General features: G+C 40.5%; 2 protein-coding genes across 4 annotated transcripts; one reads left to right on the forward strand and one right to left on the reverse strand.

Moving 5' to 3' along the window:
• Window positions 1–1,170: 1,170 nt before the first annotated feature.
• PHF20 (PHD finger protein 20) lies at window positions 1,171–47,335 on the forward strand. Of its 3 annotated transcripts, none has more exons than XM_054980242.1 (18): window positions 1,171–1,283; window positions 11,525–11,635; window positions 18,091–18,262; window positions 19,293–19,377; window positions 21,590–21,669; window positions 22,415–22,799; window positions 24,255–24,362; window positions 26,082–26,255; window positions 26,668–26,835; window positions 27,381–27,656; window positions 28,404–28,502; window positions 28,719–28,883; window positions 36,122–36,297; window positions 37,058–37,157; window positions 38,833–39,028; window positions 41,626–42,025; window positions 43,190–43,373; window positions 45,495–47,335. In XM_054980242.1, the coding sequence occupies exons 2-18, from the start codon at window positions 11,553–11,555 to the stop codon at window positions 45,635–45,637; spliced, it is 2,994 nt and encodes a 997-aa protein (XP_054836217.1). In that variant the 5' UTR covers window positions 1,171–1,283; window positions 11,525–11,552; the 3' UTR covers window positions 45,638–47,335. The 3 variants fall into 3 exon arrangements, with proteins under 3 accessions (XP_054836217.1, XP_054836218.1, XP_054836219.1); XM_054980243.1 differs by having other exon boundaries at window positions 41,629–42,025; XM_054980244.1 differs by having other exon boundaries at window positions 27,381–27,647.
• A 1,130-nt stretch (window positions 47,336–48,465) lies between these two features.
• SLA2 (Src like adaptor 2) lies at window positions 48,466–54,094 on the reverse strand. The gene is made up of 8 exons (XM_054981239.1): window positions 53,893–54,094; window positions 52,461–52,616; window positions 51,668–51,746; window positions 51,286–51,372; window positions 50,971–51,074; window positions 50,397–50,546; window positions 49,086–49,218; window positions 48,466–48,784 (listed from the first exon to the last, which is right to left on the reverse strand). The coding sequence occupies exons 2-8, from the start codon at window positions 52,552–52,554 to the stop codon at window positions 48,634–48,636; spliced, it is 798 nt and encodes a 265-aa protein (XP_054837214.1). The 5' UTR covers window positions 52,555–52,616; window positions 53,893–54,094; the 3' UTR covers window positions 48,466–48,633.
• Between the last annotated feature and the right edge of the window lie 12,948 nt (window positions 54,095–67,042).

Genomic DNA, 67,042 nt, shown 5'->3' on the forward strand with positions numbered 1-67,042 from the left:
GGATGTGTTTCTTTCTTGTCCAAAAGAATCTCTTTCCCAAAGCAAAGAGCCAATCCTGACTTCCCTGCACTTCGCTGAAGCGGGAAGTACTTCACAGGAGCCCAGGAGGCATTACATTAGTGTCTGCTAAGAGGGCCAGTAGAAAGTTATTTATACATCTACATTTATGTTTCCTGACATAAAGGACCTCAAAACGGATTATAACAAAATAAAGAATAATGTGATTGATTAGTATACTTTAAAAATAAATCCAGGAAGAAAGGCAATACAACCCCTCGGTTGCATCAATTGCTGTGAAAAAGCAGGGTTTCCTGGCTTGCCCCTCAGCACTAACTGTACTTGAACTGTTTTTTTTTTATAGTCTCGAAACTCAGTTTGTACAATGGCGAGCTGCCCAAAAAGTGGTTGCCTCCTACCACTCCACTGAGCAAAAGTTTATTTAAATATTTATTCCCTACCATTCCTTTTGGTTCTAGTTTTAAAGCCTTCCTCCAACCCAAATGGCTCTTCTGGAGGACAGCTACATGAGAGGGGCCATGACCCAGTGGAAGAGCCACTGCTTTGCATGTAGAAGGTCCCAGGTTCAATCTCCAACATCTCCAGTTAAAAGGACCAGGCAGTAGGTGATATGAGAGACCATAATCTGTGTTCATGTGTTCCTGGAGAGTGGTTGGTTCTACCAACACGTAACAGTGCGAGCTTTCGAGCTCAGCAGAACTCTTCTTCAGAGTTCTAATGGAAGCTGGCTGTTCTGTGTCATTTGTTTGGTCCTAATAAAAGACATGACGTGGGTTGTATACTGGTTTCTTGGATTTTACTTTGGCACCCACATGACTGTTGACAACTCCTTTACATAAGGTTACAGCAGATAAGTTTTGATGCTTTGGACCCAGCAGCAAGATTGCTGGTTAGCGAAGAGTGATGATTTCCTGACACAAGCTGGCCAGAACCCGAGGGAGGCCCGTACGAAGCAGCAAGGACGCAGCAACGTCCGCGCGCGCCAGACGGAGGGACGAAGCCGCTCGGAAGCCGCAGCGCTCCCGCCCCGCGACCCTCCCGCCCGCCTGCTGGAAGGCACGCCCCCTTGCCATAGCCCCGCCCACCGGAGGACCCCCTCCCCCTCTCTCCGCTCGCGGTAGGCGGCGGGCGAGCTAGCGGCACCGCAGTCGTGGCGGCCATTTTGTGGCGCTACTCGGTTGGTGGCGCCTGGCTTGGCTTCGCAGACCGGAGCCGGAGTGAAGAATCAGCCCGTTGCGAGCCCGTTTTCCCGTACGGAGCCCTCGGTAAGAGCACGGTGGGTTCCCCAGAGAAAGCGGGTGAGGCGGCTCGGCCCTCGACCTGAACGCCTTCCCGCCGCGGCCTCACAAAGGCAGAGAGGGGCGGGGACCGGCGGGGGCTGCGTGAAGGTCCCGGGGCCGGGGCGGCGCCTCTTCCCTCTGAGCGGGGCCCGTTGCCGCCGCCGATGACGAGCGGACTCGCCTAGCGCTCGGGACTCCTCGAGGCTCCTCTCGCAACTCTAGCTTGGCGCGCCGGGCCCTGTGGCTGCGCCTGAGCGGCGTGGAGGAGCGCCCGCATGGCGTGGGCAAGAAGCTCGCCTAGCGGCCCCGCCGCCCTTCCGGCGGGCGGGCATGGATGGAGCTTCTGGAAAGCTGCCTTCGGGAGTGCGTGCCTCGTCCTAGCACCTAGCGTGCTGCCGGGGCCGCGGTGCTCTCCTCCCTACCTCCGCCCGTCAGAGGCTGGTGACGCCTGCCCGGCCTCAGGCAAGGGGCAGGCGCGCAGCACCTTCGCCTGAAAGGGATGCTGTGGCTCCAGGATGTCAGTATCGTGACCTTGATCTTGGCATCAGCCAAGATGACCACACAGCCCTCGGGAGAGAGCGCCCGGCTTGGATCAGCTCATAGTTAAACTTTCGCCTCTGAAGTATCCTGGAGTTAATGTTTTGGTTGGGACCCCCCCCCCCCCAGTCCCGCTGCATGACTAACTTCTGAGTAAACATACATAGATAGGTGCTGCATATAAAGACGATTTCGGTTGGTTCATGTAAGATGTTTTGACTTCTGTTAATCTCTCAGGATTACAAAAAAAGGACATCATTCAGGGGTTGTAATTGCTGCCATGTCATAGTGACATGCTTGACATTTGTTTATTCCTTCTTTGCTGGTAGCAGTAAACACTTGAAGTGAAGAATGGTAATGATGAATAGTTGGACCTCAGAGTATATGTTATTTTGTTGTCTGGCACTTGATGCGTATTGCAGTTACCTAACGTTTTGGTAATTGTTTGCCCTTAAGGCTTGTAGAGACCGAATAGGTCAGTTTTCTTAATGTTGGTTACAAGCCTTGTGTTTGGAAGACCTGGTGAATGGTGGTGGACCATGTGAATTAATTCACTTGTTCGAGTCAATTGAAGATCGGATATAGTGGAGGTCTTCTCTACTTTTATCTAGGTAGCTACATATTATCTAGTTTTCAGTAGAATAGGATGTACTAAATATGTCAAGGGAAATCAAGTAGGATCATGTGTATGCTGTATTGCTTGCAGGACTAGAGTAAATGCTTTGTGCTTATGGGAATAGAATAAATGTACCTTTCAGGAACTGGATACATATGGATCCAGAAGGGCTTTTTAAAGTGTTGGTAGTAGACCTGAACTGTTGTGTGCGATGTGCTTATAAACTGTCTTTATTTTTCCGTGCTTGTTAGATGTTAATACTATTCTAATGTAACTATATCTTTTATTTTGAGGATAAGGCATTGGCGCACAGTTGATGGTAGAGTGGAAAGGCGGTAAATCAGATAAGCATGCCTTCATCAGTCCTTTACAAAGAGATAGGGAGAGAATTTTAATGAGAGGACAATTCTATTTTGATGTTACTGAAAATACATATTTTCATGCTGCTGAAAACTTTATTTAAATGCCAAATAAAGTAAGGAAACATTTATCTGGAAGTTAATGCTGACCTCTTCATTGTTATATATACCACAGTGATAGGCAACCTTTTTGACAAATTTGTCTCAAGTTAAAGCTAGAGTATGAAATTATGCCCCTCTAGAGCATGGAACAGCATGCTTGCAGTGCTCTTGTGACTTGATACGGTTTTGCCTTAAACTCACTGATATGGGAAGTAAGCAGCAATGCATGGTGTCTGTGAGACCTCCAGGAGCCATGATCCTCATGATGTACGACTTATAATGTGCATGCTGCATATTGATCTAGAATACAGGTATTTCTAAATCCCTTTCAGTTATAAAGGTAAGGGTAGTTTGTAAACATAATTAGCCAAATCTCTGTTTTATATGATGAAAAATCGAAGTGTTCATACATTTATATTTATGTACTCACATAATACTTTAAGCTACTAAAGAGTTTTGTTGTGTATGTTTAGGAGGAGAATAAATAGCTAATGGTTACAGTAGGATGTAAGTTTTTGCAATGGACCAATAGCTGAAATCATTGGCTGAAAATACAAAATTCTGTAGAAATTTGCATAGACACTGATTGTACTTTTTTTTTAAAAAAAAACAGCATTTAGTTAATTTCCCTGGCAAGAATAATATATTAATAGTATAACTGAGACTCAGTTTGATTAGAGTGGTTAAAGTGTGGGACTAGAATTTTGAAGAGCCAGGTTTGTATTTATTTACACTCTGCCATGGAAGTCATCGGGCGACCTTGGGCCACACATGTTCATCCTAACCTGACTCACAGGGTTGGTGACCCTGCTTAGTTTCTTAGATCTGATGAGGTTTGGCTAGCCTAGGCTGTCCAGATAAGGGCAGCCTTTCCTGATGAAGGCGTTCAAATTGTAGGGATGAAGTGAATGAGGTTTTAATTGTTATTGGTATGAAACATACCAACTAAAAAAGCCCCCTAAATTGACTAAGGATTTAAGTGTTCTGAATTTTCTGTATCATTTTGCTTCCAGCACCAATAATCCATTCAGTATGTGAGTTTGTGGAAATTCGTATGCGCTGTTGTATTCATCCTACTGCTGCATGAGGATCTGGTCACTGTGATTAACAAAATACTGCCATTAGAAGAATAGAGAAGGATATCTGTATGGATAGACTTAGGAACAGGTCGCAACTATCAGAGTAAAACAGCAACTCTTCCTGAGTTTTCCAAAGTAGGTTGGGATGAGAAGGCAGTAAGGAAGTGAGAATTTTCAGTCATAGGGCATTCAACCAGATTTGGAATGTGGGGGTAGGGTCATCTGCATTGGGAAGCCTTTCCTTCCATGGAACTTTTTGTCTCCTTTCAGGTGTAGAGATGTGAAGGCCTGAAAAAGTTTGGCAAAAACACTGGTCACCCCTCCCCCCAGTTTGTTTTGTCTTTTAGAATGAGTAAAAAGCAAGGCTTTTCATGCTCAAAATGTATAACATGAAAAAAACTCCTACACAATAGTTTCTCATTTTAGTGAGAAAAACTATTTTAAAGTATTTCAATCATTCTAAATGTACAGCATGAAAAAGTCTGAAGACTTCCTCAAGTGGAAAGATTGAGAAAATTTTGGGGAACATTGAAAAAAAAACATTTATATTCTAGACATATACATTTTCATTATTATTTTGTTTAAATGTGAATAATTTTGGCAATAATTAATACACTGTACTGTGTTTAATTATATTATTAAAGAATTCATTGTTTTCAGTGTTGTAAAGCTTAGCATAATATCTACACATACTGGTAGTCTTTCCTATTTTGCCTCAGAGAGAATGTCTGTCCAAATAATACACTTCCTTTTGTTTATTACAGATTTGTTTTTTAACCTTCAATTTTTATTTTTACTACCTCTCAGGAAGCAAAAATTAAAGATGTGTGTGTGGTGATAGCATAGTGTGCAGTTGTTTGCAACTTTTTCTCTAGTATTGGCTATACTTGCAGTTTTTCTTGTAGAAAATGAAGATATCTGCACTTTAAAATACCATAAATATGCCAAATAGTACAATTTTATACACTAATGTATACATGATGCATTTTATCATGTATCAGTAACAGTTTGAGTCTAATTGGAAAGTACATATTATATACATTTCAGTGTCCCCCAAAATTTCCCCAAAATTTTTTTTTGCAAAACAGAGTCACAATTTCTGGAAAATTTAAGTCTTTATTCCAGTGTCTGTGCACCTTACAGCAGGGACACACCTCTCAGTTTGAGAACTGCAGGCATAACCATAAAAATGAAATGTGATGATGTATTAAATCAAATATGGTGGTACACATGAACTAGTCCTGCCTTTGTTGCACCATTTTCCCTCCTCCAGTTTCCCACTGTGGCCAGCACCCACAACAGCAGAGGGCTTTATAAAAAATCTGCAATTAACCTACTTACAGCATTATAACAATCTGTCTGTGTAGCCATTGTTTTTTTTTAAAGTAATTTTATTGCCCCTTTTGTTGTGATTATATAAGGGCACATCTCCACAACAAAAAGGGCTGAAGACTTTTTAAAATAATGAAAGCTGGGAATTCATAAAAGACTGCTATAACATAATGATACCTCAGTTGCCAATTTTAAAAAAACCTGAAGTGGTAGAAGGGGAATGGCTATTGTAGGCAACTGGGACAGGGGAAATATGCCATATATAATCCCTTTTGCTGCTGTGCTGTATTGACACATACACAAGCCTGCCTCCCTTTGGAAAATACCAGCATGGTGGTGAAAGCCCTATTTACAGACAGGAGGTACACTGTCAGGAGATCGACAGAAAGAGGCTTCTCTGTTGTTAGATCAAGATGAGTAGCCGTATTACTCTGTCTGTGACAATAGAAGAGAGCAAGAGTCCAGTAACACCTATAAGACTAACAAAATTTGTGATAGGGTATGAGCTTATGTGAGCCCCAGCTGGAATCTGAAGATGTGAACCTGTGGCTCACGAAAGTTCATACCCTACCACAAATGTTGTTAGTCTTATAGGTGCTACTGGACTCTTGCTCTTTTCTTCGTTGTTAGAGAGCAACAACCCCTTGCCTGTCATCTCCCTGGTCACCAGGACTCCTGTGTGCTGTTCACCCACTCTGGGGATCAGTTCCAAAGAACCTGAAGTAGGAACAAGTGGGCAGGGGTGTGTGATGTCCTATTGGCCAAGGAGATCTTGGTACTCCCAACTAGTAGAGTTGCCAGTGTAAGTACTGTTTTATACTTCCATTTTCTGGCCATGAAGTAGAGAATCCACATTGGGGCACTTGTCCCAATTGCTCTGTAGGCAAAGCTATGCTAATTAGCCACATTTTTAGCTTAGCCAGTGTGGCTAAGCTACAGGTTGGGAAATTCCTGAGTATTTGGGGGGTAGACCCTGCAGAGGATGGGATCTGGGGAAGCTCAGCAGGGTATACTTCCATATAGTCCACTGTCCAAAGCAGCCATTTTCTCTGTCTCAGTTCCTGACCTGTCTACAGCTAGGTTCCACTGCCTTTCCAAATGTTCTAGAACCATCTCTTTGTTACCTTTTATTTCAGGACATTCTTCTTAATTGACTTCAGTGTCTTCTCTGGCCCTTTAGCCAACTCTGACAGAGATTAGTAAAAAAGAGAGAAAGTGACTAAGTCCCTCACACTTTTCCATTTGGTGCAACTCTTTGGGATTTTAGCAGCATGCCTCATAGGAGAGGCTACATAGCCCAGTTATCTCATGAGTCAACAACAGATGGCTAAAAGCGAAACTGCTTCCAGCCCCTGACTCAGTAGCTGACTTGCTTACAATGCTTTGCCAAAGACAGAGGTGCTCCAAGCACTATTAGGGTGCAGTGGCTGACAGTGAGTTGCAGCACAATGCAGCCATGTGTGAGGATTCTTGGCAGGAGCTGTTTGCCACTGGTTAGTTAAATGCAGCTTCAGGGCAAGACAGAGTCACTCGTGACATCATTGTAGTAACCATGGCCATTATTCTTCTCCTCCTTGGCGGCACCTCTTCAGAAACAGGTAACTCATCCTTTCCCTGGTGTTGCTAGACAAGCCTCAGGCCTGGTATTATGCCAGAGCCTTCCTTTTAAAGAGGGAAGGCTCGTTCATTACAGGGAAGGAAAATGGAGCTATTCCAGTTGGCCACTAGAGGGCCAGTTACAGTAGCATTTAGCCATATATAATCCATGTGAGGATGGAGAGTGCTGTCAAGTCATAGACAATTTATGGCATCCTCTGCTGGGGATTTCAAGGCAAGAAACTAATGGAGGTGGCTTGCCATTGCCTGCCTCTGTTTAGCAATCCTGGTCTTGTTTGGAGGTCTCCCATCCAAGTACTTATGAAGGCCAAGCCTGTTTAGCTTCCAAGATCAGGCTTGCCTGGGCTATCCAGGTCAAGGTGTATAATCCATATTCTCACTTTATTAATTTCAGGGAATGGATTAGAAAGATCTTAATAAAGCCATAAACAGGTGCAGAGGTTGCAGATGCAGGACTCTGCTACTTCCCTGCCCCTATCCCAGTCAACCATGCAAACAGCATACTACAGTCTACCCTACAGAGCAGGTTACAGGTCAGAGCATCTCCAGATCAAGCCAGAACTCCATTTACTCAACCCTCTGTTTTTTCAGTCATGCTGTAAAAAGATTCTTGTTTTTCTAAAGATCCAGAAGTACATGCTTTGCCTTCTGAGAATAATGGGGAATGATCAGGGGATGAATTCTCATTTTTTGCCCAGTTTTGTTATATACTTTTCCCTGCCAAGACTATTCCTCTATATCTGGCTGTGTCAAAGGCAGCAACCTCAACCATCAATCAACAGAAGTAGCACCCAACATTGATGGAAGACCAACTGCCATCTTTACCATCTAGACATATCCACAAATCAATGGGTGATACTGATAGTCAAGGAGGACTGCTGCATAGAATTTCTCCACACGTTTCACAGCAGGCTTGTTCCATCCCTGAGATTAAGGTTGCCTCATAAACGTGTAATGCTTCAAGGTATTCTGCACTTTCTGGATGCACAAGCCATGTCTCCCTCTCAAATTACTGGTGCACCTACTCTGTATTTTTTTATTGTTCTCAAACACAATAGGGCCTGAAGGACAATGCTCAGGCAACTGAATAGACTTGTCAAGATGCACAGTTTTCAGATTTATCCTGAAAAGGGCAGGAGGAGTTGATATATTAACTTGGAATTGGCTGTTAGGCCTGATTAAGGCATCTTCCTACATCACTTCTGGCAAGAGTCCTCAGAAGAATCATAGCATAAAGGCAGAGGTCATTCTGGTAGTTGCACAGACCTTGGTTTTCAGACCTAGTTCGGCTGGCTATCCAACCACTATGACTGATCCCCAGAGCCTGCTACACAGAGTCTGTTCATCTATGTGGGTCCAGCACAGCCCTGGCTCTCTATCAGGAGATTGAATGGCAAATACTGAAAATACATAGATGCTAGTGGAACCTCACAGAGTGTTCTACCAATTACATAGGCGATGACTTTGTGGCTACCACAAGCATTTGCCACCATACTTAGCCGACAACAAGGAAGTATTGAAATTTCTCCAATCTGCTCTGGACCAAAGTCTCTGACAAACATTCACAGGTGCCAAGTCTCAGCCCATATGGATAGTTGAGCCCTATAATCCATTCTCACATTCAAAGAATTGAGGCTCATCACGTTACTATTTCCACTGGTACAGGGTAATGTACCTCCTGGCTGCCACTGGAGAAATGCTCCAGGTTCCAGATGATCTAAGCAGTCTTGACCTAGGCATCTGTTTTAGGGGATTTTGAAGGTAATAGCATTTGAGTTGCGAGATCTAGTAAGCAGTTTTTGTTAAAATCTTTCTAAGTTTGGCATGGACTTCTAAATTTACCTTGTAGTAATCAGTTGTAGAAATCGGTTAAGTGGTGTCTTTTTCCGGAAAGAGTTGAAACTCGTTATTTCTATGTGTGATAGCATTTAGTATCACAGTAGTTGGGTTCTTTCTGCTGTAGTAGCAGAGTCCCTATCTAAATATGCACCAGAATGAGACTGTCAGGTAGAGAGTGAACTCCAGAACTGCAGATCACAGGTACCATTTTTCTGATTAGTTCCCCCATTATGTTCTATCTGGCCATTCACCAGGAAAAGATACTGGCAGACATGGATTTTCTCCATGTTCATCTTCTCCTAGCAGTCCCTTTTTGACTTCTGGAAAGGTGATGCCTGATCACATCTCAGAATCTATATGGACTGAAAGCTGGAGCTCAGTCTGTGGAGGAAGGGGACAGTTTTGTTTGATAGCTCCTTGCTGCATTCCCCTTCAAGCCGCCTGAAAAGCTGTCCTGGTCCTGAGACTCTAGGCACCATTTTTCTGAGGATTAGAAGGGATTGCTGAGGGAAGGGGAACAGGGGAGAAATGTTCAAGCATTGTACTGATGGTAGGTTAGATACAATTTGCAAACTGACATTGTGGTGCCCTGTTGTGGTGTGTGCATCCCCCCCCTCCCCCGAGTAACTATATTGTACAGTTACCAAGTATGGTAATTGTACAATACAGCTTTGGTAATTTGCCTTTTGAGGACAGTTGTTACAGATGTGTAGCAGTCTCTACAGGCAAGAATGCTGGCAAAATTGTATAACTCTTGAATCTTGCTTGAGATTTCCAGATTTTCTTTTCTGTATTAAAACATTTTCCTGTACTAAATAATAAGTTTTAAAATAAATGCCGCTATTTATTTATTTTTATTTTTATTTATGAACTTATCCTGCTATTTGGCTGTCTATTTATTGTCATTTATATAAGTTAGCCTTCTGTTCTACCTAATTTTTTAAAAATAAATTCCATTAAAGACACTTTTATTTAGTTGTGTCCCAGCTCCTTCTGTCATCTCTAGTTGCTATTAGAAGGAAAACTATGAGCGAAAGGTAGACTCTTAAATTATGGTGCTGTTTAGGAGGAGAGGCTATTTTTACTTATTTATGCTTGGTGATCATTACCCTCATGACCCCTAAATCTCTGTGAGTTTTAGGTCTGTGGAGAAAGTGAAGCAGTACAGGTTTTTTGTCGTATTTGAGATATGAAAGTATGTTGCCAGCCTTCTGCTGTATGAAGAGCATGTCCTATCAAATTAATCTTCTTGGAGTGATGGTGGGTTATTTTGGATCTGACGAAGAGAACTTGATTCTCGAAAGCTTATGCTACAATAAAATTGGTTAGTCTTAAGGGTGCTACTGGACTCTTTATTTTGGAAGAGGTTGTGATAGTCATGTAAACCAGTAAAGTGGCTAGCAAAATAGTACTAAAAGTTGGAACTGGCTGGATCTTAGACCATTGTGACCTTTGAAAACTGCAAGTTTTATTTTTGACATGGAAAAAATGTGAAGTTTAATGTTGCATAAAGAAGGAAAGATTAATATGTCACATGAAGTATATTACTATTATACTAATTGCTAATGGCTTCATTTTTAATAATATACTTAATTTGTATTGCAGTTTTAATCTACTTGGCACTTTGTAAAATCTCGAATTTTGATAGGAAATTTTAATTTAGATCAGACCAGCATTGTTAAGTTACTTTATGTATGAAACTAAAAACAAGCTTGTGAAACTAGTACAAAAAACAATCAAGGCACACTTATTTTCTTTTCCTAAATTAGTATTTAAATACAGGAGATACTGGAATTTAATTTTATTGACTAACACATAAACCACTCAATTTTCACAGTGGGCCACTATGTGGAAGAAACTATTTTATGTCCCAATTTAGTGATGTGCTCAATATCTAGAAGTCCTGGGGGGGTGGGGGGTGGCTGTTGTTCAATAGTTTAACTATAGCAGGTGGTTCACAGGCAACAAATAAAACTGCTCTGTGTTAGCTCTTCATCTAGAAGCAAAACATTTTTTAAAAAGCAGACATGATAACAAAGACTCATAGATTAGTTGTGCATACATTTCATTGTACGCAGCACATAAAGAAGTAGCACTTGAATGCTTGAAACTGTATCTGGCTCTTTCAGCTCTTCACCTAGCATGCTACTAGGAATGCAGACTGGATGATTATTAGTAGCAGTAGACCTGTAAGGAATTAGAATTTGTGCAGAACTCTGTTCTCTGCTAGGGGCATTCCATGTCTGCAAATCTTGCAGTTTCTTAGATAGAGGACTGCTTCAAACAATATAGCTGCTACATAGAAACCACTTGAAACATCTTTTGGCACTCCATAAGGCAAGCAATTTTGTGTGTACCAGTTTATTATGCACATCGGTTGCAGCAGCTTGGAGACAAACCATGCAGTGAACCTAATCCATGTGATAAGTAAGTACATACAAAACCTTTTGCTGTATATAACAATATAGCTGCCTCCACATGGTGGCCACAATACACAAAATAGTCCTCAATTTAACTTCATGAAAAATTATAGACACAAAAGGTTTAGGATATGTACGGCCAATCTTGGTTATTGGGGAAAATGTATATTAAAGGGCACTTATTTCAATATACATACTGATGAACATAAAGGCAATTTTAAAAAAATGAAAATCTGGATTGTGAATTATCTGAATTAATTAGACAGACTAGTAGATATAAAGATGACTCAGTTTCTAGTGATTGATATTTAATTGCATTTTTCAGGGGAATAAAAGCAGCGGCTTTTTACAAAATGAGAAAACATCCACCAAACAGAAGAGGTATCAGCTTTGAAGTGGGAGCCCAGTTGGAAGCTCGAGACAGATTAAAAAACTGGTATTTCTTATTTCATGATAACCCTTGGATACATTTTTGTGATGCTGACACATTGTGGTACAAACAGGGAGTCAAACCATTACTCTTCGTCACAATTGAATGGGAACAAGACCCAAAGTTCTAGTTCAAATGAATAATATTTTCATAATCTATTTGGTATACCTGGTTCAGTTCCTTGAAGGAGAAATTAAAGTAAGATGCTGATTTTCATATGAGCTGAGGTTATTTGTATCCTTGTGACATTGTATCCTAAGCTTACTATTAGATGAGTAAACATACTGTACAGAAAAGTCTTCAACAACTGTAGATACCCTTCCTGACCCAGATCAAGAGTTAGCGAGAAACTGATTCAAAAACTTTAATGACTACATAAAGGGGCTAGAAAATGCAGCATGGGAGAAATAGCCTGCAGTGTTTAGAAATGCTGTCCTTCTAGCACCAGAGGCTATTCAGTCTGCTTGATACCGAATTGCATGTCTAAAACAGTAGGTCTGTATCCTGCATGCTTCCTGCTAGCCTTTGGAAGAGGACATAGAAGAGAAGCTTGGATTAAAGAAATATATAAAAATCTCTCAGATATTAATTCTGAGGCCAATCCTTTTTTCTGATTTTGTTTCAATATTGATTGAGCAGACAAACTATAGTTCAGGTTCTGTACCAGTTCTGAACAAAATAAAGGTTCAAGTAAACATTTTTGTAAAGGTTTGGTTTGACTCCCTGACAACAAATTGGTTCTTGATTTAAATGTTCTCATAGTTATTCTTGTTCCCGAAATACTATATGGAGCAGCAGTGTGGATTCATAAAACAAATGAAACTATAGATTGACCACTAATACAGTTTTTACGCCAAATGTGTGGAATACCAAAGTATGTGGCAGGTACTGCCCTCAGATAAGAATTGGGCCAGCATTCTATTGAAGCCAGAGCTTGGATTCTGGCTCTGAACATGAAGCTCAAAATAATTTTCTCAAAGACCAGTAGCTTACTATTTTAAATGAAGCATGATAACTACTCTAGTGTGTGGATCCAAGCAATAGAAGGAAAACTGAATATTATGCAATATTCAGAGGATGTAATCACTGCTTTAGATAGCTTTCCGCTCGTAAAACTATCAAGGAATTAATTATGAAGATACATGCGAATAGCACCATCTGTTGAGCCAGGAGAGTTTGTTCTTCCCTCTGTATGGGGATCCCTCTAAGTTTTACGATTCCAATGTATTTGTTTGGCTTAACAGTTCCAAAGTATAGATGAGCAGTTATCCTTGCAAGACTAAATGCACTGCCTTCTGCAGTCTCTGAAGGTCGCATTTTGGGTATACCTTTCTCAAATAGATATTGTGGCAGTGGTCTGGGTGCTATGAAATCTGTAACCCATGTTTCATTTGAATGCCACTGACACAACAAGAAGAGAAAAATGGATCAAACCCTTGACATTACATTGGACAGAGTCTACACTAGATATTTTAGTTCCTAAATTGCTAACAGACTAAAGAGTGGAAGATTTACTTATTTTAGCCAATTTTTTAGTTCAGGCCATGAGAATTCGAGCAACTTATAAGAAATCAGCTTTTTTGCAGAATATGTACTCTCTGTCCTGAATTCTTCCCTTCTTCCTCATATTTTTAGTTGTGTTTGAAGAACAGTATTTAATATTTTTAGGTCAGAAGAGCAGAGTAAGAAAGAAAGAAACAACTTTTTTTGTTAATGGTTATTCTTGTTTTGTACTCATAAGATGATAATACAACAAGTGAAAAATAGTATAGAAATCCAAGAATAGTGAAGGACTGAGATATGCTGCAGGCCAAATCTTTTAGAAGTGTAGTCTTGTACGCATTAAAAGCTGTTGGTGTTCCTTTGGCTTGAAACGAAAGGCCTGTGTTAAGTAAAAGTAGATTATGATCTTCAGAAATGGAGGAGACTTTAAAAGGAAATGAAGCACTAGAGAATTTTTCCATGTTGATTTTAAAATTAAGAGAAGAATATAGTTTTTTATTGCCCAAATTGACAGTAGCTGCCTGGTAGAGAATTCCTCAGTATGATCAGAAGCACATATGTATCTTGTGTTGTGTAAACATAGAGTATTTGAAAGGCTGCTTGCTACTTTGCATGTCACCTTTAAGAAAAGCAAGGAGCATGTTTTTGAGAACCTGAGCTGGACCTTGAAGCTGCAAAGCAGAGGAGACCAACCTTCTGTACACCAAAACCAAGCAACATCCTTGTTTGAATATTTTCTTTCTCTCCCCTCTCACTCCTAGTTGGGTTCATAGAATATGAAAACTTGCTTTGGTTTGAGAACCTATTTTGTAAGGCTGTCAGATTTATAGCAGATGGTGTATCTCTAAACACTGCATCCCAGACAACTTGCTGCCTAATGCAAGGGAGGCTGGTATGTTTAGCATGGGTTAGAACCAGAGTGTAGTACTTAAGGGTTGTGAAAAAATTTTTTTGAGTCAATGACTTTTGTTAACTTCAAACATCTGATGAGATGTATGAAATTGGCATCTTAATACATTCCATGTTTGTCATATCTACTGCCAATATTTTCTAGCTATTTAATGTGGTTTGGGAGTATCTTAAACTATTGCGGCCTTCTTTGGGATTGCTAAAGTAGTCCTAAGGAGATAGTGTAGTAAAATTTTGAACCTGTACTATTGATTGCTAGGCAAAACCAGGAGCTTCTAATACATTTGGGATCTCACATGTGCATACGATATTACTGTGTAAGCAACAGTGCCCCCATTCCAAGCATGAAGTTATCCTCATTATTGAAAACTGTTGTCATGGAAGTGCCTTCTGTGCGTAAGATTGAATTGGAGCTTTAGTTTTATATATCTGTATATTTGCAGTATATGGGATATTTACTTATTACTTAAAATGTTTGGGTAATTGGAAACAGCTTGTTTTGTTAATTACAGACACTTTCTGACAGTGGGCCTTATAAAAGTAACCTTTGAATATCCACTTTTCTGCTTATAACATGCAAGTAAAACAAACCTGAGATGCAAAGAAAAATTGTGATTTGTTAGGCTCACATTGTATTAATGTGATTGTCTGGAGAGTATGAGAGAAAATATATGGGAATAGCTTTTTTTGACATCCCTTGATAATTTTCAACAGAGAGCCTTTCTTCATATGATGGCACAGCACTCTAGGCTGTCCTTGATTTGGGCCCACAAATTACTCTACATTTGCTGACAAGATACATAAGGATGCATTCAACAAGTACTCACAGAAGACATTTGCTGAAATGGATCTTTTCTCCCTCCCTCTTTCCTGCAGCTCTTGAGATATCCAAATAGTGAGGTTGCAGGACCTGCATGGACAAAACCCACATGGCCCAGGGGTAGGAGCTGCAGTGAGAAGGAGGATCTGGGTAAAAATGCCCCCACCTAATTCTTCCACCAACAGGGAGCACTGTTAGGAAAGAGGAAGATGGCAGGATTTTGCTTGGTTCCTGTGCTTCATTGCAGCCTCACAACTTATATGGCTTTTTGTCCATGCAAATGCTACAACCTCCAGCATCAGCCTTTCGCAGGTTTCACTTCATTTGATGCAGAGTTTGTAGTTCTGAAGAAAGAGTAGCATTTAAGTTTTGGGAATTCTAGTCCATATGCATATTCAGTACTTTAAAGATGTTGAAAGCTTGGTTTGAGAATGGTTAATGGAAAACTTTAAATATTTTGAAAGCCAGGGTATGGTTGTTAAAAGTGTCAAACTAGGATCTGGGAGACACTGGTTCGAACTCCGACTCTGCCATGAATGCTTGCTGTGGGACCGTGGGCCAGTCACACATAGTCAGCCCAACTTACTTCACAGGGTTGTTGTGAGGGTAAAATGGAGGAGAGGAGAATGATATATGCCACCTTGGGTCCCGTTTGGAAAGAAAGGTGGGATATAAATGAAGTAAAAAATAAATAAATGGAAAACTTGTAATGAGATGCAAAATTAAATGTAAGCAATTCATCATTAAGACAAAAGTTTAAGAGAGACTAAAATTGAGATATTTTTAATTAGACTATTGTGACTCATCTGGAACCAGCATGATATTGGATTAGAAATTGTGCTAAATATCTGATTCTTGAGAGATTTCATCTAGCTATTAGTAGTGCAGAGTACAAGTTGGAAGCCTGTCAGTGTTTAAGCAGCACTGTTTAGTGGGATGTTAAATGATGGAAATTCCATTATAAGTATTAGTTTTGAATCTCTGTGTTCTGTTTTTAAGGGCCCAAAGGCTTGCAGTCAACTCCAAGCGAGTTGAGGATACAGCTGATGTGGCACTACAGGGTATTTCATGGTTGGAAACTGAAATATGGGACTGTTCTCACTTTCAGGTCCAGCTTTAAACAGCTGCAAAAGACTCTGGGATAGCTCTGTAGTACTAGAGTACGGCAAAGAGCAGGCAGTAGGACAAGGGGCAGGGAACATAGGTGAGTTGATGTTGGTTATGGGTGGGTTTTGTGCTATAATCTGGAAGCAGAATAATTTTTGATTAATAAATTTAGGTACTGGAGAATTTGGAGTATGGATGAGTTGGTTTAGCATTTAAAATAGTTTCAAGGCTCAGTCACAACTAATATTTGGAAAGTATTGTTAGAAATATTCAAAGTACTCTGTGTTACATCATGGGGACCCGCAGTGTAAGGTATACCCCCTTTTCCGCACTTGCAAGCCTGTGATGTTGGAGGTTGGAAGACAGGCATAGATGCAAAGATCCTCAGCACAAACAGCTACACTGAGGAAGTGGAAAGTAGACAAAATTACCTCTCTTGCTTGTTCTCATCAACAGAATTCTGCTCATTCTCCTCATTTTGGAGCAGCCACATACGTTGCAGGGTTTTTCATCCATTGCCCCCCACCCATCAGCACCTTTTTGAGGCTCACAGGCAGCTGCTGGAGGAAAACGCGCCTTGCCAGTGTATAGAATCTTACCCTTGGGATCTGTTAGTGCTGCATAGGATCTAAACCTTCATTTAAGTTCTTAACTTTGTAAAAGAAAAATAATCTGCCAGTGTAACGAAGTGGAGACAGGAATGAGTCTGTAACCTGGGAAATGTCTTCCTAAATTTCACTATAAGTGTGATTGCAATAGCAGTCTTGTAAACAACAAAATGATATATAACCATATGAGTTTTTAAAATTTGCTTTTAAATAAAGTAGTGAGTCTAAATACATATGATTTTGAATATCACAAATTTAGCACATATGCTATGTGAACCTATGTGAGCGATCATGTGCCTTAGATTGATGGGTTGTCATCTTGCTTCCACTGGTGGTTTCTCCCTCTTGGCTTGAATTTTCCTAAATTGCTCAGCAGTCTTTCACCAGAGGGTAAAAAATTCCTGCTAGCAAAACAAAATGGTGAAATCCATTTCCTAGCTTCAACTGTCATCAACAGGGAATACTTCTCCATGACAAGTAGAGATGCTTGAGGGCTCTTTTTCAGTTTTTGCACCCACATGGATATTTTACTGCTAGAAGTTTCCTCAGGCAGCACAAAGCGTTCAGTGTTGGTTTTGCAATGTTTTCCAGGAGAGTATTTTAACTTGTAGAGATGGACCATCCACAAAGTACTCTTTTTAATTTTAAAATAAGCTCATTTTGAATACTACTGCTACAGCAGTGTTAATTTGTGGGGCTGATGGCCATCCGTAATCATTACTAGTCTTTTGTCTTATGGAATGCCCTTCCCTTTCAGACTTGATTGGTGCCTGTGTTGCTTTCTTTCAAATACAAAGCCAAAACATTTCTGTTAACCCGGGCTTTTGATTATGGGGTTAATCTTTTAACACTGTTTTAGACTGGAATCTGTTATTTGAAGCTGTCTGTGGTCTGTTTTTATGCTCTATATTTTATGCTGGGCTGGGTTTTTAATGCATAAGCCGCCTTGGGCAAGTTCCTGGAGAAGTGGCATAAAAATTTCTAAATAAATAAATACTTGAATGGCTAATTTTCAACTATGAGTGAATGTTTGTATAGTTTATGCTTGGGTCCAAGAGGTCCTAGTGGGCAAAAAAAAAAAAAGTCTCAGGGATGAAAAGTAGAGGAGAGAACCCACGTTTTGTAATCTTGGAAGGAACTTTTGCCATGAATAGCCGATGGGAAAACAAAGTCTTTTCTTCCCCACGGCTGTTTTTCTCTCTGCTTGGCCCACTTTCTTCATGCAGCTTATACCACCATTCTCCCTCCTGTCCCATCTGAGTTGTTACGACTTTTCTTTCCATCTGTACACCCTGCTCACTGGTTGGACTTTCTGCCCTTGTTAATGAAATGGTTTGACATGAAACAAGTACTGCCTGAAAATATTATTTACACAAATGACATCCCCACTTGTTAATGCCACAAACACCATTAATTGAAAGTATGCATTTGCAGTGTAGCTTGTCTGTCATTTGTGAGACATACTCTCCATTTTTCTTAGCAAGAATATTTTAAATTACCTTTCTTTAACTTAGGTATCCAGCTCACATTGAAGAAATTGATTATGAGGAAGGAAAGGTGCTTATCCATTTTAAACGCTGGAACCATCGCTATGATGAATGGTTTTGTTGGGATAGTCCTTATTTACGTCCTTTAGAGAAAATACAACTACGGAAGGAAGGATTACATGAGGAAGAAGTATCTTCTGTAAGTAAAACATTAAATCTTGGTGTCTTTTCCACTTTTTAAGAATTGCATAGAAATTTTATACGTCTAGAAGGCCTTTAACAGGTTGAAGTTGATGCATTTTGTTGATTATTTATTTTGATAGTTGCCCCTCTAGAGAACTCAGTGTGGCATACAAGAGATTTAAATCAACTTAAAATGATAAAAGCAATCAATGACCAGTTTAAAATTAGAGTTACCAGACTGAAGAACTTAATTATATCTTTTTGATTTTTATGTTAGTCAAAGTTGGTCATAAATAGGCTGAGGTCAAAACATTTTTATGTTTGTGTTCAGTTTGTTGCCTGAAAGTCTTATTTTTAGCCCTCAGATTCTTGTTAGCCTTTTAATTGTGAGTATTTTTATATATTTTTTATTTACATAAAATCACAATACTAGAATTTAAAAAAACAAGCAACAGCTGGTTACAATTATATCCAAACAAAAATATATAAGGCACAATTTTCTCCATAAATTTTGTTTTAGAACGCTAAATATTGACCATCACCAATATTTTAAAATTATTTTTATTACATTTAACAAACTTTTCACAACTTCATACAAGGAATTTGGTTGCGGGTGTTCAATTCTTGCTCCCTGTCCTGACATGGCAGTGTATTTAGACTGAGGATCATAGCTGTTAACAGTTTGGGTACTATGATTGTGGTGCAGTACAAAATAATTAATGGCAAAACCTGGTATAAGGACATTCTTTCAGTAGAATTAGTAATTTTATTATACACTATAATAAAGCAGTATATTTCTTAAGGTTGCAGGCTCTGAGTTCGGAAATTCCTAAAGTTTTGGGGGCATAGCCTGGGGAGAGTGGGGTTTGGGGAGGGGCTGGCCCCAGTGGGGTATAATGCCATGGAATCCACCCTCCAAAGCAGCCATTTTCTCTGTCATCTGTAGATCAGTTGTAATTCCAGGAGATCTCCAGCCACTACCTGGAAGCTGGCAACACTAAATTATTTCTGTCTATACAGAATTATAAAGACTTTTTTTTTTTAAGGGATTTCATACAAATGATCAAGTGTTGGCTTGCTGGTCTGATTGTCGTTTTTATCCCGCCAAAGTTACTTCTGTCAACAAGGATGGTAAGACTTTATTTAGTAGAACATTTTAATCTTTTCTTAATTACCTATAAAGCCAGCTAAAGCTAGGAACAAGTATTAAAATTGAAAGCTTCACACAGTTTAAGGCATCATCAGACGGCCCTCATGAGAAGGGAGGCCAAAATGGCTCTAGAAAGGACCCATCACTTCCTGCTGCAGCACCCCCTCCTCCTGTGACACCCTCATCATCTGATAGAAGGCTGAAAAGCTGGCTGAAGGGAAAGCACACTGCCTGCTTTTTCTCACTGGCCACTGCTAAGTGCTGGCACAGAACAAAGCTGAGCACTACTATGCCTGTGCTCCTCCTCATTGGCTCTGCTGTGCCCACCTTGACTTTCTGGGTATATTCAGACAGAACAGACCAAAATCATTTCAACACAATGTGTTTTAAAGAATCTCAGTATAGGGGGGTAGACTGTTGTGAAATCTGGCAAATGATTTAATAGCGGCACATTTCCCTTATCTGGTTGTATTCAACCAGGTGGTGATGTTGGTGGTTACTCAGAAACCATACACTAGAACAAGAGCAATCTCAGTCCCAAAGCCAGCCTGAAAACAGATTGAAATGAGTAGATGAGTCATCCAGAAAACTGTAGAGTTCCTCCACCACTACTCTTCTGTTACTCTGCCTAAGAATGGTAAATTAGACACAAGTCAGTAATTAGGAAAAAGGTAAAGGTAGTGTCCTGTGCAAGCACCGAGTCATTACTAACCCATGGGGGAAGTCGCATCATGTTGTTTTCTTGGCAGACTTTTTACGGGGTGGTTTGCCATTACCTTGCCCAGTTATCTACACTTTACCCCCAGGAAACTGGGTACTCATTTTACCAACCTCAGAAGGATGGAAGGCTGAATCAACCTTGAGCCAGCTACCTGAACCTCGCCATGATCATTTTAAATGAATGGTGAATTATTACGTTCTTTAGAATCACAGGAATTGATACTGTTACTCCCCAATTACTTAAAACAGGGAATATTTATATAAATATTTTTAACCTGTTTTCTCCAACACTGGAAACTCAAAGCAAGTTATGAAGCAAAATACACATAAAATAAAGTATACAACCCTTACAGAACTCTCATTACAAACAACATGGGGGCCAGGCCACAAGGATGCCCTGGACTGGTGATGATTCCAGAAAGTGGTTTACACAAAGTGATAAGCAGCAAGCCATGAACTACAGCCAGGGCCGGGCTTTCAGCTACCTGCAAAATACTTGGCCCAGGTCTTATTCAGATGGCTTAGATGTTCCCAGTTTCCTCCCCATGTGGACCCAAATTACAAGTGGTTGGCTTTGCAACAGCCAGGTTCCCATCAGACATCTGAACACAGAAAGTCCATTTCAGAGCTATAAAAATGGGGTAGATGAAGTTTCTGATAATTATACTACTTGATCTGTCAGACTGATATCCAATTTGGACCAGTGCTGAGATATTTTATCAGCAAACAGTCACATAGAATCATCCTCACTTAATGTTGAATCCATGTCACTTTGGGACTTCCTTCTAGGAGTCATTACATTTTGCATTATCCTAAACAATTGAGCTGGGCACAATTCAGCTAACATATAATGGTGGCAGAAAAAAAGGCTTTGCCACCACCACCACCACCACCTCATAGGCTTTCACATGATCTATATGATTTGATTTTTTAGATTTGGTATGTGTCTTCTGGAGACTCGAAAAAGGCATTGATGCAGGTCATGGATCTCCTATGGACAAAAGGCAAGGGGCTGAAGCAGGGAGAGAGAATTGAGCAAAATTGGCTCCCCCTCATTTCTTCATTGGCAGAAGAGTGTGGTGGAGCAGGCTTTCAATTGGCGCAAGAGCAAAGTTTGGATGGTTTTGCCCAATCTCTCCTCCTCAGTTTAGCGCCCCCCCCCCCCGGGGGCTCTTGGACCACAGGGTCATGCTACTTCTAGCAGTACTTTTTTGTGAGATGCTGTAGAAAGATGTGCAGATGTATGGTCTTTCTGCTTTTACAAACAGGATCAGATTCCACAACCTCACTTGAAGTGACTTTAAAAAAGATTTAGATAGATAATACTTATTTTGTGGCATGAGCATCTTGTGTGAGTTAGATTTTAAGCTCAGTATGTGAATGTCAACTTCTTAATTTTTATATGTTAAGTAATTGGCTCAGTGCAAAATAAATCATACTCTTCATTCTTACTTCTTTCTTTTTAAATTCCAGGTACTTACACTGTGAAATTTTATGATGGTGTAGTTCAGACAGTCAAGAATATACATGTCAAAGCCTTTTCCAAAGACCAGGTAGGAAAGATTAATTTGCTAACATTGAATTTGCTTGGGAATGGAACCAAAATTATGAGGTTGCTCATTCTTGTGTTTAATTGGAGGCTGAAGATTTTAAAGCAGTTTTTATGCTCTAGACCTATTTTTAATCTATAGGTTTCTAGAGGATAGGTCTATTTTTTATGTGCAGGGTTCATACTGAAGAAGACAACCTTCTATTTAAAAATCTTAAGATACAAATTTGGAGTATCTATTTTAAACAGATGATTTATGATATTCATCCCTGTTTTTATTCCATATTATTTATAAAAGCATTAAAGACTACAGACATTTTAGCCTGCTGTGCTTTATATGGGTTGCTTCCATACTGAGGTTTTACTCTAGTTTGGTGTCCAAACCAAAAGATCCCGTGTGAATGTTTCTTGATCAATGTGAATGCTTTCGCATTCCTGGTGACAGTGACAGGGTAGTGGAGAATCTTTGCCATATAGATGCAGCCATAGTCTTTCATGTACTGAGAATTTTGTCAAATGTGATACCTGTTTTTATCTTGTATATGACTCTGTAGTCTTGTATCTGTTTTTATGTGTATGTAGTTGTATGAGCAGTAAAAACAACAACCATAAACAGTAGCATCACTGAATGCTGTACATTCACAGGATTCTAGCTGCACAGGATTAATTTGCTTGCTTTAATTTTTTCTGTCTTTTAAATAAACTATCTTGCAATTAAAAGAAAGCACATCTTGCACTTCTGTTTTTAGTCTGTAGTGAATAATCCCAGACCCAAGGAGAGGAGTAATGAAATCCCTTCATCTCCTGAAAAATGGGAAAAATTTAAAAAACAGAGAAAAACAGCTGAGAATAATAGGAAAGACAAGGATGAAAAGGCATTAAAGATTGAACGAAGATCTAAACCTGATAAAGAAGGAAAGCTAATAGTTACTTCAGAAAAAGGCAAAGTGTCTGAAAAGGTTCTGCCGAAGGATGGGAAAGAAGACAAAGAAAATATATCTGAGAATGACAGGGAATTTTCAATAGATACCCAGATTGAAAAGAAACCTGAAAATGACAGTGTGAAGACCCCACCAGAAAACCATAAAGAAACAAAGAGACGACGTGGTAGGCCTCCTGTGGTACCACCAGCAGGTCAGTTTTAACATTCAAGGCTGCTTTTCCTGTATTCTTGTAAGAAGTACTTTCTCTTGCTGTATATAAACAAAAGGAGGAACCTAACATACACAGATTTCTGTCGGTGTCACACAATTGGGAGTTCAAGCAGAACCTTGATCGTCATCTTCTAGATCCAAATCATTTTTGTTTGAGTAAAAAAAATATATTATTTTTTATGTTCGTAAATTTTTTGACAATGCAGGCAGTCAAATGTAATGTTCCTTGCCTTGCCTGATGTTCCTTTCCTAGATAGGAGTCATGAACAAATCTGTTGTGTGTCATTTTTGCACCCCAGGAAGAGCAACTTTTAAACAATGTCTGCAACTCCATAACTGTGCAGAGACCCATAGGAGAGGGAAATAGGGAGGAGTAACAGCAGGTATCCCCTTGTATTTTGAGAGAGAAATCTTAACTGATGAAAACCCTGGAGAGTTTCTGATGAGGTATCTGCTATGATAGTCAAAGAAGTGAGTAGGAGGTGCTGCATCCCCCCCTCCCCCAGCATGCGCAGTATGCTACTGTGATTGGTAGGCAGAGCTAGCACCAAAAATGTTTTCATTCTAGAAGGTTACAGTTGAGGTTCTTCTGCATACAGTCAAACTCCCAACTGTATGACTGCACAAACAGCCTCTCTGATGACACCAGTTTCAGGTAAACCTCCTGTTTTTTTTATTAACATAGCTGGTTTAAGTGGCATCTGAAAATATAAACCTGCCTTTTAGCAAGGCAGACCATTGGTCCATGTAGTTTAGTCCGATTGGCAGTGGTTCTTCTGTGTGGGGCACAGAAAAGTTTTTCTTAACACTTTCCAATGCCTGAGATTCTTTAAGGAGACATACCAGAGATTGCACCTGACTTGGCATGGACCTTCTGCTTGCAAAATGTGATCGCTTCTTCCCCACTATCAGGGTCATGTTCATTTTTTTTTATTTCCGTAGGATATTTTTATCTCACTCTTCTCACATATTTAATGTGGCAAACAATAAATAAACACCTTGAAATTCTGCACTGTATTTTTTAAAATTTATCTTCTTCATTTATTTTCATATGTTTCTTGCCAGCTGTTTTAGGCCTTCAGAGAAGCTCATGTACTTGGCAGTGAATAGACCTACCTGTTAGTTAAAATGGATGCTCCTATTTGATACTGTTAGAACCAAGGACACCACTAATCTTTTAAATTTGGTATATACAACCTTTTTTACAGCTTAATGAACAAGTGATAATTATGATACAGTAATATCACCACCATTTATTGTAATATGTATAGTACAGTTGGATACTTGGTTGTGAAAGATATGATAACATTAAGAGGTTCCTCATGCTAAGATCCATGAAGCTTTTATAAATCAGCAGGAAAAATATTATTTAAAAAAGAAGTGTGGGTACTTTTTCTTTTGTTATGCTTTTTCCTTGTTTTGTTTACAAATTTAGAGCAAGGCTCTCAAACATTGCAGCCAATAACTTTAGAATTAAGAAGACGGAAAATACCCAAAGGAGGAGAGGTCCCTTCAAAACGTCCCCGGCTTCAAAAGAACATGTGTGAGTATTTTTCAGTTTTAATAATGTCAGGCCTATTTAAGTAAACACAATAAAAATATTCTAGGACAAGCAATGTATAAGATTATGGGCTTTTTAATTGTAGATAGACTGGCTGTGGTAGTTACAGCCTGCTTTTCAATTGTATTTGCCTCTTGGTCTGTTGCTTTTCTTTCATTTGGTCAGTATCACAGAATATGGGGCAAAGAGAAAGTGGATATGTACAGTAAGCTGACAGGCCTTTTTGTTTTCATTTTGAATTTGGTATGTTGCTTTGAGTTGTTCCACACTTTTCCATTTAGCCATTTAATGGTCATTTCTCCATTGGCACTCTGTGCAGATGTTTCACAGGAAAAGCAAAACAGGAGGACCTATAACAGCAGCACTACAGAAAAGGGAAATAATCAGATATATTAATAAACATTATCAAAACAGTGGGCAGGAACCTAGCATTTTGAGTGCTGACCCAGGCCTTTTGAATAGGAGTAAAATGTATTCCCCCCCCCCCCAGTGGTACAGATGTTGCAATGATATTGGTGACTGTACCTGAACAAAGCCTAAATTTATTAATGTTTTGTATGAGTATAGGTAAATTTACGTGATAAATAGTACAGCAGGATAAATCTGTTGTACTATTTTGAATTATAGAAGGTTGTATGAAGGTTTGGTGCCTGTGTGATAGCAGCAGTCCTTATACCAGTCCCCTTTCCCTGCTCAAACCTGTTTACACAATAACAAGCTAAATAGCATGCATTTCATTCTTTTTACTCAGTCATCGGCTAGTATATTTTGGCCTAATTCTGCAATATTGAATGATCTTATGTCTACCACCACTAACATTTGACAGTGGAATATATACCTTCAAAAAAATTATAACTGTTGGCAGTATGCTGAGAGATCAGAGAGAAGGAAATTGGTAAATATCAGCTGCTTATAAGGAGCAAGAGGAAAGAGTAAGGCAAGAATCAGTGCGCTGTGGGAAACAAACATAAATAAAAATGTACTAGGTCATACTGATGAGCAATAGGTACTGTTCAAATATATAATTAAGTTTCTTCATAGAACTAAATCACGTGTACCAATAATTAGATAAACAGTGTGAAGAATACCCTGAATTCTATTCTTTATACAAAGTCTCAGCTGCTCTTGGGTAACTTTTTCATCTGCATCTCCATAATGCTAGGGAGGGGCTGTGGTTAAGTGGCAGACCATTTGCCAGTATCTCCATTTCAAAGAATGAATTCTGCCTGAGACCTCGCCATCTGAGTAGACAATGCTGACTTTGATAGACCAACAGTTTGATTCAGTATAAGCCAGCTTCATGTATTTAACATCTTTTTAATGAGGCATCTAACTCTATATATGAACATGATCACACAGCCCTTAAAACAGAAAGGGCTTGGTTCAAGGGACATTTTCTTGAATTGTTGTTTTCATTGCAGTGAAGATAACCAATCATTTTCCTTGTTTAAGCTTTTGAGGCTTCAATTTAGGCAGCAGTTTGGATAATACTATCATAACAGTTTGGGGGGTGGATGGATAATACTATTATACCAGTTACAGGGGAGTAGAGATATGTGACATTCTATAAATGGTGCAGTTGCTGCTCTTCAGGGAACTGAATAAGGAATGTGGTTTTCCTCAGGACTTGTGTTTTGATGTATTTGTTAAAATCTGTTTATTCAGTGTACTTAGTAAATATATACTTGAAATGATTTTTAGCACAAGAAAAATTGAAAAATTCTCCAGAAAATGAAAAAGATTCCATAAAGAGACGGTCAAGACATTCTACTAGTAGTAGTCAAGAGGCTTTAGATACTGACGTTGTAATACCGCAACTAGATGAAATAGAAGCCTTAAAAGATCCCGAATCAAGCTCAAAAGAAACAAGTGACGGTAAATAGCTTATAGTATATGTGATATTTCTTCATGTCTTACATGATTACATTGCCCCATGTAATTTAGTTGCTAAATTAAGATAATTTGCATTATTGAGCAAGGAACTTCCTGCTGTATAAGAAGAGTCTGTAATGGATTTAGCAGGAATTGAGCATGGTTAGTTACAGAGTGCAGAAATTTAGAAGCCATAATAGCACCTAGCAGATCTTTTTCTTTATCTCAGAATTGCATGAGCTGAGTGAAAGCTTCGACCAGTTTGTTTTTGAATATTTTTATAGCCTATGTGAAGTAAAAAAACCCCAAGATACTCATTTCACTTTTTCTAATATTTCAGCAGCTCAGTGTTGTCTGAAGTTTGTGTGCCTGTGTGTAACCTTCAATTCATTCTGTCCTTTTTTTTGTCTTTTAGGTCCTTCAGAAACATGTGTTGAATCTGACCAAAATATTAGTGAACAGTTGCCTCCACCTTCAGAAGTAACTCAGAGTTTAGTAGATGACAGCAGATTAAAGGAAGAGATTATAGAAGAGTCTCCCTCTCTGCCTGAATCACAAGAGTCTTCAGAGGCATCTGTTACAGGTTCAGATTTACCAACATATATTTCAGACAAAACATCTCTAATGCATTCTCATTCTTTGGGATTTTTTCTTCTTCTTATAATAATAAAGACAAATCTTTTTTTTTTTTTTACTACCAACCTCAGCTTGTTCAGTGGAGTTTTTCAAATAAGGAATCAGGTTGTTTGGCTGACATTAAGGGGGGAGGGGGGAATTTGCAAAGAATGTTTCCATCTTCTCCCAGCAGCCCCCTGTAAGTACTGAAAAGGCATTGTCAGGGATTGCAGACCTTTGTGCACAGAAAACTGCACCATGCTGCTAATTGTAACGTTCCATAGGAGGTGAAAGCCTTACACCTGCATTCAGATCCTAATAATGGTGGGGGAATGTGACCATTCATGACCACCCTAAGCTTCTAGGTTTTCATACACATGTAAAATCTTGTGTGCAAACATTGAGAAGTGTGGGCTAGGAAGTAGGATCTAAACTTTTCCACAAGAGAAAAGCATGGAATTTGTTTTGAAACATACATATTGGTAATACACATTTTGTTTTTTGTTCTTGCAGTAACCAGTTCTTCTAAGAGAACCGATGATTCTACTGCTTTAAAGGCTGCAGCCGATCATGAACCCAAGTTTAGATGCAAGTTCTTAGACTGTTCAAAATCCTTCAGGAAAGCAAAACTGCTGCATTATCATATGAAGTATTTCCATGGGATTGATAAGTCACCAGAACCCCAGCAGAGTCCAGCAACAAGAAATATTCAAACAAGAGGATCCGTAGCTTCTGAGAAGGCCAGTCAGGAAGGTTCTAACAGAAGGCGGACCACATCAGGTTGCTTATGTAAATACTTTGCTAATAAGACTTCTTTTTAATAACTGCATTGTTTTAGCCAAAACTTAGCTAGCATCACAAAGTTGTGAGAATGAATTTGTTACCCATTCCCTTTCTGTATTTACTTTATGGCACTGGTACACCTTAGTAACTGACAGAAGTGAGCCATTATAATAATTGGTGCAAAATGAAGGAGGGTATTATTTTGTGTGTATTATTTTGAAGTGCCGTGTATTTATTTGAGTTTGTGTAGATGCAGTTGTATAACATGAGCCTGTATGGTGTCGTAGTTAGAGTGTTGGACTGGGATCTGGGAGATCTGGGTTTGAATCCCCATCTGCCATGGAAGTTAGCTGGATGCCCTTGGGCCAATCACATACTCTCAGCCCAACCTACCTGGGCCGGTCACATACTCTCAGCCCAACCTACCTCACACAGTTGTGAGGATAAAACGGAGGAGAGGAGAACAATGTAAGCCACCTAAAGTTCACACTGGGGAGAGAGGCGGGCTATAAATGAAGTAAATAAATATATATATAGGAAGAAGAAAGAGACATAGGCAACAGTTTGAGCAGGAACTGTATATGTATGGGAAACAGGCAAAGATTTAATACTTGGTGAAAAAGTGAAATGAAATAAAATTTAAGTTTGTTGCATATCTGAATTTATCCTGATCATACCTAAAATATATACTTATGTAAGCTTATTATACTTCTGTTCTGTAAGCTAGCAAAATGACATAGATTTTTTCTGTAGCTTCTAAAGAAAAGGAGAAGAACAAAGAGAAGAAACTTAGAGATATTGTCCGGTCAAAATCAAAGAAGAAGAAGAAGAAAAAAAAGAAATCAAAATCAGGTAAAGTTATAACATAGGAACTGGCTTCATTTTGTTGACTTGCTCCTTCCCTTGACCAACCAGTTTCTGGGCAGAAAATACTGATAAAACATAATGTTATGTTCCAGCCAGATGCATATATGTAATGTGCCTTTTTAAACAATAGAGCTGATATTCTGGATACCTGTTTTGTATTGTATTTATTTCCTAGTATTAACACATTCCTAATATTTACAGAAAATTCAGGCAGTGAAGAAAATGTTGAGTTTCCCCAAGGTCTTTCCCCTCCAGGATCTGTCACCACAACAAGATACAGTTCAGCAAACCGGTCCTGTGTACATTTGACTACACAGCTACATGGCTCTGAAACTGGGCATCGTAAACATAAATCAAAAATAACTGGTGAGACTGATTTAGTTCCTACTTGGAATACTTTTCTTAAGAACAAGGAACCAGTAATAAAGGAATTGGAAAGATTTTTTGTGTAGGATGGAGTGGGTTGATAACTGTATAACAAAACTAATAAAATATGCTCAGTGTTGTGAAACTTGACATATTTGCAATGCAGGCATATATTCCAGTGCAGAGGTTTTAAATTGTTGTATCAGTTTTACACATCCATGCTTTCTAACCTATTTTAGCAAGTTTGCTTCTACCTCGTTAGTGTTTTGAGCTTTTTTTTCACTCCTAATACTTTGAAACTTTTAGACAGCAGTGAAGTACTAAAATTTTGAGACACAGTTTTTCCTCTTTCATGTCTGTGATAGTTTTAATACAGCCAGGACAGTGCAGTAATGTCCTAATTTTTTTTTTTAAAAAATAGGTATTTAAACAGGTGGCTGGAGGCAAATGTACTAAGGGGAGCAAGCACCTAGAAAATACTGGCACAATCATGAATATCTATAGGTAGCAAATTCAGTATGGAGGGTCTGTGACAACAAAAGTCTGATTGATGGTTGTTGTGGGTTTTCCGGGCTGTATTGCCGTGGTCTTGGCATTGTAGTTCCTGACGTTTCGCCAGCAGCTGTGGCTGGCATCTTCAGAGGTGTAGCACCAAAAGACAGAGATCTCCCAGTGTCACAGTGTGGAAAAGATGTTGGCAGGTCATTTGTATCTACTCAGGAGGGGTGGGGTTGAGCTGAGTCATCCTGTAAGAGTTTCCCAGGGTGTGGAATGCTAATGGCGGGAGGCTTCACTGTATCCTGAGGAGGTTCTTTTGCATATGGATTGGTGCTTGATGTGCTAATCTTCTCTGCAGGGCTATTGTCGAGTATAGAGTGTTTTGTTAGCCTGGTGTTTTTCAGAACTGGAAACCATGCTCTGTTCATTCTTAAGGTTTCTTCTTTCCTGTTGAAATTTTGCTTATGCTTGTGAATTTCAATGGCTTCCCTGTGCAGTCTGACGAAGTAGTTGGAAGCGTTGTCCAGTATTTTGGTGTCCTGGAATAAGATACTGTGCCCTGTTTGAGTTAGGCTATGTTCAGCCACTGCTGATTTTTCAGGTTGTCCAAGTCTGCAGTGTCTTTCATGTTCTTTTATTCTTGTCTGGATGCTACGCTTTGTGGTCCCGATGTAAACTTGTCCGCAGCTGCAGGGTATACGGTATACTCCTGCAGAGGTGAGGGGGTCTCTACTGTCTTTTGCTGATCGTAGCATCTGTTGTATTTTTCGGGTGGGTCTGAATACTGCTTGAAGGTTATGCTTTTTCATAAGCTTTCCCATCTGATCCGTAATTCCTTTGATATATAGCAAAAACACTTTTCCTGTAGGAGACTGTTTTTCCTTGGTTGTTTGATTCATCCTGGGTTTGATTGCTCTTCGGATTTCATTTCTGGAGTAGCCATTTGCCTGAAGTGCGTGGTTTAGATTATTAATTTCCTCATTGAGAAAGTGCGGCTCACATATCCGTCTTGCATGATCCACTAATGTTTTCATTATGCCTCTTTTCTGTCGGGGGTGGTGATTGGAGTTTTTGTGTAAGTACCGATCAGTGTGAGTTGGTTTCCTGTAGACCTTGTGACCTAACTAAAAGTTTGCTTTGCGGATGACCAAGGTATCCAGAAATGGGAGTTTTCCCTCGATTTCTTTCTCCATTGTGAATTGTATGTTCAGGTGGATGTTGCTGAGATGATTCAAAAACCCCATCAATTCTTCCTCCCCATGGCTCCAAATGATAAATGTATCATCCACAAACCGGAACCATACACTAGGTTTGTGGGGTGCTGATTCTAGAGCTGTTTTTTCAAAATGTTCCATGTAGAAGTTTGCTATAACTGGGCTGAGTGTTTTTGCCATATATCAAAGGAATTACTGATCAGATGGGAAAGCTTATGAAAAAGCATAACCTTCAAGCAGTATTCAGACCCACCCGAAAAATACAACAGATGCTACGATCAGCAAAAGACAGTAGAGACCCCCTCACCTCTGCAGGAGTATACCGTATACCCTGCAGCTGCGGACAAGTTTACATCGGGACCACAAAGCGTAGCATCCAGACAAGAATAAAAGAACATGAAAGACACTGCAGACTTGGCCAACCTGAAAAATCAGCAGTGGCTGAACATAGCCTAACTCAAACAGGGCACAGTATCTTATTCCAGGACACCAAAATACTGGACAACACGTCCAACTACTTTGTCAGACTGCACAGGGAAGCCATTGAAATTCATAAGCATAAGCAAAACTTCAACAGGAAAGAAGAAACCTTAAGAATGAACAGAGCATGGTTTCCAGTTCTGAAAAACACCAGGCTAACAAAACACTCTATACTCGACAATAGCCCTGCAGAGAAGATTAGCACATCAAGCACCAATCCATATGCAAAAGAACCTCCTCAGGATACAGTGAAGCCTCCCGCCATTAGCATTCCACACCCTGGGAAACTCTTACAGGATGACTCAGCTCAACCCCACCTCTCCTGAGTAGATACAAATGACCTGCCAACATCTTTTCCACACTGTGACACTGGGAGATCTCTGTCTTTTGGTGCTACACCTCTGAAGATGCCAGCCACAGCTGCTGGCGAAACGTCAGGAACTACAATGCCAAGACCATGGCAATACAGCCCGGAAAACCCACAACAACCATCGTTCTCCGGCCGTGAAAGCCTTCGACAATACATCAGAAGTCTGATTGCTATATTTGAGCTAACAATGCTGGTATTTAAACTCCCAAACAGCATTTCTCCTTGCTATGTTCAAGGCCAGCTCCTTTTGCAGTTTGCTGCCATTTTAGAATCTGTAAAGAATGCATATATGAAGTAATCTGTAAAGTAACATATGACAACAGTTCCACAGATCAGTAAGTAAACATACAGATACTGAAAGGATCTGAGAAACATTGCTTGAAACCCTTAAGTAAAGCATATAAGAGGGAATAATAATAATCAAGTCAGATGGCAATCATGGCAGGGTCTACTTTGAACAGGTATGGACTTCGCTATGCAGATAGTATAATTGCTAGCTGCATTCTTGAATCATGCCTGATGCCCAAATTGTCATAGAAGGAACATAGCTAAGTGATATTATGATTCTTTACGCATCTGTATGAATTTACCACGGAGAATGGTGAGTCATCCTAAGCCTGGCTTCATCTACAGTCCTCAGACATAATGTATTCAGTGTATGTAGGGGTGTGTGCTTCGGGTTCCCGATTCGTAAAAAGATTCGGTATTTCCGAATCAGGGTCAGTATGATGGCCCTGATTTGGAAATACCGAATCAAAGCTTCCCAAAGCAATTCGGATTGCTTCGGGAAGCTTTGGGGCCTTTTTAAAGGGTGCCCTCCCTCCCATCACTACCTCACTTACCTGGGGCATTCTTCTGGCGGTGGAAGCAGTGGCCTTCCCTGCTGCCTTGCTGGCTGCTGCAGAGGCCAATGCGGCAGTGTGGGTGGCGGCATCAGTTGCCGCCCTGCCGGCCGCCGTAGAGGCCAAAGTTGCAGTGCAGGTGCTGGCGTTTGCTACCACCTTGCCGGCCCCCGCCAAGGCCGAAGCAGCGGCAGGGGCGGTGCAGGCACTGACGTTTGCTGCTGGCCACTGCAGAGGCCGAAGCGGCGGCATGGGCAGCGGCGTTTACTGCTGCCCTGCCGGCCGCCGCAGAGGCCAAAGCGGTGGTGCAGGCGGCGAAGGCACCAGCTGCAGCCTTCTCCGCCACCCTGCTGGCCACGGCAGCAGCAGAGACACCTGCTCTGGCTTTCCCAAGATGAGTGGGGAAGGGGGGCTCGGGGAAGTGGGAATCTCACTTCGGTATGCTCTGAATCATTATGAAGCATACCGAAGCGATTTCTGACAACCCGAACCCGAAGTGGCTTGCCGTCTCGGGTTTTGGGTTATTCTGGATCATTTTCCCCACTGCACACCTCTAAGTGTATGGATTAGCAGTTAAATACATGAATCAGTTAATTTTAAGAGGTATTATTGAGAAATAGCAAGTATGTTCAGATATATGTAGTTTACAGGAAATAATAGAACACTTTATAATATAAGCTCCCTTCTATTAACAAGCATTCCATGCGTTACGTAACTTCATCAGCTGGTAATAACGTGCTCTAAACATTTCACTATCTTCCATATTCTTTTCCCTCCCAAAATACTGGATTGATTTGAACTAGGAAAATATTGCATCAAACTTGTATTACATAAACACACATGTATTGGTTGTCTTAGAATTATCAATTACTCTGGAAGCAAGATGTTTCATCTTTTAAATGAAGCGTAGTTTAAGTAAATAATTTTAATTAATTGTACATAAGTAGTTCTGTCATAGATTCTAGTAAATTTTCTTTGGGATTTGTCTTTTGTGTTTCATGACTAATTGCTTCTGAAAGTAAACATCATGTTAAACAATTAAGGCATTTTTAATAGCAAAATAACAAATTGCTGAAGAATTTGTAATTTTTTTGTATTCGAGTCCTAGTCAATGGAGGTACACTTTGACTTGCAGAGTTTACTTGCTTCACTGTTCCTAGATCAGCCACTCATTTACTACTATCTTTTAGTCCTTGATACATATTAAAATGAGCTAAGGCCAATTCTTACCATTTACCAATTATTGTTATGTTCAATAAGTTTCCATTCTAAATTCTTGCATTTGAATCATTTATATCTTTCCAGAATGCTCAACCTTCAGGCTGAAATCTTCTAGATTTGGTTTCTGCTTAAAGGTGACTTGTTTTTTTTTTTAATCTTAAACCAACCTTTACCTACTTCTTATGAGAGGTAATGTTCGCAGCTACTTTAAAACAACTTAAACATTGAATGTTGAGACCTATACCACTGTAATGCATGCCAGGCTCAGCCATATTGCACCTAAATAGATTAAAGGCTTTAAAATAATTTATATGTAGGGAATTAGGAAAATAATATTAGAGGAAAGAAAATTAAGTCTGTAGATTTAGATCTAAATGCTTACTGAGCAAACTTATTGAAATTGTACAGAACTGAGGGCTTCTTTTTGCAAACTAAATGTAAACAGTTGCCGAACCATTGACAAGTGTATGTAAAACGTAAGGTCAGTGTACCTCCATGATTGGAGAGGGCTTTTGTATGTGTTTTACTCACCCTAGACTGCCCTTCTTTTGCTTCGCCCCATTTTTGTATGTGCAGAGACTGATGTACATAGCATCCTGGTTGAGATGATCAACCAATGCTTTCAGTATTAATACAATTTTATTGCTATTGTCAATTCGTTTTTCCTGAAGGTTTTACTCTGTAAGCATTGAGAGAGCCATTATAAATAGCTCTGTATCTTTTATAGGTAAACACTGCCCAGACTACCTAAAAAGAAGCATAAAATTATGAAGTATAACATCAGATACATACTTATTAATCCTGAAATAGTTTTTTACAATCTGGGCAATTTGCTACATTTATAAGAATTATGCAGAAAGTTTAAATGTCTTACCTGTGACCCCCCCCCCTCAACTGTCATACTGCAGATTACTTAATGCACATTGAATGCATACATTAAATGTATGTCTTAAAAGTACATATAAATTTGTATAGTGTATGCAGGATGCCCAGATTTCAGTTCTGACAGTGAAATATAATTCAGTGTTCATTACTAAGCTAGTTATTTTCTGCTGGGAGAGACAAGCTTACAAGGTAGCCTGCAGTCCTGCTTCACCCTTCTCCCATTTTTCTTTCTGGGCAACCAGAAGCGTAGAGTACTACTAGCACCATGTTCCAAGGAACTCTGTGTATCTTTGGAAACTTACCAGGAGCTTCTTTGCTAAGAAAGATGGCATACAGATGACTTCCTAAGAGAAAAATTCTTCACCAGTACTCCTCCCTACAGTGTGCAGTTCAGTGGAGTATTGTTTGTCCTAAGACGTATTCTTTTGTTTCTAGAAATAAAACAATGAAATCCAACCAGCCTGGCAAGTACTCTGTTATAAACTGAAAGAGTGGTCTGTGCCCCGTTTTCTCTGTAAGAGATAGAGGTTCAGTTGGTTCCAGAGTAGATGAATTGATGCAGAAAGGGGTTCCCTTCATATAGAAAGTCTGAAAACCACTGATCTAAAGCAGTGATCTTGAGTCCATGGATGTGGACTCAAGGATTTGGTGAGTCACAGAGCTGCTGTGGGTCAAAAGCCCCTGTTATAAAGTAACCATTTTTGCTGCCTTTCGGAAGAACCTACAAGTAGAGAACAAGAGTGCAGAAGAGCTGCAGAATGGCAAGATGAGGTCACTCAGTGGCTCTTGGCTTGTTGCTCTCAGAGTATTATCTCCTGGTGCTTGGCTTTTGTTGCGTGTTTCCAGCTCTTTTGGTCTGGTGCCCATTGTCCTGGTCTTAACACTGGTGAGGTCATAAGTCTGCCCCCGCCACCCGTGATATGAGTCTGATGTCATCACTTGCTTGCAACTTGGTATGTCCTGGTCTGGAAGGATAGAAGATCAATGGCCTTGAGTATCCCATTACCAAGCAATGTTGTTTCAGAGATACTTGAAGAAGACCACTACCCCACCTGCACTATTAGCCCAGCACAGTTAAGGTGATGCCTTCTCCAGTTGCTCCTTTTTCTCCACTACTCACCCTAGCTGTGCTGAGTTTGGAACTCAGTGGCCTAGAACCTTTGTCTGCTCACATATGAATTGGGAAGCAGGAAGAGGAGCATTGGGAGTATGTTTCATCATATCCCTCATCTTCGCCACTTTCACACTTGACGTGTATGATAGGGAGCATTAGAGTGCAATATATATAGGTGTGCCTTGCTCACTTGCACACAGCATGTCACTGGTAGTCAGGAAAGTGGAGAAGGAAGGACAGCGTTTACTTATTTTTAACAATGACCCAGATTGCCATCTGTTTACTTAATCCCAAAGTACTGTAGAATTGAGAACACCAGAGATATACTCTACTTTTTAGCTAAGAAAATCCCCCCCCCCCCGCCCCAACTCAAATTGAAGTCAGTGGTTAGATTGCACCATATGCTTTACATTCATTTGGTAATAATTAAAATTTATAACATTATCTAAGTCTGGCACAGAACTACTAGTTCAAACAAACATTATTTGGAATGTTGGATAGAATTGGCAATGGATATTTCTCAGTTTACACTGATTTAGAATGGTCAACTCCTTTGGCAACAGTTCTTCAATTACTTAAATGGATTTTATTCCAATTGAACTTCTTGCCCACAGATGATGATACCTTGAGTGAGTCATCCGCAGATAGTTTGCTTTGGAGCGACGATGACTGTAGCCAGGACATTGATGTAACAACTAATCCTGATGAGGATCTTGAAGATGATGATAATGACTTTGAAATCGTCCGGTGTATTTGTGAAGTGGAGGAAGAAAATGACTTTATGATTCAGGTATATGGTGATAAGGCTGTGGATATGCATCAAAGTAAATGAAAACACAAAAGTAATTGGTTGTTGTGGGTTTTCCGGGCTGTATTGCCGTGGTCTTGGCATTGTAGTTCCTGACGTTTCGCCAGCAGCTGTGGCTGGCATCTTCAGAGGTGTAGCACCAAAAGTCAGAGACCAAAAGTCTCTGACTTTTGGTGCTACACCTCTGAAGATGCCAGCCACAGCTGCTGGCGAAACGTCAGGAACTACAATGCCAAGACCACGGCAATACAGCCCGGAAAACCCACAACAACCATCGTTCTCCAGCCGTGAAAGCCTTCGACAATACACAAAAGTAATTATTTAAAATGCAAGTAGTAAGTGTCTATTACCCTGACTGTATTGCAGATCTCTCCCTTGGATATCCAAACTATATAAGGATTAGCCATTTGTTTGTATATTGGTAAACACATAATATAGCTTATGTTTTTAAGATGGGAATTCTCAGCATAGTACAGTGATGCTAAGATGTTTAAACATTGAGTTGGATCCATAAATGCTCTACAGGAAGTGTTTTTTCCACTGTAAGATAACTCCCTCTAGTAAAAGTTAACTACAATAAATATTCCATTGATTTTAATATAATATTTTTTTCCATTGGCAAAAGAACTTAACAAGAATTATTAATATTGTGTGCCTATAAAATATTTTAAATGATTTTTTGTCTGTCGGTTTGTACTACTGATCTAATTGCAGTTTAATTTCTGTTTTTCAATTATCATAGTGTGAAGAGTGTCTGTGTTGGCAGCATGGAGTCTGTATGGGATTATTAGAAGATAATGTACCTGAAAAATATACCTGCTATATTTGTCAAGATCCTCCAGGTACAAAGATTTCTAAGGTTGCAGAATCTTCTAATAGTAATACACACATTTAAAGATCCTGTGGGTTGGATCCAGTTGTAACTAAAGGGAACAGTTGGTAAGAGTCCATATAGCAGGTGCATTTTGCTGATCAGTACAAATTTCATGGGAAAGACACTGACCTTCTTTAAATCTAGTTTCTTTTCTGGGTTTTCTTTCGAAAGAATGTCTATATTAGATCCATTTCCTGCTAGCACATAGTACTACTCATCTAAAGTGGAAATCTGTAATGAAAAGTTCTTGGGCCCATATTAGTCTGTAGTTCTGACAGATCAGTCAATCTTTATTACGGTCATAGACCACACAATAATAGCATACAACCCAGTCATGGTAAGTCATATTATTTACAAATCTATTCACTAAAATTTCAGGGTACAGAGTCTTAAATATTTAAAACCTTAAAACCTGAGTGCCTAAGACCAAATTATTAAATATTAAAATCCTTAACATTATAAAATATTTAAATATTTCCCCCTGTAAAATACTTCCTAATCCGTATGGCTTGCACAGCAAAATTTGCCACCTTTAATGTAATTTCATGGTCCTTATCGGCTAAAAGCTTATCTAGATAGAATCTGTCATTTCTATAGTTCTGACAGATAGTGCAGGCAACTGAAAAGTAGTACTACAGCTTTTGCTTTCTCCCAAAGGAGTTGCTACAGCCAACACAGACTCATTCTCACAGCTCTTCTTTCCTTGCGAGAGAACAAGGATAACCCTGCACCAATCCTTTTTCGTCATTCTTTCTAGAAGTTACTGTTTTTGCTTTCAGTAGGGAGAGCAAAGAGCAGCCTCTGCTGTGGCTATTGAAGAATCCAGCTGTGATTGTGATTTTCTTGTAGTCTGTGACAAGAAGTTAGCTAGTGTGTTAAAAGAGTCTGTAGAGGCAACAGCAACTTTTGCCTTACCACCTTAGGAATTTTTGAAGTATCAGTTCATTCAAATAATTGAATACTTTCTATTAACAAAGTTAACTAGGTTTCAGATGCAGAACTGTGTGCAGTCCAATCCTCTGTGCATTTTCTCAAAAGTTCTGAAATGCTCACTTGAAGCTCACTGGTGGCTAGATGGTTTCAGGTGGGTAGCCATATTACTTAGTAGTCAAGAGCAAGAAGATCTGGGTCCAATAGACCAACTAGGTTTCCAAAGTATGAGTGTTCAAGAGTCAAAGCTTCCTTAGTCAGTTTCCTCAGCCTTTTGCAAGAAAAAATTTCACTGGCTTAGAATGAAACTGCATCATGGGATCTTCATTTGGATTTTCTCCCTCCCATTCACTTTTATTTACTATTTTTAAAAACTTGGAAAAACTAAAATACTACTGAATGTCATTTTTTAGTTTCGTGTTATGACACTGTGTAAATGTGAGTAATTCATTAGTTACATGGGTATCCCATCCTTCCTCTCAAGAGCTTGGGATCAATTTACATAGTTCTCCCCACGCTTAAAAAACCTCTATCCTCATGGGAGGTTCTACTACTAAAGTTTTTGTGCTTTCAGGGATCTCTCAATAAAACTTCATTTTAGTGTTCCTTTCTTGGAATTTCCAATTCATGAATAATATGAAGACTTAGTAGAAGTTGAGGAAATTTTGCAAGCAATTTTATTTGTCATTCACCCATCATTACTGTTGCTTTAGGTAAGCGGTCCAGCTTGAAGTACTGGTATGAGAAGGAGTGGCTATGCAGCGGTCACATGCATGGCTTAGCATTTTTGGGAGAAAATTATTCCCACCAGAATGCTAAGAAAATAGTAGCTACACACCAGCTTCTTGGCGATGTGCAAAAAGTAATAGAAGTACTGCATGGACTTCAACTGAAGATGAGCATTTTGCAGTAAGCAGTGTTTTGACACTCTGAATTATAGTTGTAATAGATTTTGAAGAATCTCATCTGTTTTTTTACCTGCTGCTTTGTGGCATAGTGGATTTGGGGGGTTATATTTGTAGAGGTTTTTTAAAATCAGAATTGAATTTCTGTATTTAATGTTTGAATATTTTTAACTGCTTTGAATACTATGAATGTAAATATAGAGGATTTCTAAAGATTTTTAGATTTGTTTCAAATAGTGTCAGATGTACAATAAAAACTTTGGTTGAAACAGTTGAAACATGCTGTTTGTGTGCAAATACAAGTCTTTGGAGTAAGTGTGGTAGTGCAGGAAGATGTCATGGGTTGGATTGTATAGATCCATTAAGTGTTTCCTCTGACTTAAGGAACCTTTCAGCAGTATTAGAAGGTTTTCACCAAGTTCCTTGTTCAGGAGGAAATCACCGCTCCACCAGTGGGACTAATGCAGGGTTGTCATGTGAAAAAGATAACTATAAACCCATTTGCAGATTAATATAGTATAGAAATTATATATTGCTTTTATTTTTTTCTGCACACCGACAACTTTTAGTCAAGCATATATTACTTCTTAGACCAAATTAACAGTGATAAAAAATTCAGATTTTCTTGGTAAGATGACATGTGTGAAACACAACGGCTTTTGAATTCACTCAAAGCAATAGAAAGGAGGTCATTAGGCTTGTCAGCTTTATTACTTGGCTGTTCTCCTCTTGAGCAGAAATTAACCATTTTCCATGCTTAAAGTGCTTGCTCTGAATGGATCTTCTTATTTGGAGGAGGCATGCCCAGAGCAGCAGCTCTTGCAGAAATACAATGGGTAGCCTCCGTTGGGGAAAGATAACTCTGCTGCTGTAAACTGGGTTGGTTAGATTATTTAGCTGCTTCTCAGGAAGAGATGTCACAGAAAATGCAGTGGCGCGTGTTAGTACGAGAGTGCCAAATAAGGTACACACAACACCGATCTTACACGAGCTGCATTGGTTGCCAATGGAGTACTGGATCAGATTCAAGGTTCTGATATTGGCCTATAAGGCCTATGCAGACTGGGGCCAGTGTATCTACGGGACCATCTCTCCCCATATATTCCCCGTAGGACACTCTGATCAGGGGACAAACTGCTGTTGGTGGTCCCTAGCCCCAAGGAGGCCCACCTAGCCTCGACTACAGCCAGGGCCTTTTCAGTTCTGGCTCCCACCTGGTGGAATGCTCTGTCTGCTGAGATTAGGGCCCAGCAGGACCTACTGTCCTTCCGCCAGGCCTACAAGACAGAGTTGTTCTGCCAAGCACATGGCTGAGGCTGGGCCTCCGCTGGCCTGAAAAAAGGGTTGTATAAAATTCTAACCCTCCCTGTGAAGGCTGTCCACCATCCTGTTTTTTAAATTTGTAGGTCTGATTGTTGCTGTATGAAGAGAAATATGCTGCTGTTTTAATGATGTTTTAACATAGATGTCATAGATCCAGAGCCATGTTAGTCTGTAGTAGCAAAATCGAAAAGAGTCCAGTAGCACCTTTAAGACTAACCACCTTTAATGTAGCATAAGCTTTCGAGAATCACAGTTCTCTTCGTCAGCTGCACATCTGACGAAGAGAACTGTGATTCTCGAAAGCTTATGCTACAGTAAAGTTGGTTAGTCTTAAAGGTGCTAATGGACTCTTTTCTGTTAACATAGATGGATTTTTTATTGTGTTTTAATAGGTTGTTATTCGCCCTGAGCCCGCCCATGGGGAAGGTGGAATAGAAATTTGAAATAAATAAAAATAAATCCTTCTCCACATCAGAGGAACCTGATTGGCTCATACCGTGCAGTAACTCATGCAGAGATGCTGTGGGCCAGCCTTCTTTGTGAATGCGTAATTGAGGCTTACATTTTTTTCCCTCACTGTACACAGTTTGGGAATTTACTGAAATCCCTACTTGAGAAGATACATGCATTGATTCTTTCCCAGTCACCAGGAAACTTTGTTTTCGGCTGAATTAATTTTACATGTGTTCTGATTATGTAATTTATTTCTATAAATTCCTTGGAAACTCAAAGCATTTGCTCCTCAAGAGCAATAATTGTATGGTTGTTGTGGCTCTTGTAGATATTGCATTAGGTGGGATCCATGACCTGATCAGCCTTTTTTTTTAGAACTGTAAATAGTACCTAGAGTGACAATCGGGATCAGGGCTGCCACACTTAAGGTGACTAACTTTCTACCTGCACTGTTTTCCCAACGTTGAATAGCCTGTTCTCCCGAGCTGCTATTTACAGGTTTTAAAGAACTTCAACATCTCCCAGTGTTGCATCTAGTTACTTACTTTACTTTTGGTAGCAGGTTCATGTAGAGTAAGTGTTATTTAACTACATGTGTGTTCAGAAACTTTGTTAAAATTGGTATATCAGTTCTTAGCTCAAATCAGGTTATTCATTACTTACATTTCATAGCATTTATCAGCACTGGGAGGTTTAAAAGAAGGTACTTAAAATATCCACAGAACCAGCATTCAAAGGATGGCATTATTTGACTCTCAGAGTAAAAGTATACCATCTGATATCTTTTTGAGGGTGACTTTTTCATGTTTTTACATTTTTAACCAGAAGTAAAGAACATCCTGACTTAAAACTCTGGTGTCAACCTTGGAAGCATCTTGAAGTAGATGAAAAATCTCCTAGCACTCGCCTTGTTCACATTGAAGAAAACTGCTGCAAAGAGGAGACTACAAGTTACAGAACTTTTAATGGAACAACTGAGAAATCTTCTGCCATTCCTTCTGTAGAGGAATCTTATATCACTAGTGAACACTGTTACCAAAAACCTCGAGCCTACTATCCTGCTATAGAACAAAGACTTGTTGTAGAAACCAGAAATTCGGACATAGATGATGGTGTCAACAGGATAAGAGAGAATGGAGATGATACTATTGTAGAGAGATTAGGATGGGAGCTGGATAAAGAAATATGCAAGCTGGAGAATGAATCAAAACATAACTACTCTAAGGTATGTAATATCTGGGATTTTTCTGGCTTTGAGCCGAAGAGGAAAATAATCTGCTGCTAAAGCAAATGAAGAGACAAACATCATACAGAGCCGTGCACATACACTGAGCCACCCTATTGGTTCAACTGCAGACCATTTGGGGATTCTGAGTGACATGTATTTCCTATTGATTGATAGATAAATTGCAAAAATAAAAAATGTGATTTGTAAATATGAATATATTTACATTGTAAGGTACTTTAATCTGAAGCCATTTATAATCAAATGCTGATGACTTCTATGCAAAATTATTCAACTGGAGAAGTGTGAAGAATTAATATGCTGTGTATTGTTTATTCATTCCACTTACATTCCACCTTCCATGGAACACAATATGGCATGCATAAAGTTCCTGGATGGCCTCTCATTAAGATTCTGTTCAGACCTAAACAGGTTTAACTTCAGTAAGGTTGCCATATCAAGTGCCTTCAGAACATGCCTTGGTTTGTATTATTTAGAAAGTTGTTTGCTGATCCAAACCTGCTGGTCTTTATCCAAACATATTCCAAAGACTTAAGGGTGGTGCTTTTGTAATGGAGCAGTGAGTTCTACCAATTACCACGGTAGACCCCCAACTCTGAAGTTTGATGTCTTGTTGGACCTTTCAGGAATCACCACCCACTCTTAAGAAAATACAAGGGCACTTAAGTTTGCTTAACAGTATTAGATACAGGCAGATAGGATGTAATTTTTTAAAGCTGCCTTTCAGAATAATGCATAACTATACAATGTAACAGCGCCTTAGAACTTCTGCAATGATTGCATGTAAACCAAGTATTGGTACATTTCCTTCTCTGAGAACTATTTTAATGTGTTTTCTAATACTTCATGTGTATTTGCAGTTAACACTTTTAATTCTGCCTGAAGAAGGGTTTAAAAACTTGAAACACATTGAAAAGTTCTGTAGACTTCATAGTCTTACTGAAATTTCAGTACATTTGGACTGGTTGAGATATTTGCTAGTCTTATACTCCAGTAAAAAAAACTGTGTGGCTGTTGAGAATCCTAGAAATTACAAACAACCAGTTATACAGCCAAGTACTATTAACTCCTGTATCTATAACTTTAAAATTATATTAGCTGATTCAGTGCCTATACAAAACATTAACTTTCATATTTTGGCAGGTAAGAGAAAATATATCTAAGAAAGTCACGTCAGAAGAAGCTATTGAAGTGAAGCTTCTCGAGAAGGATAAGGAAGGAGTTGTGAATTCCCAGCTGCAGTGGCAGCTTAACCTTTTAGCCCATGTCGAGTCTCTCCAAGATGAAGTCACACACAGAATGGATTTAATTGAAAAGGAACTGGATGGTAAATACTTTGTTTTCTCTTTTTCCCCCAAGATCTTCATGAAATTTAGTTCTTTGTGAATCCCTGTGGTTAGCACTGATTTATGGTCACGTAGCCTAGGACCCACTTGAGTATGTAGAAAAACAATTCTTCAGTGCCCTTCTTATAAATGAATAGTAATGGCAGGGGGGGATGCAGGTAAAGTGAAGCTGGGGTAGGTCAGGTCTTTGCTGAAGAACTGTGCCCCAAATACAGCTTGAAATGGAAGTGGCTTCACATATACAGGAAAAACTGGATTCACCCTATAACATAAAGTTTATAACAGAAGACGGGCAATAATGGATGAACTACTTTAAAAGTGAATGCCTATTTGGAGACAAGGATGCAGTTACAGTAGTCTAGAGATGACAAATGCTAGTAGAGCAGATTGAAACATTCAGAAGTATGTTGTGTACGCCTTATGGGCTTGATGCTCACAATTGGGAACTTTAAAGATACACCACATTAGTCTTGGAAGATTTCAACAAATTGCTGAGAATCTTACCAAGACGGTTGTCCCCTCTCCCCTTCCAAATTGCACAGTTGCATTCTGTTGGTTGAAGTATGCCAGTTACATCTCAGGATTTAGTACTGTCCTCCAAGATAACACCTAAGATGTATTCAGCTGACTCCTAAACTAGGAAGAGGCAGCTGCAACATACCAATGTTTTGTCAAGAAAGCATGCTCTTGTGGTAGCCTTTTCTAGTATCATCCTATAAGGCTTTCCTTAGATTCAATTTGACAGCATTACTGCATATTCATAAAGTAACACTTTCGAGACCCTTGCTTCATTCCAATGATTTGTTTGGGAGCTTTTCCTTTTCTCTTAGGAGAGCTGCTGTAGCATAGCGGTTAAGTGGCTGGGCTCTGAGTCAGCACTCTGCCATGAATTCTGCAGGTGGCCTTGCTCCTCTCAGCCCCAGCTGTATTGTGGGGATAATAGTAACACTGACTTTGTTCATTGCTCTGAGTGTGGCACTAATTTGTCCAGAAGGGTGGTATATAAGCACACTGTTGTTGTTGTTGTTACTTTTTGAGTTTCAGTTAAAAGATACATGTTTTAGTATTACAAATGTTAAACCATTCAGAAAACATTTCAGAAATAGCACATTTTTGCTAAAGGGAATTGAGGAGAGAAAGTAGGAAGCATATCATTGCTTTGAAGAGTGTGCATTTGCATACACAAGCGAATGTCATAAAAATTGCTTATGCTTATAGGATACTGCTTGGTTACAGATAGTAAGAATGATCCCTAAGGGGCATATGTCATCATTCTTTTTTTTTAAATTAAGTATCTGAAAAAGGAGAAATAACTTGTGCTGATAAACTATTTGCATAAAATATAATCTACTAAAATTATAGTTCAGTCCTGAACAAGTTTACTTAGGAAGTATGTTCCATTGAGGTCAGTGGAGCATGTTTTCAGGTAGATGTTCTTAGGATTGTCACTAGACAGTAGTGACTGATCCATTTATTTACTTCATTGTTACCCAGCTTTCATGCTGAGAGTCAAAGTGCATTACAATTAAAAAAAATATATTGATCAGACAGCAAGGATCTTCAATAAATAATGCAGTAGGAGTCAAACAGCAACAAAAACAATAACCACAAAAAGTCTAAGACACGACAATCCTGTAATGTGGAAAGTGGGTTTCAAAGGCAGGAGACAATGCAGCAAAAGGATGATGATACTTGCAACAAACATTGCAATAGACCACAATCCCATCCCTTTATAAAACCAATCACTTGAGCTATTCCATTATTTATTTATATTTCAATTTATATACCTCCCATCCCCAGGGGCTCCATTATACTACAGTTCTAATCCCTTTTTAAAAATGGCTTCCGAAAATTCTGTTCTGCCCATTCTGCAAAATGATAGAAGTATGGGAGCCTTTCTGACTTCCTCAGGCAGGCCATTCCGCAAGGTGGGAGCCACCACAGAGAAAGCATGTGAACAGGTAGTTATTGATCTGACCCATTTGCAGAGTGGCACCTTCAGAAGGCTCAGTGCAGATGAGTGAAGGTGTCGATATATGGATATTTCAGTATATATGTCAATAGATGGATATGTATGAACATGAACATTCTTTCTTTTGCAGTTTTGGAGAGCTGGTTGGATTATACTGGAGAGCTAGAACCACCAGAACCACTAGCTAGACTCCCACAACTCAAACATTGTATAAAACAACTCCTCACAGACTTGGGCAAAGTGCAACAAATAGCGCTTTGCTGTTCAACATGATACTGGACAATTCTTCATGATGGCTGAGGCATATCAATGATGAACACTCTGTTTAAGCGGAATAGCATGCTTGTTGCATGTGATGCAGAACTGACTTCAGGGAATTGTTTCAAGTGTTACTCTTCAAGAACAGTAATGAGATTGCCCTTTTTGTTCATTTGACTTTTGCTAGGCATTTTTAACATTGTGGAAAGGGATTTATTCTTGTCTTCAAGGACAAGGAGCAGGCTGGCAATAGACTTCTACTCCTTATATCAAGTTATTTAGAACTTAAAGATTAAAGTTCATTGCATAAATACACTGACAAAATTGTGCCACTGGAGAACAAAGTTCTAAGCCAAAAATAATTAGTTGACCAAGGTTGTAAATTACATTCTGCATAGTTTATTTAAGTGACTAGTGCACCAGATTGAGTCATATTTTATTCTACTGGTTTATACATAACCACAGTATTTAATCAATAGATGATATTATTTTCAAGCCTAGCAAATATGAATGTCTAATTTTATTATAAACTGTTACAAGAGATTTGCAAATAATGACCTGAAACATGTCTACTATTTTAGATAGATGCAGTAGAAGGTCACAATTTGGTTGCACTTCTTTTCCTAGTAAATGATTGTTTTCCATATTTATCATGTCATAATAGCATGCCTTTTATGGTACTGGGAAACCCATTTATGTTGTACTTCTGTGCATTCTTGAATTTCTGAGTCTGGCCATGCTATGCCTCCCATGATATAATACTGATGAGTTTTGCCCTCATGGTAGGGTACAGAATGGTCTGTGAGATAAACGGTGTACTGCAAATTCAGATTTAGCCATGGTCTATGATAGACATGGTGTAGTTTTCTACCCAGTTGTTAATAATTTCCATTCCGGTTATAGTTCCAAATGTAGTCTTCGAATATTATAAACTTTCTCCTTGTAGACACTTGTAAATGTGGTTTTGGGAATCAGTTTATTTTATATATGTGTAAACGAAGCCTCAAGATCTATGCATGAGGTACTGTCCCCAAAGCAGTGGGGTATTATGTTAAACAGTATGTTTTCAAAAATCCCTTTTTGTACTTTTATTTTTAGTTTCCTTATTTGTATTTGTGAGATCAAAGTGAAAATGCTGCTTAAGATGAAGCTACATTATACAGTACCATCTGGAAACATTGGTGTATTGTATGTGTTTAAAAAACCTTTTGCCTGCAAATCATATTTCCATACCTGATTTTTTTTCTTTTTGTTAGACAACACCTGGGACAAAAGGTTACATTGAAGTGGACAGGAATGGGCTATTCTTGCATTGACAGAGTTCTGAATAAGTTGTATTTTTATTACCTTGATATCAGTTGTTTTTGACACCAAAGTTTAAAATTAAAGCACATTTGTGAGTTGAAGGCCCGTTTAAGTGTAAATTGTTAATTATGGATATAAATCTGTAATGCTTATATGCTGCAAAAATTGATTATGTATACTTCAGTTAGCCAGTGTTGTTATAGGAGTAACATTGACTACTGTTAACACTTTGACCAGCTGATCTCTTTCAGAAAGGATAACTACAAAAAGGCTTTTGTGCCAAGACTAATTTCAGGGAATAATTTGTCTCCAGTTTATTGGCACATATTCATATGAATAACATCTGTACAGCAGATAAAATTACTTTGCTGTAATACTTGGAATAAAGATTATGTGATTGTTAAATAACATCTGACTCTTAAGAAACGAAGTACTGAAGTTGTGAATGTTTGCTCGGTAATGTTGGTTATAAAGAAAACTCCAACTTTTCAGTAGCAAGCTACAAACAGATGGATGACTAAAGTTTGTGATGCTTTGGATGCTTGACCAGGTTAAAGTTGTTGAGCCAAGGCTATTTAAACCATTTTGAAAGCATAAATAGGTAAGTGGCATCAGCCATCTCTGCCCACAGACTTCTGCATCCTAGAGACAAGGCTCCATGTGACGAAGGAGGGGGCAAATTGCTTTCCCTATTACTGTAGGTAGAGCAATTGCTACATTCCTGGAAACTGGCTCTTTTGTTCCCTTTTCCCAAGAGACCTCTGCGGGGTCAAGTACATATGAACAAAATGCAGTACAGTGGACTGCTATAGGGAAAGGGAATTTGGTTAAACCTCTTCTTTACCAGGAGAATAACTTGTTGCAGCAGAAGAATCAGTTTTGCTTTCCTCTCTGTAAAGCACCTTGTGCTTGCTACATGTTGTTCATAATGCTTCCTGCATTCAGGGGAGAAGTCCATTCAAGTCCTGCAAGTGTTTCTGATAAATCTAACCCTTTGCTTTCAGCTCATACTTGAGGAACATGAAAGGTTTTTTAATGTCTGTTATTTGAATAAACAGGATTAAGTACACTTTACTTGTTTGACTGTAATGTTCAAATGGTTAATGCAAGTGTGTGACTAGTAGTATTTTAGTTTTGTATGATCTTAAGCTATTTCAAGCTTAGTCCCCCAGGTATAATTGCTCTGCAGTGTAGTTGACAATAACTTGTCAGTGAAGGGACTGTGTAGGGCTTTGAATCTTCTTCCTTTTTTTCTAGTCAGAAGTTACAAGGTGAGACACACACCAAACAGCCAAGATCCCACAGAGCAGGTGTGCTGTATTGAATTGGAACAGAAAATCCCTGCTAAGCCCTGAAGCAAATGGGGCCTACTTAGGTAACTCTAGGGCACACACCTTAAATGTATTATGAATATTTGTGTGATTCTTGTTAACCAAGATTAGACATATACAGGGAATTTTGGCAACACAGCCTCAAAACTAAAAATATGCCAGAGGTCTCTCTGAATGGAATCATACAATTTTTTTTATTTACTTTGGTGGTAAGAGGTGAGAAAAAAATAAACATGGCAGTTTGGACTAAGGAGCATCCTTCTCGAAGTGAGAGAACACTGGTCCTCCTGCATTTAATAGCAGCGTGTTATGAATGATGATGGATATTCTATGTTCCCCTTCAAGTTCTGTGGGACAAATAGTTCCCATTGGAGATCAAGTGTCCTTGCATTTCTTCCCCTTTTTGGTAGATGTGTCCTCTAAAGGCAAGTCTTCAGTCATTAACAAGTAAGAACTGAGGGCTTCCCGCAGGCCCAGACTGATGGGAGAGTCTTCTGGCTGTGGTTTCTCTGACAACAGTTCTGAACTGGACAGGAGAAAAGAATTCTGATTGAACAGGTTGTGAAGTAGAAGATTGAACATTTTTTCTCATATGAAGAATGAGATTACTTTGTTGTAAGTAGAACGGTGTTTGAAGATTGATTTGCCCTGTAAACAAGACTGTCTTATTAGTTTTAGGAAGCTTGCTTTACCTTTACTAGCAGACATGAAATACATTCCTTCCAGAATAAGAACTAAGGGGCTTTATGCTTGTGGACAGAGACTAGTTACAAAAAGCAGCAATTAGGTATCCCACTCGCCATTGTCACTTCAGGCCCTTTACGTACCTATTGATCTCCTGCCAATCGAGGTTTGGCATTTTCACTATCACTGGTCTTGAAAGGTTGGGTAGGAAGCCTGAGTCAGATCCTTGGATGAAGCATGGTTCTTGCAGGCAGCAACATAAGCCATCCCTACTGTCTAAAAGCAAAGAAGGAGAATTGCCTTAGATGTGCAAAGTCCTGTCTGGATCATCAAGCCTGTTGTCAATCATATTTATTCCAGCTGGGTTTTTTTGGTTAACCAGATGATAGCCCTGATGTGTTCTTAGAAGCATCTCTGTCATAATGCCAGTTCCCAGTATTCTTACACAGTAGCAGAGTGCAGCCAAGAAACACTACTTAGGAGAACAGTCTCAATGGCTCAAGCTCAAAAAGAGTCCAGTAGCACCTTTAAGACTAACCAACTTTACTGTAGCATACGCTTTTGAGAATCACAGTTCTCTTCGTCAGATGCACAGCTGACAAGAACTGTGATTCTCGAAAGCTTATGCTACAGTAAAGTTGGTTATTCTTAAAGGTGCTTCTGGACTCTTAGATTTTGCTACTACAGACTAACATGGCTAACTCCTCTGGATCAATGGCTCAAGCTGCACTAGGAATTATCAGGAGACAAGCAATGTCATCATTACCCATTCAGAAATCAGGTTTAACTCTGGGACTTAAGTCCAAGCACCTTTGGCTGGGTTAGGAAGCCAAATTTCTTTCTAGAGAAGGTCCATAGAGGTAAAGTTAAGTGCACCCCTCTTGTACTGTTTGTACGATGAGGTGGTTTTGTGGGGTAGGATGAGAACAGTTAGTAGTGTGAAAGCAGGTAGGTAGGCTCATGTCTGAAAAACAGCCCTTCCAATCTTCTCTGCTGCTATAGAGTTTTAAAATAATTACTCCCCAGCCATAAGAGGTTTTCCCTTGTTGACAGTAGCACCTATAGCGGTGGAGCCCTGAATATGTCCTCATGTACACATCCACATTTTTTGCCATTGGAGCCAATGCTGGCTGTTCATTTATATGTGGTATAGGTATGTGCTAATTCTGGGGACCAAACCTGCTTTGGAATGAGAAGCAGTATTTACTTAGAAGGACCACATAGGGCTGGCATTTTTACAATGAAAGGGGACCCTGACTTTTTTGCTACCTTCTCCCTCAAAGTTTCGGGTATTTTGGTCATAGAAAATGAAAAGCTGGATTCTGCTGTGAGAAGACTTGTCTAGTTGACCCATATACATTATCTTGTGTAAAAAGATGGGGTAAACTTTAAGCACAATGGTTGGGAAGACTTGTTTTTTCCCTTTTAACAAACCAAAGAAGTAAAGAAGTTACCAGAGTAATAGTCCACCAAATCCTGCAAGCTGGGGAAAGTGAGGCGGGAAGTGATGTAAACCCAGTTGTTTTCCAGGCAGTTAATACGATAGTGTTTCACAGAATCGCAGGATCCACGCTGTGAGTGTCTGACAGACAAGGAATAGCAACCTGTTTACAACACACAAGAGAGTTCAGTGGCATGCTCAACTTGATGCCCTGACTTCTATAATGTAAAGCAACTTCATATGGACCTATGAATTTTTTAAAAAAACTTCATTAAGGCTTTTTGAAAGTGATAATACTGTTCAGGGGATTTTACTGATTATTCCTTTAAGATTCTAAGTTAGGCTTGGTTTGTTCTCTGATCACTGCTGCTTATTGTCATTTTGTCTTGATTTTATGCTTTAATTTTTATTCATTTTGTTTTTTAAAGTTAGGGTATTATTTGCTGGTAAGTGACTCAGTGCTTTTATGGTGGAGGGGAGGTTATACATCTTAGAAAGAATTCCATATTTGTCCTCATTCTTCTAGAGATGATTAACTTCCTTTCCTAGAGTTTGTTCATAAGACTTCCAGGGACTCGGTCCAGTACCTTTCCTCATTTGACTTTTTCTTATCAGAAAGGAACCTTCGTGGTTGGAAGGCAGCATCAATAGCTCCTCTGCTTTTTCTCTGCTGATGCCCTCAAAGAGCCACCTGAAAAGCAAGCAAGCATTAACATGTTTGGCGCCCGTAAAACCTGCCCCATACAGGTTAAAGGGATGATAGACTGATTCCTCAGAAATGTGCAGTCCCTTGTGGGGGTGGGCCATTTGGTACACACATACTACCTTATAACTCCCCAAGGCACCTTGATCAGTCCATGTATTGCTGTTAACAAAATCAAAGTAAAAGTAGCATCTCCTACCTGTGAGAGATTTTGGCTATGCAGTTGCTAGGTACATAGCAGTTTTTGCCAGTTGCCACTGATACGACTTTCCACCATTCACCATCCCTATAGGATCGAAACATGCCCATTCATTAAAGTTTCCTTGGGCAAAAGCCATACACAAGCGTAAAACTACAAAAGACATTTTGACATCAGCCGTCTTGGAGATCTTTCCTTCCCTGCTGTCAAGGGGAAGTGGCAACTATTACGGAAATTAGTCTAGTGCTGTGAGAAACAGAACCTTCCACACAAACAGTAATTTAGCCTTTCCTTACACATCCAGGAAGGAATCTTGTTCACCATGTGGAGGAAGGTGACAAGGGTTTGGTCTTTTAACTTCTCTGTTACTGCAAATACTCACTCGGACAGCAGATTCAGCTGTTCCCCCATCTTCAGTATTGGCTCTACCTGGCCAAAAGGGAAGTTACATACTGCAACAGCTATAGGAATAATGACAGTCACAAGTCAAGACAAAACACACATGTAACAAAAACTACTAAGCTCCAGAAAAATCAATAATGGGATACTCTTTTTCCCCGCAGAAGGTCATCCAGCCAGGATTGTCTCAAAAGCCAATCTGAAACCAGAATGAAATTGGTCCAGATAACTATTGCCAACCACAATAGTCTGGAGTTGTGTGGCCACAACTTGCTCAAGCATCTCGTCTCCAAAGGGGCCATTTGCTGTTTGACAACAGTTGTTTACATCTGCAGGCTCTAAAGAAGCATTCACTACAAAAGTAGAAAAAAAACACAATCCCCTCTGGATTGATACTTTAAGCCAAAATGGGTAAGGACAGAGTTGTGATAGGATTTCCTTACTCAAACAGCATGTCCATATCCTTGAGCCTCAATAGCCGAAATTCATGCATGAAAACCTGGCAAGATTACATTCCAGTGACATTCTGGATCTGATATGCTGTAACAATCCCATCATGGGTGCAAGCAGTTTTAATCTGCAAAAGGCCTTGCATTACAGACCGCTGTCCAAGCTGGACTCAATTGCTAAATTTAATCATGCAAGTCCTACTTCTGCCTCACATGCAACAGACAAGAATCACATTTAACCACCTCATCCACCATTAATGAGACTTAGACCTAAGATCACAGTGAGGCTGCTTCCAAAGTCCCTGAGCCGAGACTGGTTTGTAGCACCTGTTTTCCTTGGACCGAGGCCAAGAGGTTGGTGGTTTTCTGGGACTGGCCAAGTAGCAGCTGGCTTCCTTCTGCTGGGCAAACTTCCCATCATAGTCCTTGGCCAACTGGTGTGTCTAAGCAACAGCAATGTACTGATTCAGTGCAGAGAAAGGCCTTTAAAAAAAGTCAGAAAACAGTATGGAACACAACTGGTACTTCTGAGTGGGGAGAATATATACGTTTTGTTCTGAGAAAGCCCACAAAAAATGTTCATTCTAACAGAAGATAGACAGTAATAGTGGAAGCAGGAAGTGACTAACCCTGGGATGCACAAGAACAATGGAAATCATTAAAGCACTTATCCAGTGAGGGATGATTAACCCCTCAGGAATGTGTGGAGGCTATCTGGTTTACTGCTGCCAGGAGTATTTTAAGTGGGGGTGTGAAGGATTAAATTTGGAGCCTGCTGCCTGTGTCACCAAGCCACTGCTCCCCTCCCTAAAGCTTGGAGTGCTAGAGGTTCAGTTCCTGAAGTTCTGTAAATTGAAAGATCATATTTGTCATATAGGGAACCATGATTGCTCATCGATAAAAGAGAAAAAGACTTTGCATATGCTCAAAGGTGTCCTCTCTTCTGCTGCTAATGAGCAGTATCCAGACAGTACAAAAATCAAACCGAGTTCTTGTGGCTGATACTATCCCTTTGCCCAAAGAATGAAAGTGAGGAAAAGGAAGTTACCAGGTGATGGACCTACTAAGGAAAAGCAGTTTCCTGTTGATAGACCAGCTCAACAGTTACTCTTCTCCACCACCTCCATCTGCCTTCTGCCATGCAGTGTATGTTTTCCTTGCATCAACCAAGTTTCCTCTTGTCTGAATCCCCCTAGCAAACCACTCCCTGACCCACTCTGGTGGACTAGAAGACAATTGCTTGGGAATCTCTTCTTCATCCCTGTTGTCCTTTGAATGTACGCTATAGACACCCTGTAAGAAATTGCATCAAATGTCTGGAACTTCAGTTATACATTGCCAATCTATATTTTATTTATATCCTGCCTTTATCCTCAGTTGGGACCCAAGCAGCTCACATCATTCTCCTCACAACAGCCCTGTGAGGTAAGTTAGGTGAGAGGGTGCGACTGGCCCAATGTCACGCAGTAAGCTTCCGTGGCAGAGTGGGGATTTGAACCTGAGCCTCCCAGATCCTAGTCCAACGCTCTTGACAACTATGCCACACTGGCTTTCAATATTAAGAGCATCATAGCCACAGCAGCACTTCTGGCCATATGTCTTGTAGGACGTCTATTGACTGGCAACCAATATTCAGTGAGTGAGTGGTTGCAATCCATGCACTTCCAGAATGGTATGCAGCGCTACTGATTCTGCAGACTATCTTGATAGGCTATATCTGTTATATAATATGGCACGCCCAAGAGTGGACATCACTTACCCGTCTGTCATGAGATGATGATACTGCAAGCAATAAACGATTCTTTTGCAAGATAGGAGACTTAGAAATCGATGGAAGCACAGTCTAGTCCCAGGTCTGCAGGTTGCAACGGTTGTATGAAAGATCTTGGCTCACCTCAACACAGGGATGAGCACAACAAAATCCCAGATTTATTTCTTGAAAGAGGATGCCAAAAACACAACTCCTTTCCAAATTATCTGTATGCATCCAGTCTTCTTAAGCAGTATCAATCCCTTGCTGCAAAATTTTGAAGGCAACAGTCTGATCCTGAGCAATACTCACGCAATTCTTAAAAAACAAGTAGCAGGACCCTCCCCTGACGTGCAGATTAGCTTGATAGTTTGCATCTACGAAAGTGCTGCCAAGGAAAGCTAACTGCTGAGAACCCACAAACTGCTCACATTTCCTATGACGCAAGTGGGAAGGTGTTTGGTGCGATTTTGTGTGTGTGTGTGCAGAAACCAGAGGATGTAATAGCCTGCTCCAAACATGCTGATATAACAATCTTTAGCTTTCATAGTCACAAAAAGGCCAGAGCATCTCATTGTTGTATGAGACTAGTACCAACGGCCTGTTACTCCAAGTAAATTATCCCTTGGCTTATCCACAACCTGAATGCTAAATACATTCTGGAGACTAGTGCAGATGGCTTACATGTGTTTTATTATGAATACGTGCTCCTTTGTGCCTTCATAACAAACACAGGCTACATACATTATAGACATAACTAGGTTACTTTCTCCCAATAGTTTCTCTTCCCTCTCTGTTTCGATTCTTTTGGCATTCTTTCTGAATGTATGGATCCTGGAATGAAATGCAGAAACAAAGCCCATGAAGACAACCCCTGTATCAGTGACTTTGAGACCCTTTTCCTGACACAGATGCCATTTTCACATTGGATGTTGGCACACAGAATTAGTGGCTGTACATTCTTGCATCTTCCTACTGAGTTGCAAGCAGCTGTGAGAGTTCTCTGGGCAAAACAGCAAGTATTTTAGGAATAAGTAAAAATTAAATAACTAAGACCGAGCCACTAAGATGCTTAGAGCAAGCTGCCAACTTTTCCCTGAAGGATTTGGCGGCATAGAGGATAGATTTGTGTGTGTCAGTCCTTGTTCTATGAAGTTAGCAATGGCTATAGCAAACCTGCACAGGGTGCAGGTTCACCTCTTGCTACAAGGAACACAGCAGCACAGATCCAGATGTATTGTTCAGGTAAAGAATCTCCCATGCTATACCTGCCCAACACTTCCAGGGAGGTACTTAGTGAGCCTGGAGGCAAGCAGTGAGCCAGTCTATGTGTACATATGCACTTTCATTGTATTTAAATGCCCATCATACAGAAAGGCCAGTCATACAAGAGCAAAAAGGATATGCCCATGAGAAATACAGGATCGGCCTCTTGCTTGCTGCTTAGCTCGCTGCAGTCCTCCTCCTCCTCCTCTGCAATCCTAGGTTGGCTCCTAAGATTGAAGTCCAGCTAAGGGAAAGTGGCCCACAGCCTATAGGGATTTGAAACAGACTGGGGGAGGGGGGTTGGTTCAGTTCCTCACCCATGCCCCTTTCACTAGAACCTCCCTCCCCCCCTATTTTCAGATTGCCACAGACCTGGGTTTCAACACATGGATCTGTATGCTCACACGTTTGACTCTGAGTAACATAGTTTGCCTGAGAGTCCTTGTTTAGTTTATAGAAACCATCTGGTTATTAGAAACTATGTTATGATTACAAGCATAGGCCACAAGAGATCTTGTCTTCCTCGGAAGCCTAAAAATAGACTCGTATAATCACTGCCATCTCCTGATGTGCAGCACAGCATGAACGTGTGACTTTGTGGGCATAAACCTCAGCTCCAAAAACTAAGCAAGGTGCTCACATGCAGCGGCTGCAGTGAGTGCAAGAGATCAAGCTGGAGGTCAGTAGCCCCAGTCCTTTTTTCTGCTCTGCTACTGATGTGTTCATTCTGCTACCACCACACTGCTAAGCCTAGAAATGTAGGTTTCATTATCAACCGTTCCCCAGCTGTACTTGGTGGTGTAACTCTTATCCATGTGTGTTATTTTCAGGCTTTTTTCTTGCTCTTAGGAAGTTCTGGTGCAAGTTTCTGCTGTTTCATTAGTCCCATGGAAAGCAGGTGTTAGTATCACATAATGCCAACATTTTAATATGTATTTCGATATAATCTATAATTCTTGTTAAACTGATTGTTCCACAGCTGTTGTTCCTGTTTATAGTAATAACCTTCATGTTATCTATGTCAAGAGGTTTTGAGCCCCCTCTTCACCTGAAAAAGAATGTTACCAGAACCATTATCATATTAGTTGTTATCTAATGCCAGAATGGAGAAGCTATCCATGGTAATTCTGAGGCTCCATTTACAAAGGTAGCGCTCAAAGATCGTGAGGAAATGTTTGGAAAATACTGTTGCTAAAAGCCAGGACAACTGTCACATGGCACTGTGTGATTTTCACATGACATGTTGTGTTACTGAAGAATACAACTAGTGCCTACTGAATCAGAGCAGTGGTCCATCTGGTCAGTCACTCTGGAGGGCCGAATGAACAGATGCCTCCCAGCACTGGTAGTCACAGGTTTGCTGCTTCTGTATATGGTGGTTCTCTTAAGTCACCATGGCTAATAGTCATGACTGGACCTTTCCACCATTAAGATGTCTAATCCCTTTTAAAGCCATTTATGCTTATGGTGATCGCTAACTCCACAGGCAGTGAATTCCACAGTTTAATTATAAACTGAGTGAAGAAGTATTTCTTTTGGTTAGTCCTAAACAAATTTCCCAATAACTTCTTTGGGTGCCAAGTTCTAGCGTTAGGGTAGAGGGAGAGAAAGCTCTCCTCACTTTCTCCACCCCATGCATAATTTTACCTCTGTCATGCCTCCCCTCCCCCGGCCCCGCTATCTTTCCTCTGTACCGGAGAGTCCCAGACTCTCCTGACTTCCCTCAGGGACAGGTGCTCCAATCTCTTAATTATCTTAGTTGCCCTCCTAAGTACTTTTTCAAGACCTGCAATATCCTTTTTGAGATATGGCAACCAGAACTGTGTTGACAAGGGATATCCAACAATCATAGTTATGAAAAGCCATTCTGAATAATTTTGATAAGAGTAGGAAGTGATGTACACTACTTATAACAAGTCATATACCTATGTGATTAAAATGATCTTCTGTTTATGGCATTAATTTATTTTCTTTGAAAAATACTTGGATTCAGTGCGGTGCAAGCAGAAGCATAAATAGACTTAGTGTAGTCCTGCTTACACAAGAGTTTGCACAACACCTAGTGCTTCCCTCCCGATATGTTATAGTGTACCGAATCTGGTTGCACAATGTTTTGCACAAGAGGAAATTCAAGTAGGGATACAAGAAGGTTGCACCTACCTGTAACTGTTGTTCATCAAGTGTTCTTCTGTGCAGTCCCACATGGGAATTGCGCATGCACAGGCCAGCCTGCGCATGCATAGTTCCCATGTGGGACTGCACAGAAGACAGGATGATGAAAATAAGCTTGCTTTAGTGCAGTCATCTTCTTGCCTTTTTTCTTGAGCAAGAGCACAAAAGCTAACAGAAATTTTGTGCAGGATCCAACCCACTGAAAGTGATCTTGACTGGATTGACAAATTGCCTTTTCTACATTCTTATCTTCTATAAAGAATGTTGCAAGAAGGCAAAGCTTAAGATTTTCATTGGCTAGCTAAACGTATTAATGACAAGCTATCTACTGAAATGCAAATATTGTGGGGTGGGAGCAAAAGGATGACAGCTGTACTGGGTCAGGTGTACTGGGAGCAAAAATGAGACCCAGCAGTGCTTGCTACCCATGCTTCAGAGGCTCACTTCAGGCCCTCAGACAGACAGCCTCGTTTGTTGAGCTGAATTTTCTGGGGTGTGTGCTGGGGGTTGCCTCCATTTGGGCACACAGCATAATTCACATACACTGCACACACCCACATTACTAATGGTGTAGTAATAGTTGGCAAAGACTCTATTTTACAGGTGTTGGGGAGAAGGTCAATTCTAATCTTTCCCATACTGATGGTCTTCCCTTGTTGCTCCCCCTCTTCTATAATCCTTCCCGGTGTTTCCCCCCTCACCAGCCTATTTTCTGCATCTTCGTGAGCCCACAGCACATGCATGCCTGCCCCTTTAAACAACACAACTATGAGGGGGAGAACAAGGAGATGAGGCTGCTGCAAGCCTTCTGAATTTGTAGGTTCACACTCACTGATCAGTCCAATATGTAGGTAAGAAACTCTTAATTGTCCCTCCCTATCTTTTAATGTGTCTATTTTTAAAATTGACATCTTGCTTTTATCCCTAATTGGGACTCGATGCAGCTTAGCACATCATTTCCCCCTCCTCCACTTTACCCTCACAACCACCACCTTGTTGATCACCCTTTGACTGAGCGATTGTAATTGGCCTGAAGTCATCTGGCAACCTTCCACAGCAGAACAGGAATTCACAGAATCATAAAATCATAGAGTTGGAAGGGGCCTTATAGACCATCTAGTCCAACCCCTTCCCAATACGGGAAAAGCCTAAAGCATCCCTGACAAGTATTCATCCAGCCGCTCCTTGAAGACTGCCAATGAAGGGGAACCCAACACATTTCTAGGCAGACGATTCCACCACTGGATTACTCTTAATGTGAAGAAGTTTTTCCTAATATCCAGATAGTGCCTTTCCTCCTGTAGTTTAAACCCATTGTTTCAAGTTCTATCTTCTACTGCCAACAGGAACAACTCCCTTCTCTAAGTGACAGTCTTTTAAATATGGTTGTTGTGGGTTTTCCGGGCTGTATTGCCATGGTCTTGGCATTGTAGTTCCTGACATTTCGCCAGCAGCTGTGGCTGGCATCTTCAGAGGTGTAGCACCAAAAGACAGAGATCTCCCAGTGTCACAGTGTGGAGAAGATGTTGGCAGGTCATTTGTATCTACTCAGGAGGGGTGGGGTTGAGCTGAGTCATCCTGTAAGAGTTTCCCAGGGTGTGGAATGCTAATGGCGGGAGGCTTCACTGTATCCTGAGGAGGTTCTTTTGCATATGGATTGGTGCTTGATGTGCTAATCTTCTCTGCAGGGCTATTGTCGAGTATAGAGTGTTTTGTTAGCCTGGTGTTTTTCAGAACTGGAAACCATGCTCTGTTCATTCTTAAGGGTCTTAAGGTTTCTTCTTTCCTGTTATGCTTGTGAATTTCAATGGCTTCCCTGTGCAGTCTGACAAAGTAGTTGGAAGTGTTTTCCAGTATTTTGGTGTCCTGGAATAAGATACTATGCCCTGTTTGAGTTAGGCTATGTTCAGCCACTGCTGATTTTTCAGGTTGTCCAAGTCTGCAGTGTCTTTCATGTTCTTTTATTCTTGTCTGGACTTGGACAACCTGAAAAATCAGCAGTGGCTGAACATAGCTTAACTCAAACAGAACTGAACCCTATGGCACTCTACTGGACACCTCCCTCCAATCGGACACGATGCCATTGACAACTACTGTTTGGGTGTGGTTATCCAGCTAGTTCCCTATCGATCTAACCATCCTATAATCCAGTCCACTGCCCACCAGTTTACCCATCAGAACATCATGAGGAATCTTGTTAAAAGATTTACTGAAATCCAGATAAACTACATTGACAGCATTCCCACGACCCAGTAATCCTGTCACTGTATTGTAGAAGGAGATGAGGTTGGTCTGGCAGGACCTGTTGGGGACAAATCCATGCTGACTTCCCTGTATCACCATGTTGCCCATCAGATACTTGCAGATTTGATGCCTTTAATATCTGTTCCAGTATTTTTCCTACAACAGAGATCAGGCTGACTGGTCTGTAGTTCCCAGGATCATCCATTTTCCCTTTCTTGAAGATTGGGATGACATTTGCTCTCCTCTAGTCCTCTGGCACATCCTCAGGCCTCCAAGAGGCCTGAAAGAAGATTGACAAAAGATTGGCAAGCTCTTTTGAAAGTTCTTTAAGCACTCTCAATTGCATTACATCTGGCCCAGGGGATTTGTACACATCCAGTGTGCTTCTTCACAACTTCTCTGCCCATGTCAACTAGCAGCCTTGAACCTATGCTTTGCCTATTACTATCTCTAGGTGGGCCTGTTCTCTCCTTCAGGGAGAAAACCAAGGAAAAGTAGGCACTGAGCATTTTTGCCTTCTCTCTGTCCTCTGTTAGGGTTTCTCCATTTTCACCCAACAATTGCAGTATTGCCCCCTTCACCTTCTGTTTGCTCCTCATGTATCGGAAGAATGTCTTTTTGTTGTGGTGAGCCTCCCTGGCCAGTCTCAGCTCATTCTGAGCTTTGGCTTCTCTGATGGCCTAGCTACCTCTGGATCCTCCTCTTTCCTTCACTCAATTTCTTGAACATCTCCTTTTTCCTCCTTAGCTCAGGCTCAAGCTATCTGTTCTGCTGGAATGGTGATAGCTTAAGCCTGCAACAGCTTCTCTTTTAGGAGAGCCCACCCTTCACTTGCTTCCTTTCTTCAGTTCTCTCTGCCACCACTGGAGAACTTAGAAAGACTGGCCCTATCCCCAAAACAAGATAGCTCACAGCCAGGCAGAAGCAAGGTCACTGCACTGGTGACTACTTGATAAACATAATTTACAGGTAAGTGCAACCACGTTTTCACCTTTATGGTCACAGTGCAGCCCCACATGAGTGACTAGTGAGCCAAATTACCCACAAGGATGGTAGGTGAGAGACTTTAATTGAAAAAGGGATTGCAATACTGCTTTACCCACTGCCATTTCTTTTATAGCATCAATGTCCAGAGCATAGTGGGAAACAAAGGTCAACAAGGAAGACCAAGATCCTGGCATCTATGAAAGCCACCACTTGTGCACTTGATCCTTGCCTATCTTGGCTGTTAAAATCAAGTAAAGATCACATAAGTGAACCACTGAGATCTATTGTAACTCAGGGCCAAGCTACAAGTGACGAATGACACTTGAACGGCAAGTGGATTGAGTGGAGGGCAAGTGAACAGGGAGAAATACACTTGCCGTTCAAGTGTCATCCGTCACTTGTAGCTTCGCCCTCAGACACTAACTCAGGGCACCTTCCCCCGGCCGCTCAAACAGGCAGTTATCTGTCCGCTAATTAAAAAGCCATCTCTAGACAAAGCTGATGTGGCTAATTATCGTCCAGTCTCTAATCTGCCCTTTCTGGGCAAAGTGATTGAGAGAGCAGTAGCTGACCAGATCTTGGAAAACTCTAGTGCTCTAGACCCTTTCCAGTCTGGATTCAGACCAGGACATGGGACAGAGACAGCACTAGTAGCGTTAGTGGATGATCTCCGTCTGAATTTAGACAAAGGCTATGTCTCCTTATTGCTGCTCCTGGATCTATCTGCAGCCTTTGGCACAGTAGACCATGCCATCCTGTTGAGGCATTTAGAAACAGAAGTGGGCATCAAAGGATGTGCCTTGGACTGATTTAAATAATTTCTCATGGAATGGACTCAAAAGGTTGCCGTCGGAGATCAGCTATCTCCAGAATGGGAATTATCTTGTGGGGTCCCACAGGGCGCAGTCTTATCTTCCATTTGCAGCTATGGAATGGGATGTCATCAATATGCGGATGATACCCAACTCTGTATCTCGCTATCTAGGTCCCCACAGGATGCAGTAGAAATCTTAGATTGCAGCCTGACAGCCATAGTAAAATGGTTGAAAAATAACAAAATTGAACCCAGACAAGACTGATGTGATGCTTGTCGGGAAGTCAGAGATCTTGAAAAACATTGTACTTCCCACGTTCGATGGAGTTCGTTTGACCCTTGCAGACTTGGTTAAGCGCCTTGGGGTTAAACTGGATCCAGCACTACTACTAGAAAAACAAGTTAAGGCAGCTGCAAAAAACGCTTACTACAATCTCACTCTAGCCTGGAAAATGGTTTCTTATCTCGACACGGCCAACTTGGCCACCTGGATCCATGCTATAGTAACATCAAAACTAATGCATTATACATTGGTCTCCCATCTAAGTTAACTAGGAGGCTCCAATTGGTGCAAAATGCTGCGGCTCGACTATTATCAGGAGCGAGGAGGAGGTTGAACATCACTCCCATCCTACAGTCACTCCACTGGGTACCCACCTATCACTTACCGTGCTCAGTTCAAGGTAATGGTTATTACATACAAAGCCCTTCACCGCCTTGGTCTAACATACCTACGGGACTGCCTCTCCCTATGTCCCTCCATGGCATGAAGGGCTCATCTGAACAGGGTCTCTTGCATGTGCCAGCCTGTACATGGGCGAAATCAACAGCACCCCATACATGGGCTTTCTCGGTGGTGGCCCCTACCCTATGGAACAGCCTGCCTGAGGTCAGGAGAGCCTCCATCCTCCTGGCTTTCCCCAAACAATGCAAAACTGAATTATTCAAAAAGGTCTTTTTTCTCAGCTAAGAGGGTCATATTGTAGGAAAGGTATCCCAGATGTTTTGCTAATGAGTTAGAAACCATAGATTTCACCATTATGTTGCCTTACATATTGTCTGGCACTTTAAATATGTACTCCTATATCCTACCTGTGCTTTATGTTGTTCAGTGTAAGTCCTAGAACTGATTATGTTCTGTTTCAGCAATTCCTCAACCCCATACTGGATCCTTGCTAAGAAAGAAAGAAAGAAAAAGAAAGAGAAAGAGAAAGAGAAAGAGAAAGAAAAAGGAAGGAAGGAAGAAGGAAGGAAGGAAAAGTAAGTTGTGGCTCAGCAGATGGCTCTGATAGACAAGACTGGCTCATAAGGCAGCTGAGGTAGCCTGAGATGGGTGGAATGTGCATGATGCTTAATTGGGCAGGCCACATGTGATAAACTGTAACAGAGACTGATGGGGATCTAATCAAGTTAAAAACGGTAAAGAAACCTTGAGGCCCTTTTTGGAACCCAAATAAGCCACAAACAAGCTGACATACTCTTTAGTCTTTTCTAAATAAAATAATAAACCTCTATGGTCATCTAATAAAGTGTAAAGATTTTTCCCTGTTGTTCTGTGGGTTGGGAAAGAATGTAAGTAATGAGATGTTCTGTGCAAAGTGAAATTTAGAAGCCACTTTTGGTAAGAAGGACTTACTAAGGCGAACAACCTTGGAACTGAAAACCTTAAGAAAGCGGGGATGGGGGGAGTTGCATCTTAAAGCCCCCAATTCTGAAACTCTCCTGGTTACTTAAAATGCTGTCTTCCATGAAAGCAAGTTCAAGGCACAAGTGGCTAAGGGCTCAAGAGGGGAAGATGGCATAAGTTTATTGAGAGCCAGTGACAAACATCATTGTGTTACCAAACAGGAAAAAAGGGAAATTGTTTTTGAGAGCCTTTAAAAAAAACCTTGTTTCGGGTCAGACAAAAACAGACTAACTCTTAATCAAACAATTGCAGCAGGTATTCTAGAACCAATAGCAAGGGACAATCAAAAGGTTTAACTTTGACATAAGAGCAACAAGCACTAAACCTTCTCAACTTTGCTTTATAAGCTCTTTAAGATTTTAGTGTAGAAGGTTTCCTAGCACTGGTAATAACATCCTTGGCCTCTTCAGAGAACACTACAGTACGATTAACCATGCAGTCAGGTGCATACAGATGGGAATCGTAAGGAAGTAGATGGAGTAGCTCTAGAAATGGCAGAAAAACTTCTTTTGCCAGTCTCATTAACATTGGAAACCAGTGTTGGCGAGGCCAAAAAGGAGCTATAATGAGCCTTCACTCTATCTGACAGCATCTTACCTCTTCGTCAGATCTTGCATCTGACAAAGAGAACTGTGGTTCTCGAAAACTTATGCTACAGGAAAGTTGATTAGTCTTAAAGGTGCTACTGGACTCTTTACTATTTTGCTACTACAGACTAACATGGCTAACTCCTCTGGATCGATCATCTTACCTAGAACTCTCAGAATGAGCAGCAGTGAAGAAAACACATTATCGGAAGCTATTGCTTCAGAAGATCTAGAATGCATCCCCTAAAGACAGAGGTCCCTCCCCCTTTGGAAGCAGAAACGAGGGCACTTGGCATTGTCCTGTGAAGGGGACAGGTCTGTGGTGGGTAATCCCCAGAGGCAAAATTCTGCAACTGAGTGCTGTTTAGGAACCAACCATCAGGGAGAGCTCGGCAAGTCTGCAATACTGTTCTACGCACCTGGAATGTGAATGGCCCTGATCATAGACTTACTTTTCACAAACCAATCCCATACGGGCATGACCTCCCAACACAGTGCCAGAGAACCTGTGCCACCCTGTTTGTTCAGACATAACATAGTAGCAGTGTTGCCCATCTTCTATCTGGAATGGGCTTCACTGCCAGGGTAGGCTGAAAAGCTAGGAGACATCTATTAGATTGATGTGCAATCTGCCCTATTTGGGAAACGATACACCATTTGCCACCCACAGCCTACAGTGTGCCCCTCACCCACAGAAGGAGGCATCTGTTGTTACTATTCATGTCTGAGACCAGCATCCCAATATTAATCGCTGTCATTAAGTTGTCTGTGCACAACCACCATCTGAGGAAATGTAGAACAGTCCATGGAAAATTTCTTAAACTGTGGCTGAGGGGATAAAACACTAACTGAATCAGTTCTGCAAGGATCTCATGTACAGTTTCACTAATGGAATCAATGTAGTTGAAGCCATGAGGCCCAGTAACATTTGAACAGATACTGCCTTCTGAAACCATTGTGGAAGGAAACTGTGCACTAGACCCTGAATGTTAGAAATCCTGTCCTGGGGTGGAAACATTCTGGCTTGCATTGAGTACAGAACCATTCCTATGAAGAATTTTCTGGATTGGTGGCAAATTGGCCTTTTCCCAATTGATGTTCAGATGGAGATCAAGAAGAGAGGACTTGATGTTCTGGAGATGCAAAAGTAACTAATCTCTTGTTTCAGCTACCACCAGCCAGTCATCCAGGTAGAGGTAAATGTTGCATCTGCACTTATTGTGGTACACTGCTGCCATTACCGTGGCAAAAAAAAAGGCAGAGGGAAGCATAGCCAAACCAAAAAGGATGTAAATTGTAGTAATAGGTCTCCACATTGGAAGCACAGACATTTTCTGTGCTAGGTGTGACTAGTCATATGAAAATAAACTTCCAGTAGGTGGCAAACCATGCACCCTTAATAGGGGAATATCTGCAATGGAAATCATGCAAAAACATTTCACCTGCAAGAATGTATCCTCCTCAAGTCCAAAATGAGCCTTCCTCCAGATTATTTTTATTAACCAAAAATGATGAGAATAAAACCCTTTATGCTGTTCATGAACAGGAACTACTGCAATAAGAGATTTCAATTAAACACTGAACCTGGAGCTGGTGGTTGCTCTAATGGTCGTCTATTGTGGGGACAATCATAGAACTCCAACCAATAACCACACAAAACAATAGATAAAACCCAACAGTGATCACTCATGTTGTCCAAAGTTATGGGGGAAGGATGCCCAACAGCCTTAGTGTTAACACACTCCTGTGGAAAAAAGAATACACCCTGCTTCTTAGCTGCAGAAGGTAGTTTAGGGGACTGTGAACATTGCTTCGCCCTCTGATTTTGACACCTCCTACAGTTCTGGCCAGAACCTCCGTTACATGGAAGCCAAAAAGGGCAGAGAGATGACTAGGTGAAATATGAATTATAACCATTACCCCTGTACTGATTAGAATAAGATCTACTATAAGGGCAGAGGCCCCAATGGACAAGGAAAATGGTAAGGACCCTCCATCCATGGGCTATATGATGGGTAAGGCCAACCACTTCTGGATGATGGGGATCCACACCTTGAATCTGAGGACTTGGGAAACCCTCCAGTTCTGATTGGGGAATGGCTCTGGCATTGTGATGTAGAAGCTGAAGGGACCAATTCAGAATCTCGAGCAGGATTTGATAATTTGCTGTCTGAAATAGACACAGAAGAGTTTTGGCATGGGGAGGCCCACGAGTAGGGGGGAGGTGGTTATTAGAACCAGACACTCAGTAGATGCTTTGCATTTGTAAGCCGACTTAGACCAATGCCTTGGTTTTGAAGCAGAATGATGTTCAGTCAGTTCTTAATGTATGGGTGGATTAAGTGGAGTCTTTAGAACTGGATCTTGGAACTGATGTGCTCTGTGGTGAAACCAATGCTGCTCTTGGATGGTCAGACACCACAGTCAAAAGAGTGGTAGAGTCTGGGCCCTTCTCAGTGGGAGCTGATGCTTTCTCCTGACAGCCACCTTGAGGCTCCATCATGCTTGGCTTTTAGACTACATTGGTGGCATATTTTGCATTTAGCCACCTCATGCTCTTCTCTCAACATATTACACACAGTGTGATAAACCATTTGTGGCATTTATGCCCCAATTGTGCATATTTCTTAAAAAATGCTTTTTGAGCCATTGTAGAAGAAAACTCTCAGTAGATCTGCTGGCCTGAGGAAAATAGGCAGGAAGATGAAGTCAACTTCAGGAATAGCAGAACGAACATCTGATTAGTTAGAACGACAGTTTTGTCAAACAATTTTGGTTGGTGAATTTACAGGATTAAAGTAACCAACTACAAACATCCTTCATACAAACCATCTCCACTAGGTAAAGAATATTCTGTGAAGCACTGTGGTAAGGCAAACCCAACGACGAAAAACTGCTAGATATGAGTCTGCTCTGCACAGTGGCAGGGAGAGAACTGAGGGAAGGAGCTCCCCTTTCTCCTCAGAGTGCTGAAAAAGCTGGGAAAATCCGGCGTGCGGCGAGGAGAATCTGAAGTGTTTTTAAGAGCTCCGGAAGTTTCTCCTGTGGCAGGCTTGCATGTGCGCAGTACCCATGTGGGACTGCAGTATGACCGTGAAGATGAACCTCCTATCTGCAGGAGGCCCTCTCTTGCTACACACCACAATGAGAACTTTGCTTATCTAATCAAGGCCTTCTACAGGTGCCACCCTGCATAGGTGCGATATTAACAACTGCCCATATACAAGCATTATCTGTAGGCAACCCCACCCTATGGAATGGCCTGCCTGAGGTCAGGAAGGCTCCCAAACTTTTAGATTTGGGTATATTATGTGACACAATAATTCAGGAAGGCGTTTTTATAACAGAATAGGGCTGCTTTATAACAATGATTCAGGAAGATGTTTCAATAGAGAGGAGACT

The sequence above is a fragment of the Eublepharis macularius genome, chromosome 5, assembly GCF_028583425.1.
Source record: "Eublepharis macularius isolate TG4126 chromosome 5, MPM_Emac_v1.0, whole genome shotgun sequence".
Lineage (NCBI taxonomy): Eukaryota > Metazoa > Chordata > Lepidosauria > Squamata > Eublepharidae > Eublepharis > Eublepharis macularius.

Bases quoted from the DNA above. Each gene is read 5' to 3' on its own strand.
- PHF20 (XM_054980242.1), top strand. From the start codon at position 11,553: ATGAGAAAACATCCACCAAACAGAAGAGGTATCAGCTTTGAAGTGGGA. The intron at 18,263-19,292 runs GTAAGTAAAACA...TTTTTTTTTAAG, and splicing joins ATGAGGAAGAAGTATCTTCT to GGATTTCATACAAATGATCA. The intron at 43,374-45,494 runs GTAAATACTTTG...TTTCTTTTGCAG, and splicing joins AATTGAAAAGGAACTGGATG to TTTTGGAGAGCTGGTTGGAT.
- SLA2 (XM_054981239.1), bottom strand. From the start codon at position 52,554: ATGATGGGAAGTTTGCCCAGCAGAAGGAAGCCAGCTGCTACTTGGCCA. The intron at 51,075-51,285 runs GTAGGAGATGCT...CTTGCTTTTCAG, and splicing joins ATAGCCAAAATCTCTCACAG to GTGGCTCTTTGAGGGCATCA. The intron at 50,547-50,970 runs GTACTGGACCGA...TGTTGTAAACAG, and splicing joins AAAAAGTCAAATGAGGAAAG to GTTGCTATTCCTTGTCTGTC.